Source organism: Paroedura picta, chromosome 1, assembly GCF_049243985.1.
Source record: "Paroedura picta isolate Pp20150507F chromosome 1, Ppicta_v3.0, whole genome shotgun sequence".
In the NCBI taxonomy this organism is placed as follows: domain Eukaryota; kingdom Metazoa; phylum Chordata; class Lepidosauria; order Squamata; family Gekkonidae; genus Paroedura; species Paroedura picta.
The window spans coordinates 33,435,100-33,507,003 of record NC_135369.1 but is presented as its reverse complement, the minus strand read 5'-3'; the positions used below and the strand labels follow the sequence as shown (position 1 = coordinate 33,507,003).

The following is a 71,904-nucleotide window of genomic DNA, read 5'->3' as shown; positions in this document are numbered from 1 at the left end:
GCCTCTTGGACCCATGCAGCCACCAGGTGGATCCAAGGCAAACCCACTTAGGAAGCACTGGTAGTATTGCTGGAGTTGAATTTCCTCTCAGTACTTCTGCCAGATGGGTTTCCTATGAGAGGGTTTCTCTTTGTGACTGTTTACGCACTGGGAACTTCACTGCCCCAGCTCCGTGCAGGAGCACAAATTGGGGGTGAATGAGGTGCACCAGGCCAAATGTTCCCCCGTGTGGGTGCAGGAAGAGGTGGGGCAACCTGCCATGACTAAAACTTGAGCCTGCAACCCGGCACGAAACCTCCAGTGCATAAATGGTCTTGTTATGTTATTGTTAGGTGCGAAGTCGTGTCCAACCCATTGCAACCCCATGGACAATGATCCTCCAGGCCTTCCTGTCCTCTACCATTCCCCGGAGTCCATTTAAGTTTGCACCAACTGCTTCAGTGACTCCATCCAGCCACCTCATTCTTATTTGTCCCCTTCTTCCTTTTCCCTCAGTCGCTCCCAGCATTAGGCTCTTCTCCAGGGAGTATATAAATGGTCTATTATTCCCTAATTTAATCCTGCACACTGATCATGATCTTGGTAGTTTTTTAGAGCCTGTCCCATGCTGATTGCACTCTGTTGTCCAAATGGATCCCAGGCGATTCTTAAGTTCAGCAGTTTGCAAGAAGTCCATTCAACTCAGCCACCATTTTAATGTCAGGCTTCTAGAGACTGGCAAAATGCTTTCCCCCTTAAACTTTGTTCACTAAAGCATTAAATGGAAAAATGTTTTCAAAACTTCAGCCCTGCCATCCCAGTCTCTCCCTCTCTTTACATCTCATGTCAATTTAATTCTGCATGTGTGATTCCCTCCCCCACCCTTATTTTGTTTGTATGCAGCACTGAAATTCTTTCTTCTTTTTTTGCACTGAGGATGCGAAGTGCCTCTCGCCGCGTCAAGCCGCCGGCCTGGGAGCCCCCAGCAGCCGCGCTGTGCACGGCTGCCGGGGGCTCCCTGCCCTCATAGCCACAGAATACCACAAACTGCCGAGGAGCCGCCGAAAACCAAAAAGCCGCCGACAACCGCCGAGGAGCAGCCGTCAGGAGCCACGGAGGTGCCGCGGAGGAGCCGCCGCAGCCCAGCGCGGCGCGCCTGGCGGGGGCTCCCTGGCCGCCGCCCTGGGAGCCCCCAGCAGCCGTGCGCAGCGCGGCTGCCGGGGGCTCCCTTGCCTAATGGCTGCCGACAAGCACAAACCGCCGAGGAGCTGTCGATGAGCCGCCGACAACCACAACGCCGCCTACAACCGCCGAGGAGCCGCCGCCCGCCTCCTCTTTCAGGTAGCCTTCCGACCCTCGACTGTCCCTTGCTCTGCCCCCGCCTGTTAGCGCCCATTGTATTCTTTATACAATGGGCTTTTTTACTAGTCTTTCCATAATGGCATGATTAAGTAATACATAGCATATTATGCAGATTGCAAATCTGTAACCCATCTGCAGTAAGGGCAAGTTGGGAGGAGAAAGAGGCGAGCCGAATCTGTGATAAAATCTCGGAGGGGCCTCCGAGTATCACTTGAGGGCCAAGTGGCCAATTGTAGTCCAGGTACATTTGCTGGAGGGGCACATTTTGGCCACCCCTGGGTTATTATTCATTTGTTTGTTTGTTTATTCAATTTATTTCCCGCCACTCCCTAGACGGCTCGTCATAATGTCTAAAAATTCCCATTAAAACTCCCATTAAAAGACTTTAAAATACTCCCAACGTGGCTGAAAATCCTATTCCTAATCCCTATTACTAGGGGGGCGGGGGTGGAGAAGGAGGTCCAACGATCTTCATTTCGAAGCCCGAAGGCCCAGGGAAGCAGTAGATCTACCTTGCCGACCCCAGCCTCAACCATAGACCTGGCAGAAGAGCTCCATTTTATAGGCCCTGAAGAATGTTGGAAGATCCCGCAGGGCCCACAGCTCACCCGGGAGCTCATTCCACCAGGCAGGGGCCTGGACCGAAAAGGCTAGGCGCACTTGAGGCTAGGCGCACTTCCCTAGGGCCGGGAACAACCAATAGATTCTTACCAGAGCATAAGGCCCTGCAGGGGGCATAGGGCGATAGGCGGTACCTCAGGTATGTGCGTCCCAACCCATGTAAGGCGTTGAAGGTTAAAAACAAAAGCTTGAACCGGATCCAGGCAGCAATTGGCAACCAATGCAGCTGCCTCAGCACAGGCTGGATATGGGCCCTCCAAGATGTGCCAGTATGGACCCTAGCAGCTGCCTTTTGCACTAGCTGAAGTTTCCGGATCAAGAACAAGGGTAGGCCCGCATCCAGTGAGTTACAGAAATCTATTCTGGAGGTGACTTTTGCATGGATCACTGTGGCCAAGTGATCAGGGGACATGTAGGGTGCTAGAGTTGCTGAAACCCAGTAGCCAGGTAGAAGCCAAACGGGGTCAATGTTCAGTGTCGGCAGCGCCCCTGGACTCCCACCCCGATGCGGGCCAACTGGCTCCCATGTCCATGTGGGGAAAAGTCAGTCTGCGCTGGGACACTCTGGCCAGGGGTTGAGTAGCCAGTGTCCCTAGCCCAGTAGCCGGAGTGCTGTGGTGCTTGGGTTTGACTGCCAGGCCCGCCGTCGGGTTCGGTGGTGCGGGAGTCGTCTGGGTGGCCGTGGCGGTGAGGTCTGGCGGGCATGAATTGGCTGCTCTCTGCCACTCCCAGCACTCCATAGACATCTGTGCACACCAGAGATCTCGGAAGTCCTTGGCACGACTCCGTAGGTTTTCAATTTCTTTCCATTGGTCCCCCGTGCACTGGACTAGCTTCTCGAGCTTGTCTGCATTAACCAGATGCTGCCATCTGTCTCAGTTGAGATCCATTCCAACTTGCCTCCCCAGGTCAGCCTTGCTGGCGAGGTGCTGCCAGACATCTCGGGTGAGGTCCACTCCGGTCAGGTCCATGATCTCCTCCTCGCGGCTGAGCGGGGTTCGTGTTCTCGTGCCCATCCTCGGGGGATCCTCCAGCAAGGGCAGGGCCGACATGCCATCTGTTGGGTGAGACCATAGCGGGTCCACGGCGCCCTCCAGGCGTTCCCCTGCGTCATACCAGTGCCAGGATGTAGCTGTGCAGGCCCCTTCCTTTTTCAGGGTCACTCGTGGGAAGGATTGCGAACTGGTCGGTTCAAACGAATTGGTGGATCGCAGGCGGGAGGGGAGCAAAAGTGGTGTGGTCTTCGCCTCGGTGTCCGCCTGTTCTTGGGCAGGAACGTGGATCACCAACCGTGGTCGTCCCCCGACTGGGGAATATATGATAAAGTCCGACCCTGAGTCCCCCGCCGGTGCCGCTGCCATGGGGGCCACTTGCCAGGCACACTTCAGAACAGATATTGGGTTCTCTCGATAAGGGAGGGGTACAAAGGCATTTAGGCGGGAGAGCAAAGGGCACCAAAGGTGGCTAGGTTCACAAGCTGCCAGATGGCCAGAGTCTAATCTCTACAGCTATATTTCTGTTGAGACTATGCTGCCTATGCAAGGTTGCGGGAAGAGAGCGATAAAGCAAAAGGAGGAAGACATCCTGCTGAGAAAGTGAGGGAGTCTTGGAGCCTGAGGACAGATTTACCGTTTTACAACCCGTGGCCTTGCCAGGCCTTGGAAACGAAACTAAACAGGCATGAATCGGGGTTCATGACAGCTAGTAGTTGGGCCTGGTGAAGGTGGAAAAATGCCTGGCCAGCTACTGTTTTGACCTGTTCCTCCATAGTCAGGGAAGCATCAATGGTCACGCCCAAATTCCTGGCCTGGGTCGCAATGGTAAGTTGCGCCCCTGCCAGGGTGGGTAAGCGCGCTTCCTGATCCCGCCCCCTACTTCCCAGCCACAGGACCTCCATCTTGGAGGGGTTGAGTTTCAGGCAACTCTGCTCGAACCATTCTGTCACCGCTTCCAAACGTCTGGCAAATGGTTCTGGGGAGAGTCCAGGCAGCCGTCCATAAGGAGATAGAGCTGGGTGATCAGCATACTGATGGCAACTCAGTCCGAAACACCATACCAGCTGGGCCAGAGGGTGCATAAAGATATTGAATAATGTGGGAGAGAGAACCGCGGCCTGGGGGACCCCACAAGGGAGTCTGTAGGGGCACGAGAACTCATCACCCTCCACAACCCTCTGGGTCCGGTTCTGGAGGAAGGAGCATATCCAGCGCAAGGCTGTGCCTTGTATCCCCATGCCGTTGGTATCTTGTCAGACAAAGTTTTCATAAGATATCTTGTCAGGCAAAGTTTTTACTGCCTCATTTTCTATTTGTTATCCTTCCATGATTTCTTGTTGTTTTTCTGTGCTCTCTAAAATCATATCAGATGTGGTTTGAGAAAGCATGGCGGGTGGGGGGGAGAAAACATGAAAGGACAACAAATGGGACACAAGTATATGAGCATGTTCAGGTGGGGGATGGTGCAGGTCAGCACCCAAACTGCAGAAAGCTTCTGTAAGGAAAGAACCAAAGAAACTCATGCTATATAACCTCTGTCCCTGTTTTTCATTGCAAATCCAATATCATCAATATAAACAGAGATGATAGAACATGTATGTATCATTTTGGCATTCTGCAGGGCCTGCAAAACGGAGCTCTTCCACTAGGTTTTCAATTGAGGTGAGTGCTAGAGGAAGAGCGGACGACCCCACCCCCCAAAAAAGATCTGATGTCACGCCCATTCCAGCATGGACATGACTAGTTGTTGTACCCTCTCTCGTCCGTCCTTGCTGGTAGCCCTTCCGTGTTGGGAGGGCGAGTATTTTCTGCCATCTTCTTGGGATATGTGTTTTTAATTTTTATAATGGGGGGTTTAATTGGGGTTTGTTATGCTATTGCTAAGAGCCTCTTGTGGCGCAGAGTGGTAAGGCAGCCGTCTGAAAGCTTTGCCCATGAGGCTGGGAGTTTGATCCCAGCAGCCGGCTCAAGGTTGACTCAGCCTTCCATCCTTCCGAGGTCGGTAAAATGAGTACCCAGCTTGCTGGGGGGTAAATGGTAATGACTGGGGAAGGCACTGGCAAACCACCCCGTATTGAGTCTGCCAAGAAAACGCTAGAGGGCGTCACCCCAAGGGTCAGACAATGACTCGGTGCTTGCACAGGGGATACCTTTACCTTTACCTTTATGCTATTGCACTGTTGTAACCCACCATGAGCCACCTTCCTGGGAGTGGTGGGCAATAAATTAAATAATAATAATAATAACAACAACAACAATAATATGATGCACATCCATATCTATATTTGTTTTATTCCATTGTTTTGTTTTATTCCATTTTATTCCATTGTTGCCATTTGGCTTATTTATTTGTTTTATTCCATTGTTTTGGTTTATTCCATTTTATTCCATTGTTGCCATTTGGCTTATTTATTTTCCCCCTAATAACTTGAATTCTGGAAAATGTTATTTCCCCCCTTAATTTCAGGGCAGGTGTATCTGTCACTTAAAGAGCCTTAATGAAGATAGATCCATTGTGATTTCAGTGTAGTTTTCATTTGAGCTTGATAAATTTATCACAGACAGCCTTAACAATACATAACGAATTATATCTGTTCTAGCTGCAAGAGTATGCAATTAATTTCCTATTTGGCAAATGAAAATGAAATATTAATGGATTTTCTGTAAAAAAAATAAATAAGTTTGAGGTAATAATGAATGTGTTTGGACCACAACCGAAGTATAATAACCTGTCTGCTGATGGATACCTGTATACCATTGAATCACAGCTCAAACATGTAAGTAAACCTTGTAACTAACAACTTGACAAGAATCCTGCTACACACTTCGCACAGCATATAGAGGGGAGGCTAACTCATATAGGAAGTGGCCTAATGGAAGAAGGGGCTTAAGCACTTTGTAGGATTTATAAAGTCAGTAGGAGAACAAGAGTAAGAGGAGAAGGATATAAGTTCCTTACAGTGCAATAAAAGTTTGCAGAGTGAATAAATGCTGCATTACCGAGCAGAGGACATAGAAAGGTATATGATAAGGTGAACATATTGTCCCACTTTTGGAGGGACATCTGGGGGCACCTGGCAAATTGTACTTATGTTGAAATTTAAAAAATATATATTACAATACTATTTTTGCGTTCTATGAATTCTATGAAATTTTTTGTTGCTCCATATAAGACCAAAATTTTAATCAAGAACATCCCCTAGTCAATGGTGTCCCACTTTACCAGTGTTAAAATCTTGTCATCTTAGTATATCAGCTAAGATGGCAGTGTTAGTCCACTTAGTTCAAGGTGTTTAAAGAAGTTTGGAAGAGGAGATAGTGGTAGATGGACTGGTGGGTAGAATAAGAGCCAGTCACTGATAGCTTGAAAAGACTATGTCCCAGACCAGCATAGCAGTATCACCCACAAACTCAAGAGTTCTTGTCATCATCATAAGGAACCTCTGGGTACAATCTCATTTTGCATGGAGTCTGGCCTCCTGAGGTGCATGTAGGGTTGACAGATCCAGGTTGGGAAACTCCCTGAGATTTGGATGTGGAAGCTGGAGATGACAGGGACCTCATTGAGAGCAAACGCTGGCAGGGGCTCATGAGAATTGTAGTCAATGGACATCTGGAGGACCACAGGTTGACTACCCCTGCCCTAGAGTCAACCCTCCAAAGCATCTGACAATGAGCTGCAATTTCAAGGGATCATCGGGTCCTGCCTGGAGGTTGGCATGCCCTATTTGATCAGGGACTTTGGTAGTTTAACCAGAGATCTTGTGATTCAGCTTGAAATTGGGCTTACTGAAATATCTGGGACTATATGCGGGAGAAAATGTGGGTTTGTAATACTGGCCCTGATGATTAACAAGATTTAGATGCAATATGATATGGATGCAATATGATATCCTGATCAATTCACAGGAGTACTTTCTGCCTTTTGCACTTTGTGGCACCAGTGAAGGAACCTAAGGATCCCACCCAGTTCTGGACTCAGAAATTGCTGCTTGCAGCCAAAGTCTGTCCCTGACACATTTACTTACTTACATACTTTACGTACTTATATTTTGTTACATTTCTATACCATCCTTCCTTGCGGCTCAGGGAGGTTTACAGAAGAAGAATAGTTGGTTCTTCTTATATGCCGCTTTTCCCTACCCAAAGGAGGCTCAAAGCGGCTTACAGTCACCTTCCCCTTCCTCTCCTCACAACAGACACCCTGGGAGGTGGGTGAGGCTGAGAGAGCCCTGATATCACTGCTCACTCAGAACAGCTTTATCAGTGCTGTGGGGAGCCCAAGGTCACCCAGCTGGCTGCATGTGGGGGAGCACAGAATCAAACCCGGCATGCCAGATTAGAAGTCCGCAGTTCTAACCACTACACCAGGCTGGGCTGGTGCACTGACAAAAAAAACAAATCTGAAAAACAGGCATGAAAGTCTGTAAAACATTTCAACAGGATGTATGAATTTTAATATTTTGCACATCTGTTACTTACAATCTTTTTCACTGAGCAGGCATCAGAATACCATCCATTTGTATTTCTGAAGATCACCTTGCTTCTTCTGCCCAACTTCAGAGGCTGGAGCTTAAAAGATGATTTGCTCAGGTTACTCAGTTGAACTCCCCCCCCCCCCCCTCCCGGCCTTGATGTTGTCTACTGAGGTCACTGAAGTAACCCCAGAAGTGAATTTGGCCCTTGACAGGCAAAAAGAAAAACACAAAGCTCCCCTACTGGAATACAAGATGGCAGCCATCAGAGACAATTCTTTCTTATGGTCTAAGCCCTGGTATAAAAAGCTCCTTATTAAATTTTCCACTTTTAATAAAAGCGCCTCATATCAAGAGACCCCTCTCTGAACTGAATATCCCAGCTGCTTCCCACTCTCGCCCTTCTATCCTGTTATCTGACATTAATATGGGAAGAGACCGGCAAATTTCACTAATAATGAGATAATTTCTGCACAACAGGAATGGAAAAGAAAATGGAGGTGAACAGAAATGGCAGGTTCTACTGCACCACTGCAACACATCAAGAACATGTTTTGGAAATTTGTATCTTTTAAAACGTGTGTGCCCTTGATATAGCCAAGAGTCAGTGTGCAAAAGCAAAGAACCCACACAAACACAACAGTGTGAATGCAGGCAGACAGCTGGAGCTGCTTTGTAATGCAGGGTAAAGGGAATTATGGTATGGATGGAGATGGAGCTCTGTCAAAGACCACCAGCAGCTGTGTATAATTTGTAGTTTGTGGTTAGCAGTGCACTAGAGGTTTAAAGAGCCTCTTGTGGCGCAGAGTGGTAAGGCAGCCGTCTGAAAGCTCTGCCCATGAGGCTGGGAGTTCAATCCCAGCAGCCGGCTCAAGGTTGACTCAGCCTTCCATCCTTCCGAGGTCGGTAAAATGAGTACCCAGCTTGCTGGGGGGTAAACGGTAATGACTGGGGAAGGCACTGGCCAACCACCCCGTATTGAGTCTGCCATGAAAACGCTAGAGGGCATCACCCCAAGGGTCAGACATGACTCGGTGCTTGCACAGGGGATACCTTTACCTTTACCTTTAGAGGTTTAAAGTCAAATTAGGCCAATCTGTGAGGAAAATGTATATTTTTCTCTATAATAATTTTACCCACTTTTTGATGATTCCTAGAGGGGACTGATGTCACTTCTGAGTTTTCCTCAGAAGTGATATCAGTCCTCTCCAGGAATCACCAAATATCTATGGTTTTAACATAGAGTTTCTGGTAAATTCCTAGAGAGGAATGACATCACTTCTGGGGAAAACTTGGAAGTTAAATCAGGCCTTCACTGAAGGCAATCTTTTTTCTTTCTTTCTAGCCACTGGAGTGCAGCCTGTTCAGGACAGGAGATATCCCGACTCCAGCAAGCATGTGACAACCTTAGTCCTAAAGCATCTTAATGAAAAAGTGGTTTTGGGGAGAATTAGGATTGCCAACTCCTGGTTGGGAAATTCCTGGAGATTTGGCTGGGAAACAAATGCCATAGAGGGCACCCTCCGTGAAATCTACTGTAATTCCTGGAGATCTCTGGGCTCCATCAAGTGGCTGGCAACCGAAATTTCCACTTAAGATTGCCTCCCTGAAGATCACTTACTATTACAATTGATCTCCAGATGAACAAGATCAGTTCCCCTTAGAAAAAATGGCAGTATCCGAGGGTGGACTCTTTCTCAACATTTTTACCATTGAGAAACCCCCTGAAACATTCTTCAGGCTTCAAGAACCCCCAGAAGTGATGCAATCATGCAGAATACGATTGGGAAACACAGCTGAGTACACGTCCACCCGGGGTTCCTCCCCTTCCCACCCCTTCCAGGCCCATCATTGGCCATTCTGGGAGGGGGAGGAGGGTCGATATCACCCAATAAAATGTTTAACAAATTTTAAAACTATATAAAAAATACCCACCCATTCGGGAAGCCCTTCCAGGGATGTCAAGAAACCCAGGATTTCACAAAACCCTGGTTGAGAAAATCTGATCAATGGCATTTTACCCTGCTGAGATTCTTCGCTTCCTCAAGCCCTGCCCTTTCCAACACAGAGCTGGCATCCCTACTCCCACTGCATTTAATCTAGCTTGATCCCCTGTCAACTAGGTGTGTACTGCTAGAAAATGCAAGATGCACAAGTTGTACAACAGACAAGACCATGTAGAGCAGGGGTAGTCAAACTGCGGCCCTCCAGATGTCCATGGACTACAATTCCCAGGAGCCCCCTGCCAGCTGGCAGGGGGCTCCTGGGAATTGTAGTCCATGGACATCTGGAGGGCCACAGTTTGACTACCCCTGATGTAGAGGGGTACAGTGATACAGTTGCCAAGTGCCAGGAAGGGGGGGGGGAAATGTCGCTTTAACAGAGTTTTAAAGGGATGCTATTTGCCTAGTGACAGTTTTTTACTTCATGCTATGAAAAGCTTCAGCTGTCCATTTCTACGCATTGAAAGGAGTAGGACACATTTCTCCAGTCATGTTGGCATCCCTAATGAGAAGGGTATATGTGGAAAAACACTATACTAAAGGATACAGTGGCTATATACGTTGTGTTTTTCTGGTATTAAAGGGGCTTTAAACAAAGAGAGAACAAAAATAGTGTTAATGAACACTCTCTGTTGTTAAATTATATGTTGTTTAAATTTAAATGTGATCATGCCTCAGCTTTAAATCAGCATTAGGCCAATAGACCATCTTTTTCTTACCCATCCTTCCCCACTGCCCCAACATTTACAAAATTAATTTGGCAGAATCGAGATATACCTTACATAGATTAGTGATAAATCATGTATTTTTAATGAATATCAATAGGAGAAACCCCATGACATAGCCTGCTATCTAATTTGATTAAACTGTGCTTAAGGCAAACCTACCTCTCTGGCTAGGGAATACCACTATAATGACTTTCTGAGGATTATTGCAGGCACTTTTAATGATTTAATGAACTGCCTCTATATTTAGTTCAATAGCCTTAAAATGATTAGTGTTTCAGAAAAATTAGCTCACTTTGATTTTGATTCTGTTTGATGGTAAGTTTAAATAAGCCAACCTTTCTTAACACAGTGGAAAGAAAGAATGAGATCCAGGAATCATAGCCAGCTAGCTGCAAGAAAATGGTTGTAGCAATTATTAATAATAACCACTATCCTGTGAAGAAGTGGGCAGGGGTAGATCTTTGGAAGCTAGTGGGGCCAGTTGAGTGGTGAATACAATATGGCAGACTCTGGGGCATGGGTTCAAAAAGCAGGGGTTTGTTGTTGTTTTCCATCAAGTTGTAGCCAACTTATGATGATTGTCTAGGGCAGTGGTCCCCAACCTGTGGGCCGCGGCCCGGTGCCGGGCCACGAAGGCCATGGCGCCGGGCCACGGCTCCCTCTCCCCGCCCCCCCCCCCGCAGTAAAAAACTTCCCAGGCCGCAAGCTTGCGGCCCGGGAAGCTTCTTACTGCGGGAGGGCGGGGAGAGGGAATCAGAGCCGCGCCGTGCAATTTTGGCCGCGCATGCGTGATACACAGGCACGGGCCACGCATGCGCGATGCGCGGGCCAGGCAGTTGCCCTGCCGGTCCCCAGCCTCAGAAAGGTTGGGGACCACTGGTCTAGGGTGTTCAGAGGTGGTTTACCATTACCTGCCTCTATTTAGCAGTCACAGACTTCCTTGGTGGTCTTTCCTTCCAAGTAATAAGGATGGATTCTGCTTAGCTTCCAAAATCCGATGAGATTAGGCTAGCCTGGGTTACCGAGTTCAGGGCAACTAAGTAGCTAGAAAAACAGGAAGCAAGACTGTTCCACACTCAGCCGGCCCCCTTTATTTACTTATGCAAACTTGCAAATGCCTCAACCCTCAGACCCACCAAAAAAAAAAAAAACAACAACACTTAGCTCAACTCTCCTGCTCCACCACCAACCCTCTGGAGTCGACACACACACACCAGCATCATTCACTATTGTATGGGGCAGTAGATAGTGTTGTTCTGGGAAGTTCTGCCATGTTCATATCCAGATATGGATCTACTTGAGTGAGATTCTTCCCATCACTGTCTTAGCTATCATGCTTCACAGGATTTGATAGAAGACTGCCAACCTCCAAGAAGGGCCTGGAGTTCCCATGGAATTACAATTGATCTCCAAACTACATAAATCAATTCTCTTGGAGAAAATGGCAGCTCCAAAGGGAATGCTCTATGGCAGTGGTCCCCAACCTTTTTATCACCGGGGACCACTCAACGCTTGACAATTTTACTGAGGCCCGGTGGGGGGGTAGTTTACTCCTCTACTCTCAACCACTGCCCTAACGCTCTCTGATCACTATGGTAATGTTTAAACATCCCTTCAAAATAAGATACAGATATGCCACAACAATGAACATAAGGAACATTTTATTTTCATGGAAATTTTAACTCATGACAATGACAAATCAATGGGAACCCTGAGCTTGTTTCTCTGCAACGAGATAATCCCATCTGGGAATGATGGGAGACAATGGCACCCGAAGTGTGTTGTAAAGGGCCGGGGGGGATGAAGTAAAGGGGGGGAGAAGGCGTCCTTCGGGGCCCACCTCCAATTAGTCAAAGGACCACTGGTGGTCCATGGCCCACAGGTTGGGGATCGCTACTCTATGGTATATCATAGATTCCAGGTGAAAACCCCTCCAAATGCCCCTCTTTGTAGGCACCACCAAGTTGGCAACCTTAGTTGCGCGTGATGCTAAAATGGAGGATGGGAGAATTATACAGGCCACCACAGGCTCCCTAGAAGAAGAGCAGAATAAAAATTTAATAAATAAAGCCAGTATTTGTGATCTGAGAGAAACCCAGTCCATCAGGTAAATGGAGGGGGTGGAGATACCTTTTGGCTCTTGTTGATTTGTATCATGCAGCCATTTTCCATTTCTTATTTTATTAATTTATTTGGTATTATTTTACCCTGCTCTTCTTCCAAAGAGTACAGGACAGTTTACATCATTCTGTGTCCTCTGCCGTAAAACAGATTAGTCTAGCACAGAGAGACAGGCACAAGGTAATCTTTGGAGTTTCATGGCACATGGAGATTTGAAGCAGGTTCTCCCACATACTAGCCCAGCATCCTAACCACCATGCCATTCTTCTTCTCCCTATCCCTCTGTCCCTTCTTTAAAGAAGCACATAATTCAACTACAAAATGATTTATATTGCTACTACCAGTCAGAGGAGACAATCTATGCTAGACAGACTAATGGTCAATTTAGGATGACAGGATTGCAACAACAAAAGCAAAAAACTATGTTTTGAGTATTTTATTCTTACACCTTGTGTTGGCATTCCCCTACTAGCACCAACTCTGATGTCAGGACTCCCTGCAAAATAATGCATAAAAACCTTGGCAGTCCAAAAGAAGCAGGACGTATTATCAACTCCTGGTCCGTAGGCTTCAGGGCTCTCCCCAGCCTTTCAAAGGGTCATCAGCAGGAACAGCCCAGGCCTTTTGCTCTTTAGAACAGTGGAGAAAGCTATGCTTTCTGACACAGGGGAAAAAAACTACTTGCATATTATTTGCCAAGTAGTCATGTCTAAGGGATGGCATTTATCTCGGTCAGGCAAGATAGCCTGTTGTTGACTTATCTCCACATCAGGTTGCCAAGCCTAATGTAAAGTAGCAGATCTGGAAGCTATAGAGCAGTGGGTCTCAACCTGGGGGTTGGGACCCTTTGGGGTTCAAACAACCCTTTCACAGCAGCTTGGCTGGGGTGGGGGGCACAATCTACACAACAGCCTTGCAGGGTAGCTCAAGATAGAGCGTTCGTCTGTCTGGAGCAGCAGAAAAGAGTGAAATCGGCATGGTGGGACAAGAGGCATACCTGCACTGAGAAACCCCAGGGGAAAAAACCCATTTTATATACAGTCATGAACAATGGATCCTCACACCATTGGCCAGTTTTGGTTTAATTTCTGTGAAAGAGCACTGGCATAATTTTATGGCTGACTCCACAACATGAGGAACTGTATTAAAGGGTTGCGGCATTAAGAAGGTTGAGAACCATTACTATAAAGCAAGCTGTGATAATTTTCCACCTTGAATTGCTTGCAGTTTAGTCCTTTGACCAGCAGCCCCAGTCCCGCAAGAAACAGAACCACAGTGTGACCTGCATGCCTTCCAGATCCAGCCCTTTGATTGCTACCCATCTATCTCTCCAAGGAAGGCGGGAGGGAATCACATTTCAAGTAGCTCACTGAAATGTTTCATTTGCAAATAACACCTTCACCAATTAAAGATTTTTGTGTTGATCTATCTTTTAAAAGGCTGAGCAATTAATTAATTAAATGGAATTAAATTTGCTTTCAAATCCATCATTTTTGAAAAGAGCCATTCATTTTAACCATCCTTTACAATAAATGCTCCCCAGAACCAAAATGATATCAAGAAATAAACAAGTGCTGTTTTTCAGCCTCATGGAAGAGCATCTGCTCTCATCGATTACAATCAACTGCTATCGATCTTTAAAGATGAGATTAACCCTCCCCCCCCCCCACACACACACCTGTGGTCCTCATCCAACTCATCACCCTGCTGCTTTTTGAAATTAAAAAAAAATCAAGAGGTCTGATCATGTATCTGTTTGTTATGTACCATATGGGTGAACCCTTCCCTCAGCTAGGTACTCACAGAACGCCTAAGTTACAGCATACTGCATTAGGATGGGGTTAGTTTTACCGCCATGTTGTTATTACTATATTGTGTGTTTTAATTGGGTTTTATTGAGAGTTTTTTGTATTGGAACCCATTTTGTAACCTGCCATGAGCCGGTTTTACCACACAGCCAATTGCAGATTTCTGAGGCAGTTTAAGGATGAGGAAACAGCCAAGTGGGGCTGGCTACAGTTGCTTCCCCATGCCTGCTCTAGTTGCAAATAGAAAAAGAGCCAGTGTGCATCAAGAGGCACAAAACTCCCATAGCCTTCAAAGGTGGCCAAACTGTGGCTCTCCAGATGTCTATGGACAGCATGCTGGCAGGGGCTCATGGGAATTGTAGTCTATGGACATCTGGAGCGCCACAGTTTGGCTACCCCTGGCAGATGATACAAAGTCCTCCTGGTGTTCTCCCAACAAACACAAGGATGTGCAATAGGGCCTCATTCTCTTGCCACTGATATTGTATACCAGATCTTCCTTGATGTGTATGTGGGGGGGGGGTGCATGTGCACTAACATCAAGAAATGGCACCTGTGGTATTTTTAAAAGGAGAAAATATTTGGAAGTGCATGATAGAGTTGGTATGCCACTATCATACAAATATGGGACTTAAAAAAAATATATGACTCTTGTTAAAGGCTCCTTTTATTCTTTCTACTGGATATACATGGACTGTCCTTAAATCATTTCACATATAAAAACGAAGAAGAAAACTTGGGAGTAAAGGAAGGAAAGGAAAAAATAGAGAAAACTTTTATTCTTTCAGTGTTGACCTATTTTGTTCAGGTCTAACAGCTCAGATGCTCCCAATTCCTTGGAACATGGATTGTAAAGCTATAACACTCCTCAATTACTTCTTGTTGGCCAGACAAGCTAAACCTGTTATTTGACAATGCATCATGATCTAAGGCAGTAAACTTTATCTCACAGAGGTCATGAGAAAATGGCCACAGGTACCGCATGGTAACCTTCTTGAGATAATTTTTCACAGTTATCATCCAAGCACTTTAAAAGCACGAAAAGATATGTTATCGGTAAGCTCGGTTTATTATAAGGTGTGGGTGAGAATCCCTATAAAGCCACTTAGAAGTAACAGTTGTGTGGTGTTAGTACATGAAGAGGCAATTCGGTAAAATGTCTTCTTGACAGCGTAAGCACCGGGAATAAAAGGCCAAGCTCTAGTCAAGGAGCTAACACGTTTTTTTCAGTCCGTTCCCCCCTCCATTCACTTCTCCCTCTTTCTAGCTATCTTATATTACACTCAAAGGAACAGGAGCCCAGTACATTAATCTGCTCTTTTCTTTATCGACTTCATATTAATATTTCACACACTTGCAAAATGCCCATTAGTGAGAGAGTCCATATCATTGAGGAAATGGTATTGTTCCAAGAGAAGAGAAAATGATCTCTGGGGGTTGATTTAGCTAATAATTAAACATTTTTCTCTAAATGACACTGATGGTCAGTGGATATTTTTAGAGTGAAGAGTGTAGGTTACACCTGTTTGGAGAATAAGGACCCTGTGAGGCAAAGAAATTTGCAAATATAGGGGTTTTTGTGCGGATCTTCACCCTCCCCACGGTGCCCCCATGGGGACATGAAACGCCCTGTTCGGCTTCACGATGCTGCAGAGCCGAATGGGGTGTTTTTACCACCCACAATGGTGGGAGAGCAGCATGCCGCCCTCCCACCAACATGCAGTGGGAACCCTGTGCCCTCCCAACACCCCTGCCACCACCGCCATGAGGCAAGGCAGCACCTTCCTGCCCCAGAGTTGTGCATGTGCGCGCACAACTCCTGGGCCGACCATGTGTGCCGGGAGATTCCCCCCCCCCCCCGTGCGTACATGGGAAATGGTGGGGCAAGCTGCCCCACTTGGAATCGGTGGTATAATGTCATTGAGAAAAATTCTAATATCAGGATTAAGATGGAACAGTTGACCCATACGAAGCTTTCCTCTAGAGCAGATGTAGCTCTTTTCTTTTTCTTTTCTTTTTCTTTTCTTTTCCTTTTTCAAAAGAGGAGTTATTTGTTTGCTGAACTCCTCTTACTAGTGGCCTCCTAAGGAAATGATTAGCTCCAGGGTGGTGGGGGAGGTTTTTTGCAAAGGAAATACCAACCCTAGGGAAGAGATCTGCACTGGGAAAATAATACTAGGGTAAGCAATTAACTCTCACTCTCCCTCCCCCCCCCCCCGGCAATTCTATGCCCCCCTCATCCTTCAGCAGCCCAAAGTGTTTTAAAGCTAATCCCATATCTCCCAACATTGGGTCTACTTTGGCCTTTAATATCCATCCACCCTTAGGAGAGGAAAAATATTATTCTCCTGTTTCTCTTCATTTATTATTAAAGTGCAGATATATGATAAAATTTTGATTACCACATAAGTGTATGTTATAAATTCTCTGTCCTTTTAAGGGTTTAGGATTGCCTGTTCTGAGTTTGGAAATTCCTGGAGATTTTGGGTGGGATGAGGGAGGGTCAGTATTTGGGATGGGGAAGGACCTCAGCAATCTATACATCTATTGAGTCCACCTTCCAAAACAGTCATTTTCTCAAGGGGGAACTGATCTCTGGCGTCTAGAGATCAGTTGTAATTCTGGAAGATCTCCCCTGGATTTTGGCAACTCTAGCTTGTATATGTAGGGCAGTAATTTACCACTTGGAAATCAGTTGTCTGTGACTTGGGTTTTCTTTTTTTTTTAACCTGCAGAGAAAATAGCAAAACTGTTCCTGGACTACACCACTGACTGCTGGTAGGCAATCTAATATCTGCATAGTTCTCCGCCCGCCCTATTCATAGAAAACAAATGATCAAGTCTTTTCCCTGATGTGTTCATGTTCTGCATGTAGGAGTTGTCTTCCTCTGTGGTGACGTGTTCAGACATACAACCCCACACTCCCACTGGCTTCAATCTGAAGTGGTACCCCGCCACTCCTCTGGTCTGTGTGGTCAAGGCCTCCATTCAACAACTAAGTGCAGTAAATCTACTAGGCTCGCCAGATCCCCCTCTCCCTGGCCACCAGTGAGGGATAAGGGGATTGAGTAGCCAGATCTAGGCTGGGAAATGCCTAGAGATTTGGGGATGGAGGATGAGGAGGGGAGGAAAGGGATCTCAGAGGGGTAGAATGCTCAAGAGTCTACCCTGCAGAGCAGCTATTTTCTCCAGGGGAACTTATCTCTGCAATCTGGAAATCAGCTGTAATTCTGGGGTTCCCCAGGCCCCACCTGGAGGCTGGCATCCCAAAGATCTACTGCAGCAGAGAATAAGCCTTCTCATTTTCCTTTTGCATGAAGTTGAATCCTCAGCTGGTGCAATGCAGAGAAGCATCAGCAATCTGGCCTTTAATCTGCTGTTTTATTAGTTGCCCTCTAGTTACACCTTCTAACTTCCCCTGCATCTTATGCTAACCCCCTCTCCATTGCGCCTAATCAAATTCTGAAATGTAAATAACAATGCCCTGATGCCGGAAGAGGTGCCTCAGCCAAATCTGCCCATTATAGAAATTAAAAGTGACTTTTACAGGAGGCACCTCATTTTCATTTATCATGTTGACTCTCCCTCAGGAAGACTTTGTTTATTTATTTATTTTACCCAACAAGGTACTCTGCTGTTGCACTAACAGCATGGACATCACAATGAATTTCTCGGTGTGTGGCACCATCAATATTTGTCTAACCAAAAGTTTTCAAATTAGGTATTTAAAGACCAGTTTCTTTTAAATCAGATTCGAAGTATGTTTCTTGACTTTTGCGAATGACAAGGACACACAGTTCCCTCTGAAGAAAGTGCAGGATTAAGAGGCTATTAAGTATGGATCACATCAGTGGTCCATCTTGTGTAATAGTCTAACAGTGGACTCTCAGAATGTCTCGAGGTAACACATTATCTGATCTGATCGTTTGAGGCATATCTGTTCCTGACCATGGAGTTTTCACATTTAATTATACTCCATAGCATCGTGTCTGTGCAGAGTACAATTATCTTTTCTCTAGGCTTTCATTTAATTTAATAGTTGAATATATATATATTTTAATAGGCATTGATGACTGAAAGATTTTTGTTTGGAATTATGATGTCTAGCAGCTAATAGTTATGAACCATATTCCATATGTCAGAGTAGGTGCTAGAAGAGAATAGTTTGGGACAACTGGAAAGTAGCCAGTGAAAAAGACAGGGGTATCAGAGGTTTGCTGATGAATTTAGGGCTGTGCACATTTACCAGGAAATAAACCCCACAGAACATATCTTGATTTACTTCTGGATAGAAAAAGACATAGAACTGTGCAGGTACACTGGCCGACCCTTGTTCTTGATCCGGAAACTCTAGCTGGTGCAAAATACAGCTGCTAACATCCTCATTGGTACACCTTGGAGGACCCATATCCAACCAGGTTTTGGCTTTGACTTTTAAGGCCATCCATGGCTTAGGCGCGGCCTGTCTAAAGTTTGTCTCCTTATGCTCCCCACTGGGCTCTTCGCTCAGCGGGTACTAATCTGTTAGAGGAACCTGGCCCCAGAGATGTACACCTGACCTCAACCCAGGCCAAATATGTGGCTACCCATATTTGGATGCAGTTGGCGATGAGAGCTCAGGAAGGGGGGAGGAAAGGAAGAGAACTCTCAGAAGTCATGCTACCCCCCCACACACACATACACACACATAACCAGTTTTGCTGCTTCCCTCTGGTCATCAGATAGACTGTCACTTGGAAGAACCTTTGGGGAGGCGAGGAAGGGGAGGCAGAATAGTGCATAAAGGCAGACACCAAATTCAAAGTTAAGCTTAAAGATGTCACTGCTGGGGTAATCTGCAGTAAGCAGTTCATGTGGAAAAGCCCTCTCGAGTCTAGCAAAACCATGAATTGGATGCTACGAACTACAAGGAGATTGTGGAGGGGAAATCATAGCCCCCCAAGCAGACTCCCGTAGTCCCTGATTAGGCAGATCTCTGAGAAGGGTGTTAGGGGGCTACTAACCTCTAAGTGGGGGCTGGACATTTCCCAAAATTTCAACTGTTCTCCAGAGAGCAGTTCCCTTGGAGGAGATGTCAACTTTGGGTGGTGAATTCTACTGCATCACTTCGCTGCCAGTTTGGTGTAGTGGTTAAGAGTGGTGGTCTCTGACCTGGGGAACTAGATTTGATTCCCCACTCCACACTCAGCCAGCTGGGTGACCTTGGGCTAGCCACAATTCCTCTCAGAGTTCTCTCAGCCTCACCTACCTCACACACAACAGGGTGCCTGTTGTGGGGAGAGAAAGGGAAAGAGATTTTCAGCCGCTTTGAGACTCCTTTAGGTAGTAGAAAGTGGGGTACAACCCTCCCAAACAAGCAAAAACAGCCGCCGAGCTCTTTCCCCTCCCCAAATCATACCCTGCACAAGCTCTACCCTCAAATCTCCAGGAATTTCCTGACCTAGAGTTGTTTTGCCAATACCCCCTTTGCCCCCCCCCCACCCTTGCTGCAAACACAGAGGCCATTTGGGTGTAATGCCCATTCTCTCTCCTCATTATTCAAGCATGTAAAATACCCCTCTTCTTCCTTCCATTGCAGTTGTGACTACTCCCTGTTTAAGTGCTGGATACCATAAGACTTTGCATCATACATATAAACATCTATTTTCAGACTGCTCACCCAATTTCAGCTTTCTATCTAATGCAGAAATGACCTAATATTTAACATTTGGTCCAAGCAAATGCACGTACACATTTCTAGTTACTTGTCCAGGTAGACCATTCTTGCTTCTAATCTTGCTTAACTAGGTCCTCACCTTTTCTTTCACAAAACCTTGCTAACATTTTCTTTCCAAGCATTGTAAAATGGGACTGCATCCAGCAATGGCAATCAAGATAAGTTTCTTTTTAAAAATTAATTTAAATCCTTTTAGTATATTCCCAGCTTTCGCGAAGGCATCCAGTGTGGTGCTTATCTGACCACTGTTTTCATTATTAAGACGCTTAGGGATAGATTACTCTTTGACTCTGAGAATATTATATTGGCAGCAAGTTCTGAAGTGATCCTTTCTTTTCATATTCTGTGTGTTCAGCATTGACTATCAGCTTGGGGATTTACAGTGGACTCACAAAAGTCTGTTCTCATTCTTTGTCAAAGATTAGAAATTCTAGGGGTATGTTTCCCTACAGTCACAAAGAATTGGTTTCCAAAAATCCCTTTATCATGAATGAACTCCACGTGGCTGAAATTAGACTTGGCTTATCATTGTTTGAGCATTTCCTCAGTCTCATCCAGCCACTGAATATACAAAAAAAGATTCGTTCGTCAATGATTGTTCACATTTTTTTAAATGCCCTACTTTTTTCCCCTCAAGAAAATTTAAGCCTTATCTACAGACATTAGGAAATAAGCACAAAAACCCTAGACAATTATAGAAAAACTGGACCTAGTGCTGATGTGAAATTCAAATAATGACCTTCTTTTGCATGTGATATAAACTATCTTGGGGTAAAAAAAAAAACTTGGACTATAGTTTAGGTAACTTATTTAGTTTAAAATTAAATGAAAGATATATTCACAATAACCTATTTCTTATGATAGTTCATTTATAATAGTTTTATTCTGCCTTTCCATTTAAAAATTATCTGAGTCAGCGTTGAATAAAATAATAACACCTTAATAGAAAAACACAACAAAGGCAACAGTGGCAAAACAGGGTAAATAGATAAGGGGATAAAACAGTTAAAATAGTAAAATTTAAAATTAATGTAAAATACCTATAAAATACTAGGAATACTAGAAGCATAAAGCTGTGGAGTGATACTGCACAACCATAGTTGTATAACTGAGAATGGATGATAAAACTCCATGGGAAAGAGAAAGCTCTAAAAGCGATCAAAAACTAACCATCTTTGTCTGGTGCCTGAAAACGTCCAGCAGGAGAACTTCGGTGGAAAAGCAATTTCACAGTTGAGGTGTAAACACCTAGGAGGCCATGTTTCTGATGCTTACCCTCCTGATAAAGAGCAGAGCCTCTGAGGAAGACAAGCAAAAAGTGATGATAAGGAACATATTGCAAAAAACATAAAGACAAACAATTTTTTTTCTAGTACACTAGAAGCAGAAAATCAGCCAGGGAGGCAGTGGTGCCCTTGGATGACCAAGAGGTAAAAGGATGAGTAAAGGATAATAGGGAAATGGTAGAGAAGCTGAATGCATTTTTTGCCTCTGTCTTCACTGTGGAAGGTGGGAGCTGCTTACCTGCTCCAGAACTGCTGATTTCAGGAGGGGTGAGTTCAACAGCATATTTAGGGTATGGCGACCAGGTGCCATACTTTATGGGCAAACACTGGGCCCCATAAAGCTGACAAAGATAGTGAGAGCTACGTACCCTGACTGGTCAGGCAGGCAGAAGATAGCTTGGTGGCATGTTCCAGCCATGGGTGGCCTGGCCCCCGTATGCTGTGGACTCAAGGCTGGGCATGACAGCTGCTTACGTTGGATGGAGAAATGCCTAATAGCCGCACAGCACAAATCCCCACAGCCTTCCCTCTGGAGTGGGTGTTGATGTGTGCTGCCCCCCCCCCAATGGCCACCAGTACCCTGTCCCACATTCCCGATGGTGGGGTCAAGCCAAGGGACTCACAGCCCAAAGCGAGGCAGTTTGGTATAGTGGTTAGGAGTGCCGACTTCTAATCTGGCATGCCGGGTTCAATTCTGCACTCCCCTACATGCAGCCAGCTGGGTGACCTTGGGCTCACTACAGCACTGATAAAGCTATTCTGACCGAGCAGGAATATCAGGGCTCTTTAGCCTCATCCACCTCACAGGGTGTCTGTTGTGGGGAGAGGAAAGGGAAGGCGACTGTAAGACGCTTTGAGCCTCCTTCAGGTAAAGAAAAACGACATATAAGAACCAACTCTTCTTCTTCTTCTTCTTCTTCTTCTTCTTCTTCTTCTTCTTCTACCACTGTCCCTCAGTTACACTCTAAGGAGGCCCTGCTCCCAGCCCCTGTGTCACCTAGCCCCACATGCCTGGCCTAGGCATAAAATGGGGTAGGTATACACCAGCCTGAGTCGTATTGAGGTGACAAGAGAGGATGTCTTATGATTAATGAACAAATTAAAAACCAACAAATCACCAAGCCCAGATAGAATACATCCAAGAGTTCTGTGGATCTCCTGACAAAAATATACATTCTCTTTAAAATCTGCCTCCATCCCCAGGGACTGAAAATTAGCTAATATAATCCCCATCTTTAAAAAAAAAAAAACGTTCCAGAGGTGATCCAGGAAATTACAGGCCAGTCAGTCGAATGTGAATACCAGGTAAGTTGGTTAAATCTGTTAAAGATCGAATTAGTAGGCACATTGATGAACAAAAGCAATTGAAGAAGAATCACCATGGATTCTGTAAGGGAAGATCTCTTGGCCGATACCCCATACCTGAATGTGAGAAAAACCACTCCATACCTTGCTCTTCCCCTACAAGCCAAATGTCTAAGCTCATTTGCTTGATTGCTCATTATTTGATATTATACACTCAACCTGAGGAAGCTGTACATGTGAAGATATGTTCTGTCTAGACTACAAAACGTGTCATAGTGGTTTTCAGTTCCTTACATCCACCAGGAGTCAGAAAGAACCAAGGATCCGTGCTGGATGTGAAGAATGATCACAAAATTCTCTGGCTTGAAATTGAATACATCTCCAGGTTTCAGATCTCCCTGCCTAGGGTCTTCTCATTCCGACAGTCTTTTTTCCCATCCATGTTCACCCTCAGTCCCAGTCTGCTGCTTCCCTGCATCCTTCTTCCAGCCCACATTTGTTAGCCCCTTTGCTGCACAATTGTCTTTGCCTTCATATTGTACTTCTGGCCCACTTTGGCAGAGATCTTCTACCTTAGCAGTCCCCAACCTTTCTCAGGTCAGGGACCGCCTCCGGAGTGAGGGGAGAGCCGACGGCCCGGGTGCTGCAAAAACGCGCACGGGCAGTTGCCGTGCATGTGCGTTTTCGCCACCAGGTGGTGCTAACGCACATGTGCGGCAACTGCGTGTGCGTGGTTTCACCACCAGGGGGCCCTAACGCGCATGCGCGGCAACTGGGTTGATGACCCCTACCTAGTCTCATTCTACTTTCAAGGTGCTTTTACAGGTGGATTTTCCTGTGTGGAACAAGAGAAACTTCTTCTAAAGTGTATTGAAAGTGCATTATCCAACGTGTGCAGAATGGCTTAATACACTATCCACATGTATCATGCATCTTTGGCTTTTTGCCTGCCTGGCCATCTGCAGCTGTGTTATATTATTTTCTTTTTGATGCTGATCTCTGTACATATATGCCCTATGCATATGCCTTTATTTTCATGCCTCTGGTCACACTGCTGTCTCATCAGAATTGAATCTTTGCCAAGCAACACATAACTCAATTTGGCTGCCTTTATTTCTGTTCAAAGCATGGCAATTTTCTCAGGGTATTTGACAAAGCTGGAAGAATGGAGAAAAGCAAAATGCTAAACACTGACTTTTTTGAACTCCTACCCATCCCAAGCCTCACTGCCAGCAATAAACAGATCCCCAAAGCTTACTAAGAGTAGGGCATAATTAAAAGCAACCTGACACCAATTAATTAGTGCTGTACTCTAAATAAATGGCAAAGAATGAAGTATGGCTTCATAAAATACTTCAGCCCTGAGTTGTTAGCAACTTGCCTTTGAAGAGTGAATTGAGCTACCCCAAGGGGTTTTAGCCTATCTAATTTTCATCGATTAAACAAGAGCTCCTCCAGGAAAATGGAATGCTTCAAAAGCAGAAAACCTTATCTACAGACACATTTCCAACCAAAACAATGTATTGGAAAGAATAAGAACAATTCAGAATGCTTGAATGCAAAGTGTAATTATTTAATTATAAACTGAACATTCCTGCTTTCATTACTCTCATTACCATGATCACAAGGAAGCAATTGTGCTAATGCGATATTTCGGGTATTTTAGATGAGGTTGTTTGTCTGAAATCAAGGATTCAAGGAATGATTGAAATTATGCTGAGAAGTGTGGAGTCTACCTGCTGCTGAAGAGTCCTGAACTTCTATGATGAGAAAGCAAGCATGAAAACCAAGTTTCTTTGCTTGCAGAGAAAACCATGAAAGGATGTGGGCAAAGCAATGACAAGACAGGATTTCCCAGTCTAAAGCTCCATGCATGATTTGCTTGCACATGCATGGGGAACTCACCATGCAGCTCTAAGCAGAATTGCAGGACAGGACCTGCAGTAACGAGGTTAAACTACATGTCGAATGGTACAGGCTAAATATCGGGGGGGGGGGAATTCACAGTCAGAGTAGTGCAGCAGTGGAATTGGCTGCCTATGTAAGTGAGGAGCTCCCCATCACTGGCAGTCTTCAAACATCAGCTAGACAAATATCCTGAATGCTTTGGGCTGATCCTACATTGAGCAGCAGGTTGAACTTGATGGCCTGTATGGCTCCTTCCAACTCTATAATTCTATGCCAAATCTTTCCCATTGTGTATTCCCAACCTTTTGAACGTCTTTAACGTCTTTGGTCTTTGCAATTGCAGAACAATAAGCAAATGACAGCCAGGAGCCAAAACTGTCCTCAACACTGTCACCAATTGCCTTCCCCCACTCATATATTCATACTTTTCTTGTGGTTAAATTGAGACTTTCTGTCCCAACTTTCCACAGAAATCAATTCAAGAGGAAGAGGAGAATTTGCTAGAAATTCACAAGCTACCATTTTGTGGAGTGGTTGAAAATTAGGGAGGGAAACGTTGATAACCAAATTGGTTTTGTAGTTATTGTGCATGTTTTGGGGAAGGAGTTGTTTTTTCCCACCCCCACCCCCTCCCCAGTATGTTGGTCCGAAGTGGAGGATGGATGTTCTTAACTGGAGATATTATAGTTTTTCCTGCAAAAATAGCCATTCTCATACCTTATTTCAGAAGAGAAAATAAGTTTAAAATACACATACAAATTGCATCACCTATACAGTTCCTTTTGCTCTTCCTTGGCATAGTTCTGATGCTTTGAGTGTCATCAAGCAAACTGACTGCATTGGTCAATTGACTGCAATGGACAATGGACTAATTTGACCCCTGGCTAAGCTATTTACCAACTGCTGAAGTCTACTATTTTCATTGTCTTCAAAAATTTGCAGCTCAGGGATAGTTCATGATGATGAAGAAGAAGAGTTGGTTCTTATATGCCACGTTTCTCTACCCAAAGGAGGCTCAAAGTGGCTTACAGTCGCCTTCCCTTTCCTCTCCCCACAACAGACACCCTGTGAGGTGGATGAGGCTGAGAGAGCCCTGATATCACTGCTCAGTCAGAACAGTTTTATCAGTGCTGTGGTGAGCCCAAGGTCACCCAGCTGGCTGCATGTGGGGGAGTACAGAATCGAACTGGCATGGCAGATTAGAAGTCCGCACTCCTGACCACTACACCAAACTGACTCTCTGATATATTCCATTTTGGCTTCCAGTCAGAGCAGACAGATGCAAAGGAACCCGGGCTTCTGTTTCTTTAACTGAAAGGAAAAAGAGAATTTTTGCCAGGAACAAAAGTAAGAAAAGTGTCAACTGCTGCAATTCCTCCATCTATACAATTATACAAGTTACAAGAATGTTGCCCTATCTTGCATTTGACCACCCTGACTTTCTCAGAAATACTAAACAAGTTGGGTCATGCTAGAGAATGAGTTCCCTCTTGTCCTCTTTAAGTACACTGTTTAGGGTACCTTAATTGCCAGCTACTCCTGCCTTTAAAGTTTCTCTGCAAGCAGCAATCAGAATTACATGCAATCTCTGCATGGAGCTAATGAATTCATGACCAAGGCTACTACTAGACATGTTAACAAGATCCTTTATCAGGATATTACTGTCCAACTTTAATGCTGAGCATGAGGCCCTTGGCCATGCCTGGACTATAACAGAACCATCAAGCCAGGACAGCATTTCAAGGAAAGTAAATGGTGTCATACAAAGCTCTCCTTGTTAAGCAGTTCTCATTATTAAACTTGACTGTTACCAGACTAAAAATATGTGATCTTATTATTTTCTCATAATTAAGAAGACAAGTAAACATTTCAAAGGACAGGGCATGATGAAGATACGTTTTGCTATGGAACTAAAGCCAAGACAGGGCGTTTAGGAGTGAGGAGCATTTTGGTGCATCTGCAAGCCTTATTGTATTACTGCCAGCTCCAAAAGGACTAGAAACTTGAGTTATGTGAGAAAGCAGAGATTCTCATAATGCCAAACTTCACAGGTAGAAGACCTGTATGTCCAGACATGGCCAGATCCCCACAGTGACCAATGATTATTCCTAATACTTTATGGCAGTGAAAAGAGATGTCTGAGTGGATAAATTGAACATTGGATACTGCCAACTTTTCCACTGGTAAAAGAGGGAGGAGTCCCCTTGGGTACCTAGAAGGATTTGCTGGAAATCATGCAGTTACTAACCATGTGTCAGGGACTGTAATAAGGAGGGAAAATGGGTAAAGATTCAATGAAAAAGTTGGTGGGATTGAACCTCAAATTTGTGGAGTACTTCCCTGACTGGGGATGAGTTTTATTGAATTCACTAGCTTCAAAGCCCGTTCCCAAGAACGGGCCCTGAAAGGGTCCCCTCCCCTGGCCCGTGGCCTGACAGTCTAATGTGGCTCTGGGCCACAGCTCGCAGCCAAATCAAGTGGCGTGGGTGGGGGCTGGGTAACTCATTAGCAGGGCCGAGACAGAGCTCCTTAGCAGGCAGTCAGCAGGCCGGGAGGCCCTCATCAGCAGGCCAGCCTAGCAGGCCAGGAGGCCCTCATTAGCAAGCCCTCCACCACGACCCTTTGCCCAAGGTCCTCTCACCTGCTGCTGGCTCCAAGCACTAAGGCGTCTGAGAGCAAAGAGGCTAGAGTCCAGGGGCAGAGGCCAGGAGCCACAGGGGCAGGGCCAATCAGGACAAAGCTGGCTGCACCCTGATTGGGCCTATTCCAACTTGGACAGCCGGACATGTCCCACCCCTTTGGCTGTTTCAGAAATATACAGAGGAACAACAATGGATAAGGATTGGGGCATGCTTCTTAGAAAACCTGTTAAGGCAAAGGCATTTCAACTCCTGTGATACTTTAAAATGATGTATTTAGTGACATATACTAGAACAAGAGGTAAACTATGATGAAACTTTGGTGCTTGAACAGTTTCTTGTTCTACCACTATAACTGGATAAATCAGTGGGAAATAAACAACTATACAACACATTCCTTAATTGGTATAATTGATTCAGATCACAGAGTTTGTGCTATCTCTTTTTGCAGGACTGCTTCTCTCATTATGCACCCCCCTTCCCCGAGGACACTACAGTTGAGTGAGAAAAATCTGCTCAGTGTCTCCAAGGAGATCAAACTGGCCTCAACTAAAGCCAGGTGTTTTTTTGGCCCTGGCTCTAGCCTGATGGAATACTGTGCTGAATGAGATCAGGGCCCTCAGGAGTCAGAGCTCTTCTGCCAGGCCTATGGTTGTGGCCAAAAATAACACCTAAAATTGTTGGTCTCTCTGTGTGACTCCACCAGGCTGAAACCTGTACTGCAGTTTTCTGAATGTCAACCCCCCTCCCCCCACTGCCCATGAAAGTAGCAATATGGGCATGTATTATACCAGGGGTAGTCAAACTGCATGTATTATACCAGGGTAGTCAGGCATGTATTATACCAGGGGTAATCAAACTGCGAATGCTGGCAGGGGCTCATGGGAACTGTAGTCCATGGACATCTGGAGGGCCGCAGTGACTACCCGTGTATCTACTCTGAGTTGTCAAAGACAGGGCAGAATATAAATTGCAGAATAAATAAAATACATTTTTAAAGTGGGCTATTTTTAGTTACTTGTTAGAGAAGCTAACAAGCTTAAAAATTTCCTAAATAAATTTTTGGTTTATGTTCTGGGAGGTGTAGCTAGGGTTGCTACCAGTTCATAATTTTTATGGATTATTCATGTATCAGGAATGCTGCCCATGAGATATTCAAACCTGGTAGGGCCGAGTTTTGCCCAGGGTTCCATAGTTTATGAACGCACAACTGTGTGCTCAAACAACTGTCAATCAGTTCTGCCATCAGTTTAAAAAGTACGTGGGGGCAGGGGGAGGAGTCTGGAGGCAACAATGAGAATTAGCAAGTATATTTTCTAGAAAACAAAAACAACCTCCTAATAAGGAAATGTTGTGTTAGAAACATGACGTTTACTTTTTAGGGCCTTCATCAAAATTAACGTGGAAATTTCTGTGTAGGAAAACTGAGTGGCCCAAAGTGACTGTTCTGAATTAGTGGTCAGTCGTCTAGCTAAAGAACTAGTTAAAATGATGTGACCATGGTTGTCAGTGTTGGGTGCACGCAGTGTTCTGGCATCCCGACTGTTTTGCCTCACTGGGGTACTATCCATAATTTGTCAACACATATCTTAATCCAGAAAGCTGATAGCTGTAAATAGGTTAATTCCTCATACACTAAGCAAAAATGTAGGGCATTGAGGACATCTCGAGAGACCATCCTATCTATCCTCCCGCCTCCCACATATCCTTTCTCTTTTTATTTGCATCCCATCAAGTCTGTGTGTTGCCTTGCTCTAGATAGAAAAGACATTTTCTTTGCTTTTTCTTTCTTTCTTTCTTTTTTTAGTAGATGACTAGCTCAGATAATCAAAGTCGAAAAACCAGGGGCGATGATACCACTGAGCTATCAGAACAGGCCTGGTTGTAAATTTAAACACCACTTTTATTCATTAATCTCCAGCAGCTAAAGACAAACTAAAAGCAAAATTAACATGATTGCAATGGAAGCACTCTTGTACCCTGGGGCTATTTTGGGACCTGCTGAGAGAGAGTGAGCTGATCAAAGAAAGAGACCGCATCAAGGGTAGTGTGATTAGCGTGGCTTCACTGTGTTAATGGTTAGTTTCTTGTTCCTAAACTGTTTTGAGAGCTTACCAGTACCACAATTAATGGGGGCTTCAATTTGGAGTGAAATAGTGTAGTGGTCTGTCCAGCCTAATGATTGTATTTCATTGGGGATTTAATTCCAAAGCAATCATAGCTGGAATATAGTGGTGGGTGCCCGGGGGCCGTAATCACCAGGGGAGTTCTCGGGTTACGATGTACTCCCCTTTTAAAAAGATGCCTTGATACAAAAAAAGAATAACTGTATAATCCACATAACTCATTTCTTCCTAATATAAGCCTTACGGTTGGGGCATTTTAAGTGTTCTTTAAAAGGAATAGGAAACTAATGTCACAGCCACCACACCAGATTTTACAAAGCAGATTTATTTGCCACTAGTACATCTGTTTTTGCCATGTAAAGTTTACCATAAAAATGAATCACAGCCAGGCAGCTATAAACTCAGTTTATGTACTTGGGAATCACACATGTACCTTTGTGCTATTCACTTTTTACCCATTTGTTGTGGGAAACATCAGTGTGGTGTTGGTGTAGTCTACATATGGGAATCCCCAGCAGAGAAATATGGGCCCAGAAATATGGGACCATTGTGAGAGACCACTTATGAGTTGAAATGACCAGCCTGCTGAAGGTATATATTATAGAGCTGGAAAGCCCTGCAATATATATGGCTTGCAGAGATATATGCCCCTGTGACTACCCAATGCCAAACTCAAGATGCTGCTGTTGTCAGGGCCAAGGACCCCACCCTCCTGTTTGTTAACAAAGAACTTGTAGCATTTTTGTTTGCTGCCATGACACATTTGCCATGGCACTGCAAAGGAGCTCAAAGCATATAGTATAACCCTTAGTTCCAATATAATAACGTCTCATTTAGCCTCCGAATAAGACCACAATCTGCTTACAAGGTGAATACCACAATGTACCCCCAACCCATCTATGAATGCCTCCATGTTGGATTCTGCAAATATCATTACTTCAGACATGAAAGAGTTAAGCTGATGTTTCTGTAAACTTAAGTTAGCTGGTTAGCATAGAGTCTATTAGGTAGAATCAGAGAATCATAGAGTTGGAAGGGACCTCCTGGGTCATCTAGTCCATCCCCCTGCACTATGCAGGACACTCACAACTAGGGTTGTGTGCAGTGGCGTCCGAATCGGCTGTTCCAGGCCAATGCAGCCAGTGCCATGGCATGGGGGGAGGGGAGACGCAGGCACAAGTGTGCAACTCGGCGCACACATGCAGGTGCAGAGCTTCGTGCCTGCGCATGTGCGGCAACTGATGCACTGACACCCACACCCCACAGCGCAGCATTGGCTGCATCAGCCTGGAATGGCTGATTTGAACACCGCCACACACAACCCTATCACTCATACACTGTAAACTGCCACCCCCTTGAATCTTCACAGAATCAGCCTCTGTTTAATAATCTCCAAAGATGGAGAACCCACCACCTCCCAAAGAAGCCTGTTCCACTGAGAAACCACTCTAACTGTCAGGAACTTCTTCTGGATGTTTAGATGGAATTTCTTTTGCATTGATTTCATCCCATTCGTTCTGGTCTGTCCCTCTGGGGCAAGAGAGAACAACTCCGCTCCATCCTCTATATGGCACCCTTTTAAATACTTGAAGATGGCTATCAGGTCCTCTCTCAGTCATCTCTTCTCCATGCTAAACAGACCAAGCTCCCCCAACCTTTCTTCATATGTCTTGGTCTCCAAACCCCTCCCTCACCATCCTGGTTGCTCTCCTCTGGACACGCTCCAGTTTGTCTACATCCCTCTTCAACTGTGTTGCCCCAAACTGAACACAGTACTCCAAGGGAGGCTGAACCAGAGCAGAGTAAAGTGGTACCATCACCTCCCGTGATCTGGACAGAATGATACAGCCCAAAATACCATTTGCTTTTTTAGCCATCAAGTGGATGCTTTGGAGGGTGGACTTTATGGCATTGTACCCCACTGAGGTCCCTTTCATCTCCAGGCTCCATCCCCAAATCTCTAGGAGTTTCCCAACTTGGGTATCGCAAATCTTACCCCATACCCCACCAATGGCCAGGAGGCACCTGACAACCCTACCAGTGTCTCACCCTGCCCTTATTTTTACTCCCTTTTAGGAATGCCCTGTTCAAATTATGCTAAAGGTTGGCAGTTTGCTGGAATTGCAATACTTCAAGATTCAAGTCCCTTCCAAGAACCTCTAGAAATCTCCTTTCAGAATGAGATTAGTTGCCATCTCTTGCAGAAGGCCAGCGTAGTGTCAGACTGTCGCTTGAATAATGTAACCTGCTTTGTGGAGAAAGGCAGGATACAAATGAAGTAAAGACATTACAAATATAGCGGAAGATGGAGCCCCAGACAAGCTTGATGGGCACGAAGGAGAAAAAGAACCAGGGAAAGGTGAGGATGGGGTGGCTGCAAGGAAGAGGGGGATGGGTGATATGGGGGGGGGGGATCCAGTGACCCCAAGAATGGAGAACTCCATGCTGGGAAAATCCTGGGGGTTTGGGAAGTGGACTCAGAGACTGGAGAGAGTGACGTTTGGGGAGGTACTTTAGCGTGGAATAATGTCATAGAAGTAGTCTATTTTTTTTCCAAGGTGACTTCTCTCTGAAGGCTGGAGATCACTATCAGTCACTGTTTGGGCCTAATAAAGTATTATGCATATATCCCTTTTGGATTGTTTACACTCACAACCCTATCGCTCATCCACTGTAACCTGCCACCCCCTCAAGCCTTCACAGAATCCATCTGCTACATGAGGTCTGACGGGAGAGGCAGCTCTGTAATGGGAGCCTCTTCTGGTGAGGAAGGGGGAAAATTGAGTGAAATTGACTGCACCTGTGTATTATTGTTTTTTGTTTTATTGGGGTTGTTTTTAACGCTACTATGTTGTATTATGCATTCTTTTAAAACTGTAAGCCGTCAAGAGCCAGCTCTGGCCAAAAGCGCAGCTAAATCGAAAAAAAAATTAAACAAACACAAGTTGTATTGATTTGTTTGCAGCAGTGCCATAGAAATATTCTCCCTCGCGATCTTATTATCACTTTTAGCATTTTCTCACCTCAACCTACAAGGAGGTGGTCGATGAAGCTGTGAGCTACAGCGGCGCTCTTAACCTTCCCGTGCAACTTTTGTGCCTAAATCTGCACTGGTTCGGAGGTAGGGAGAGCGCGCGGTAGGACTTCGCCGCCGCGGTTCAGCAGGGGGCGTCACTGCCTCTGTGACTCAGGCTTCCGCTCTGCCTATATAGTGAGTGGAGGGAAGTGGGTCGGGCTCAGTGTAGCCGTCGCGTGCGTGCTGGAGGCGGTAGATGCGTGCACGGCTCGTACTGGTGGCAGCAATGAAGGAGACTTGCGGGTAAGAGGGGCGGGGAGGAAGTCGACGTCAAAGGCATCGGAATGCCGAGGAGGGTCTTCTTTTGCAGCAGCGCGGGGACGCTGATCTTGCAAGAATTAATTTGGGCTCGCTTTCCCCTTGCAAGTTTTGCATCCCTGGATAAAAGAAGCGTGGAGAAGAGCCGGGGGTGGGGGCGTGTAGCTTTTAGGCAGCCTTCTCCCAGCCACCCTCCCTCCCTCCCTCCCTCCCCGCTGCTCCTAATTATGTCTTTGCGGGGAATTTGCTCTTAGGTTCGCGTCGCGACTTTCCCTGTTATTGCGTTCTCTGGGGTCCAGCCCACGTCCTTTCCCTGGCCCGGAGAATGGCGTTTGGGTGCTCTCGTCTGAGGGGCGGTCCTATTTTGGGGGCGAGGCTGGTCTCTAAAGGGCCAAGCTGTATTCCGGTCCTTGTCTGCACGGGTGCGTGGTAACTGCATCCCAGTTATCATCTTGCTTTGCCAATTTGCAGCATTCGTCGTATTGGTTGTTTGCAATTGACACCCAGCAATGTTGCTTTGCGGCCACCCTGGCACTCATCCACGTTCAAGGGCCCTTCTCCTTTGTGGAGGAAAGTAAGGTATCAACAGAGAGTAGGGGAAATAAAAACTACCAGTATCTAAGTTTGGAATCCAACAGGTGGTGATGGTGGTGGTGGTTTTGCTGCTGCTCAAATTTGACAGGACTTTCTATGTTGAGCCACTTTAGTTAAAGGGGAGGATAGGATGTTGCATTGTTCTAATGTTTAAAGCAGTTGCTTTCCCTTTTTCAAAAAGAATGACGCTGCCTCCAAAGGCTTGGATTTGAGGTTTCCATTAGCCCATGCCTCCAGTGCTTTTAAAAAGTAAAACAGCGGAGTAAAAACATTTTGAAGATGTGAAATCCTGAAGATTTGCTGTTTAATTCCATCTAACCTCTTCCATCTGTGCAGTGTCGACCTATGGACTTTTTTAACTTTGAGGGGCCTGGGTGCTAATTCTAGGTAGATGTCAGCATGCCCATGGATGTTCACTAGGGTGGTAGTTTAGGGTTGCCAGGTCCCCAGCAGGGGATTGGGGGAAAATATTATTGCCAGCTCCAGACTGGGAAATTCATGGAGATTCAGGGATGAACCTAGGGAGGAGAAGGCCCTCAGTGGGGGGGAAGTGTCAAGGAGTCCAGTCTTCAAAACATCCATTTTCACTGTGGGAGGTGAGCTGTAAATCTAGAGGATCCCCAGGTCCCACCTGAAGGATGGCATTCTTTATTAGCTTACATTTTGGGGTTGCTCATGACTGTCACGTAAACCTTTTCTATGCTTTCCTTCAATTTCGCTTCAAAAGGTGTCTTCATGACTGAGAAATAATGTGAGGGGATGTATGCGACTGAGTCGGACCATTGGTCTATTAGGGTCAGTAATGTGAGTGGCAGCATTTCATTAGTGTCTCAGGCTGATCTCCTCATGTATTGCCTGATCCTTTTAAGATGGAGATGGCTGGGGAATGAACTTTTTGCCTGTAAAGCTGGTGGTTTATCCTGGAACAGTTCTCTCTTCCAGTGCCCTCTTTCTCTTCACAGCCCTTAAGTACCTGAGATGTTCTTATACACTGACAACTGTTTCATAGAATCATAGAGTTGGAAGGGACCTCATGGGTCATCCAGTCCAACCCCCCGCACCATGCAGGACACTCACATCCCAATCACTCATCCACTGTAACCTGCCACCCCTTTGCCTTCACAGAATCAGCCTTTCCGTCAGATGGCTATCTAGCCTCTGTTTAAAAATGTCCAAAGAGCTCCCGAGGAAGCCTGTTCTACTGAGAAACCGCTCTAACTGTCAGGAACTTCTTCCGGATGTTTAGATGGAATTTCTTTTGAATTAATTTCAACCCATTCGTTCTGGTCTGTCCCTCTGGGGTAAGAGAGAACAATTCTGCTCCATCCTCTATATGGCACCTTTTTAAATACTTGAAGATGGTTATCAGATCCCCTCTCAGTCGTCTCCTCTCTAGGCTAAACAGACCAAGCTCCCCAAACCTTTCTTCATATGTCTTGGTCTTCAAACCCCTCACCATCTTTGTTGCCCTCCTCGGGACACGTTCTAGTTTGTCAACATCCCTCTTCAATTGGGGTGACCAAAACTGAACACAGTACTCCAAGTGAGGCCGAACCAAAGCAGAGTTTCCTCTGCTTTCGTGTTCCCATCGTATCACCTTGTGTATATATGTAGGTGTCTCGCAAAAACAAGAAAATCACTGTTAAAATGGGGAAAGAAAGAAAAGATTAATATCCAATAAACTCTCCAAAGTTCTTTACATTAAAAGTAGTGTGTGAGCTCCCAAGGCAGTTGTTACACAGCCAGCCTTCAAGGTTGATCTGTACTCTTACTGGCCTCCAGGTAAGGTCGGGAGATCTTCCAGAATTATGGCTGATCTCCAGACCATACAGATATGTTTCAGTATTCATATGAGAGAACTAAGCTGAAGTTGTTAGCTGATGATATGGGAACACATTATATCCTTATTCATGTTAAAATCACAAAGCTAGACCAAAAGCTACTGCTATAGTTGGTCAATAAGAATATAGTCTTCACTTTGTTTTTATCAGTGACATGAGTCAAAAGGGGAACATTGGTGCTGCCACCAAGAAAACTCATCCAACATTGGCATTCAACAGATCTTAGATCAACCTTTTGACCGCGATAGAGCCCCTGAAATATTTTCCAGGCTTTGAGAAGCCTGGAGCTGGGCTGGAAGTTATGTCAGCTTGCCATGCCTGAGGAAGACTGAGGGGGAAAGAGGAAGAAAGTGGTTTGAGGCAGGAGTAGCCATCCAGGTTCCACCCCTTTCTGAGACACGGTAACCACACAAGACCTCACTTGGAGTATTGTGTTCACTTTTGGGCACCACAACTGAGGATAGATACAGAGAAACTGGAGTGTGTCCAGAGGAGGGCTGCAAGGATGGTGAGTTTGGAGACCAAGTTGTTGAGGGAGCTTGGTCCGTTTAGCCTGGAGAGAAGACGACTTAAGAGGTGATATGACATCTTCAAATACTTGAAGGGTTGTCATATAAAAGATGGAGCAGAGTTGTTTCCTGTTTATTTATTTATTATATTTCTATACCGCCCTCCCTGGAGGCTCAGGGGACCCTCTGTTGCCCAAGAGGGTCAGACCAGAACCAATGGGTTGAAATTAATTCAAAAGAATTTTCTGCTAATCATCCGGAAGAAGTTCCTGACAGAGCCGTTCCTCAGTGAAACAGGCATCCTTGGGAGGTGGTGGGTTCTCCTTCTTTGGAAGTTTTTAAGCAGAGGCTAGATAGTAATCTGACAAAAATGCTGATTTTATGAATTTAGGCAGCTTGTGAGTGGGTGGGCAGGAAGGGATGTGCCAGTGTTTGTCTCTTTTGGCCCTTCATTTCATACCCAGGGAACTGTGGATCACCACTGTGGGATGGTAGGTGAATTTCCTCCAGGCCAGGCTGGATTCTGGAGATTTTTGGTGGGGAGGCATGAAATTAGGGTCACTGAGGGTCAGCAGGTAGTTGTGAGTTCCTGCATTGTGAAGGGGGTTAGACAAGATGACCCTGGAGATCCCTTTCAACTCTATGATTCGAAGAATGCCACCCCCAGGTCAATGGAAGAGGCCAGTTTCATGACAATGCCAGAAATAGCTTGTGGCCAAGTCTATTAAGACAGTATAATAGGGGGAAGGCTGGGGAGCTCTCACAGAGCTCCAGGGAGCGCTGTTTGAAATGAGGATTGGAATGAGGATTGGAATCTTCAGGGAGGTTCATATGGAAGTAAGTGTGATTTGAGCATTGAGCTAGAAGCAGGGACAGCCCACTCTGCCATGGAAACTTACACACTGTGAGCATAACCTACCCCAGTGGGTTGTTGTGAGGAGGCTAGGACAACTACATAAGCTGTATAAATTAAGTAAAGTTTATAGTGACTTCTAGTAGTAAAGTAATCAAGTAGTTTGGGTGTTCACTTCTCCAGTCGTATTCCACTTCAAGACACCAATGTAAATTTTGATTTGCAGTAATAACATTTAGTTGCATTTGGCTTTTAACATGGGTGATTTGTTTGCTCAGTATACAGTGAGTGAGGTGGAGAAAATGTTTTCTGTCCTCACCCCTGTTTAATGTGACTTCCTTATGCAGCAGTTCTGTGGTGGAGAACCAGCCCCAAAGGCCCTATGGGATCACCTCTCCAATTAGCTTGGCACCTCCAAGAGAAATAGATTACATCTATACACAAAAGCTGATTGAGGCCATGGAGCCATTTGGCGTATTTGAAGATGAGAAGGAGCTAAATGGAAGGTAATGATAAGCACGTATATCTGAACCAAGCCAGAAAGCTTCACATAACTAGGATTGTAACAGGAATAATAATAATTTGCATTGGTGGGGTAAGTGGCCTTTAAAAACTACAACTTTGTAAAGCTGTTCCAAAGCATTTTCTCCCCTCTCCTATCTATTGCAGGTTAGTTATTCTCAGGAAATTAAGTAACTTGGTCAAAGAGTGGATTGTGGAAGTTGGTGAACAGAAGGTAAGAGTTTTGTCAAAGTACCAGTCCCTTAAAAAAAGTTGGTGTGCTTCAGGAGTCCTCTAACGTTTTGAGTCAGTGGGTGCTTTTGGAGTTCTGAGAGAGACAGTAGACAATATCTCAAAAGACCTGCCATAGGAATAGACCCAAGACAAGCATCTTCTTATCATAGGTGCTGCTTTTTCTGAATGGTTGTCCCTATGGCCTTCTTGGCCTTTTGTGAAAGCAGTCTTTAGTCCAGGGTTCTCAACCTTCCTAATGCCGCGACCCTTTAATACAGTTCCTCATGTTGTGGTGACCCCCAACCATTAAATTATGCCAGTGTTCTGTCACAGAAAATAAACCAAAACTGACCAATGGCATGAGGATCCATTGTTCATGATAGTATATAAATTGTTTTTTCCCCAGGGTTTCTCAGCTCAGTTCTGACTCTTGTCCCACCATGCTAATCTCGCTCTTTTCCACTGCTCCCGACAGACAAACGCTCTATCTCCATCTACCCTGGCCAAGCTGCTTACCCTGCCGCGACCCCTGTTTAAGGGTCATTTGACCCCCAAAGGGGTCACAACCCCGAGGTTGAGAACCACTGCTTTAGTCTGTCCTGGCAGCAAAATGCAGTAGCTGACCTTTTTGTGGGCACCTATCGACAGTGTTTTCTTTCAGTTTTTTTAAAACAAAATGGGCTCTACAAGGGCATATATTAAATATATATACATATATGAAAGTCACTACAAATGTAAGTATTGATGTGTTAAGGACAGATTATTTTTGTAAGTACTATTGAAATGATGCAGGCTAGTCAAGCAAATATTGTCTTCTATCCTCTTCCACTGCAGAAATCTCCTGGTCTTTCACAAGAAGGCCAGAGTAGGGTTGGGTGCTTCGGTGGCCAAAGTGGCCGTTCGCGCCTGAAGCAGCCAGCGCTGTGAGGGCGGGGGAGGGGAGGTGCCTCCCCCCCCCCCGTTCCGCGGCACTGGCCGCTTCAGCCATGAATAGCCGCTTTGAATGCCGGAGCACCCAATCCTAGGCCAGAGTCCAGTGTAATGCTGGCTCCTTCCTGCCCCTTGACGTCAGCACAAATATTTGTGTTTAGGGTTTTACAGTAGGATGGGAGGTCCATGTGCCTCTGTGTGCAATATTGAAATGTACTTGATATAATAATACACTAAGTGCTGTTTTTGCTACGGACAAAAATACCAATTTTTTCTCATCGGTTCAATATTCAAGCTTATTTCCAAGATAAAAATGTTTCCTACTATATTACAGAACCTCCTGTCTTCAGTCACATCAGATCCTGGAGGCAAAATATTTACATTTGGTTCCTATCGGCTTGGCGTCCACACCAAAGGTACGGTACGCTGCTTGTATCTAGTCTTCATTTTTTAAATTATGAATATACAAAAAATAAACTGTACACAACCTAGTTATTATCGCAAATGCACAACCCACTTTGCACTGCTAATTTTGAACAATATTGTTTTATACACAACTCCATACAAATTTATTCTACATTATATCCTATTTTTTTCTAAGCATATTCCCTAATGTTAACAGTCCAAACATCCTCCTTTGTGGACTCCATAGGAATTTTTAATTTCAGAAATTTATGAACAGGCTGGCACCATGCACACAATTCCCAAGCATTCTTCTTCTTACAGTCCTGTTTTAACATCATTATTTCGTCCATGGTCATAATGAACCACATTTTGTCAATCCAGTGTCATAATCTGGTAAAGTAGTCTGCACCCAGTACTTTGCTATCCGCGTTCTCACTGCTACTTGAAATTGTGATATTGTGTGCTACAATTTTTGGGCAGTTTTTCTAAACTGTAGCCTAACAGTCACATTATTGGTGTAAAGCAGATGTTTTTCTTTAATATTAGACGTGCCCATTTTTGTAGCATTTTTCAAAACCCTTGTACTATTTTGCAGTCCCAACACATTAAGAGGTTGGTACCAATGTGTTTCCCTCATTCGCATCTTAGACTTAAAACACATGGGAACATTCTTGCTAACTTTTTTTGGTGTGTAGCATCACTTAGTTTTCCTTGATTTCAGTATTCTTTGACATCCAAGAAACATATTTAAAGATGGATTTAGCTCGTTTGTAGTTAGACTTCCCAGCTTTTTCTGTAATAATGTCTGGAATTCTCATGTTCTTGAAATAGATTGCATATTTTAGATAGTGATCCACTTGGTTTGGGTGGACTATATAACCATTTCTCCATGGCGGTTAGTGGCTTATTCAGATCTAGTGCTCTTGCTGTTTGTTGGTAACTCTTTTAATCTGTAAGTGTTACGTTCTTGTGCAAGCAGATCTTCTCACTATAGCTATGAAGTATTCCCATGGCTGCATTTTCCCATGTTGACCTATGTCAGAGAGCCCAGCTTTCTTCCATTTAGAAAAATTACCTACAATGCTAGCAGGACCAGACTTTTTACTGCGTAACAATGGGACTAATACTGAAAAGTTACCCACTTTTTTTATGCCACTGTTCCCAAACCAGATTTGTTATTGCAGTTACATTTTCACTTAACCTTTGTTGATTTGTTTTGAAATGACTAATCTTGAGGTACTAATTGGTGCCAATTGTGTATGTGTTTGTAGGTGCTGATATAGATGCTCTCTGTGTTGCCCCGAGACATGTGGAAAGGTCAGACTTCTTTCAGTCATTCTTTGACAAACTAAAGCAACATGATGGTATCAAAAACTTGAGAGTAAGTATCGTAGGACAGTTCACGTATATGTCAGGGGTGCAGGGGGTATATCAGCTTTAAGCAGATCCTGCATTGAGCAGGGAGTTGAACTAGATGGCCTTTATGGCCATTTCCAACTCTAGGATCCTGTGATTTCTATGTTAGTAACTGCTTTAGAGAGGTAGCCATTTTATTTTTTAAAGTACTTCTATATTTGCTGCATATGGGCCTCTTGTGGCACAGAGTGGTAAGGCAGCGACATGCAGTCTGAAAGCTCTGCCCATGAGGCTGGGAGTTCAATCCCAGCAGCCGGCTCAAGGTTGACTCAGCCCTCCGTCCTTCCGAGGTCAGTAAAATGAGTACCCAGCTTGCTGCTGGGAGGGTAAACGGTAATGACTGGGGAAGGCACTGGCAAACCACCCCGTATTGAGTCTGCCATGAAAACGCTAGAGGGCGTCACCCTAAGGGTCAGACATGACCCGGCACAGGGGATACCTTTACCTTTATATGTGCTGCAGCAGGCTAGCACAATTTATTCCAGCATCAGCTTTCATAAATCAGAGCTCGCTTCATCTGAGGAAGTAAACTCTCTCAAAAAGTTATGTTAAAGTAAACTCAGTATTTCAAGCGCTGTTAGATTGCCATATGCATAAATAGATTGTATTGAGAGGCAGCACAGAGCCCTCGTTATGAGCAGCATACCTCTGATGTAAAAAAGCCAGGGAGGCCCAGGGCATCCAATCAGTTTCTTATATCTTATTTATATTTATTTTCTTTATTTATTTATCATTTATTTGCATTCTACTGGTCACCTGGAGTGGCTTATATAATTTTCTTCTCCATTTTGTTCTTGCATCAGCCCTGTGGGGTTAGGGTGCGTTTGTTTTTAACAATTTTATTATCCAGCAAGATATGGCAGAATGGAATTTGAACCTTTTTCCCCCCAGATCTTAGTCTGACATTCTCACCACGACAGTGTACTAACTCCATCTGCGCTAGTTCTCCTTACTGTAGTCCCTGTCCCATATGGCTTTTGTCAAACCATGTCCTGTGGTCATCAGAATATCCTTTTCAAAGGGAGCCTGTATTCTAAGCCAGTATTCTTTGCTTTTCCCCTGAGAACTTATTTTTAAAATTTCGATGCTGATTTTCAACTCAATTCAGGTTTCCTTAGGTCGTGAGCATTAAAACATATCAAGCATTTAAAAACAGTATTTTAAATACTAATTCTTAAAAATATTTAAAACAAAACACAGCATCTGAACACCCCAGGAAATCTTAGGTCCCTTTTTAAACTTTCTTACTAGTGGCAAATACTGTGGGCTAATGAGCAGCATGTATGGGTTAAGTGTAATTTTTATTCTGTGTTTGTTTTTAACATTTTTATTGTTACCTGATCTTGCAATGGCCTAGTGCAATAAAGTTTGACTTCGACTACTTTCTTACTATTTGCATCACTGCATTTCAAAACCTTTTATGTCACAAACAAAATAGATCTTTTACAGTATTCTCTTCCCCATTTAATCATTTTGCCCTAATAGCGTTTTGTCTCAGAAAATAAAAGTTTGGAAGGAGTAAAAGACCTGCTTCTAGCCATGTCCCTTCTTGCATTTCTCATGGTAACATTTCAGCTTCCTAGGTCATCATGGTTCTCAAATTAATCTGAAGTAAAATTTACATTAAACACCACTCCTTCTCTTCTTGCAGGCAGTAGAAGACGCATACGTACCTGTAATCAAGTTTGAATTTGATGGTATTGAGGTAAATAATCGGCCTCTATTTAGCAAGCAAAGTATATATAGATATGTTTTTTGGGAATGTGTGCTTAGGAAATTTTACATTAGATGTAAAATTTCCAGAAATTCACAGAAAAATTAAACTATATGCAATACTTTTCCTGTCAAAGCTAAACTTCTTTACTGCTAGATCAACATAATGCATCATTTATAATTTAGCATATAAATTTGAACTATTTGGCATATAAATGGAATTTGAAAATATAAATTGTCTTGATTGCTGTAGCTAATGACCCTCCTTTCCCACCCCCTCCAGGCCCATCATTGGCCATTTTGGGAGGGGAGGACTGGTCAGCATGATCATATATGGTCATATCACCCAGTAAATGTTTAACAAATTAAAAAATATATTTAAAATTAATCATTCCTACCTATTCGGTCAAGAAACTCCAGAGTTTCATGGAACCCTGTTTAAGAAAGCCTGCATTAACCTGATGATCTAAAAGGATACCTAGCTGTGATGGGACTAGGAAGTTTAGTGTTGCATTGCTTCAAGACTTTCCTTGTGAAGAGATTTCAGAAGGTGATACTTCGGATGCTGCTGTTAGGGGAGTTCATGGTCCCTGAACTATGGAATCTTATGTGCCATTTATGTTTTTACAACTATTATTGTCAGCCACCTTTAACCATGAAGAAAGGCAGGGTATAAATGTTTTATAATTGTATCTACATGAAATGACTAGCCCCGGTCATCCAGAGATTTCAATCAAGGCATCTCCAATACGTAGGTGATGCCTAGCTTTTTGTGTGCTCATCCTGTGCTGAGGAAGCAGTTGAGAGCCTATGCTGTATGCTTCAACTCTGATCCTGGAGTAGAAATATTGCCATGCCTTTAATTTGATCCTGTCCATAGAAGTACGCTATGCCTTTAATTTGCAAGTATAATTCATCATTAAAGGAGAAGAACTTCCCCTTTAATTATACCTGCAAATTAAATGATAAAATTGTATCTGAAGTGTGCTGTACACAAAAGTTTACATCTGGAATAAATCTTTGTTGGCCTTAAAGACGCTATTGGACTCAGACCAACACAGCTACCTACTTGAAAATAGCAATCATTTGGCATTTTTGCCGTGAGTTCTGAAGGTATCTTCATTTTCCTTCCACCAGTTTTCACTCCACCTCATCTAAATCTAATCCAGCTTTCTTTGTGGCATGTATCTCCATAGACCAACTTACACTGCACAGACCAGTGTGCCTACTCTTTGACAGTAAGGTTTAACAGATTTAAGGATCGCTACTGAGAAGATGCTACCTTAACTTCTTCTTTAGATTGACCTCGTGTTCGCAAGGCTTGCACTGCAATCCATTTCTGATAACTTGGACCTTCGCGATGACTCGCGTTTGAGGAGCCTCGACATAAGATGCATTCGGAGCTTAAATGGTAACCCTTTGCTTTTCCGATGAATTAAGTGTGACTGCTGAACATTGCTTCTCAGTTTACTGAAATAGTTAGAAATTATGTATGTGTCACTGTTTGAGTATATTAACTCTTGGAGGATATGGTCCTATAGTTATATGATTTTTATTAGGTTTGTGGTAAAGCAGAGTAATAACTGGTCTGAGTAATACTAATGCTTCATTTTAAGGGTTATCAAGTATTTAACACTTTTCATATCATCACAGTAAACCTTAAACAGCCTGATAAGGAAGGCCAGAATTACCCCCATATTACTGATGGGCGGGTTGAGGCTCAGTTGGTGAATTGTCTAAAGTATGAGTTTGTTTTGCCGCACAACTTGGCAATGGTTCTTTTGTTAGGATTTGGAAACAATATGCTCACCAGTGGATAGGAAAAAATGCTATCTTTTATTGAGCACAATTAGCAGTCAGTTGTAATTCACAAGATAATATAGATGTTACAATATAGCATACATATCAAGCAAGAATATCTCTTAGAAGCTACCGGGAGCCCCGGGACAGTAACAAAGATATGCACCCCAGCCAAAAGGTTTGCAGTGCATGGCCCAGCCTGCACTGAAGCTCCCCATGCTGAGCCAGTACCTCATTTTTTATGCCTGAACTTAGGTGGTAAACAAGGTTGATGGATTACACCTGACTCTCAACTCCTCATTCCAGGGATGCATCGCACCTGGGCCCTGTTTCATTAGTAGAGATAAGAGCAGGTGAATCCCATCCAATTCAGGACCCTCCTTAAATCCCTCCGAGTTACAAGGAAAGGAAAGGCCTGTCACTAAACTTGTCACAATATCTTGCGCATCATTGCCCATACAGAGTTTAACACAGGTGGATGAGAAAACCAAATTCCCTTTGCTTCAAGAGTCCAGAGGCTGTGCATATATTTTTTCCACCTCAAAATACCATTATTTTGAAAACATTCCTACAATTACAGGGACTTCTGCTTTTATAACTGTTCCAAATGTGAATAGGACAACAAAAGACACGTTTACCTATCTGGCCTTGGGGATCACAGAAGCAGATTCTTGCAAGTCTGCTTCCTTGATGACCCTGTGCTGCAGTCATTAATGCCCCTTCCAACTTCATCCCTCTAGTGTAAGGGCTGAAAAGCAGCAGATTTTGCTTCAAACACCATGTGCATCATTATCCTCCCACTAAACTGTCCTGCAAGACCATATGATACCTGTTCTGCTAACTTAGCATGAAAGGAGATGCACATAACAACGTCCATTGTTCTCTTTCCCTGAAGCTCTTTTAGATTGAATGCTGTTCCAAGAGTTGTAGTGGAGTCCCATGTAGGCCTGGTTTGGCATCTATCTAGTAGTTAGGTTTAACAGCCCTTGTCTAAGACAATCTACTAAAATCATAACAGAAGAGTCAGGCGCCATCCTGATCTACCAGTGTCTTCTAGCTACTATAGTCTTTTTAAAAAATCACATGTGCAAGTTCTCTGATGTTTGTAGAGAAAAGAATCTATGTCTCTAAGGAGCCCTGGGTCCAGTGACACCCTAGAGCTGGACTATGGCTTGGATCCTTTGACATCGTTGTCCTCCTGCTTTTCTCTGCCCACTGCTCTCTTCCTTTGGTGGCTAGCGCTTTTACCATGTATCAGGACTTCTTGAAAAAACACTGAAGCCACTGTGGATGAAAGCTTCTGCTGCCAGAGAAGCGTAAGGAGAACAGTATCGTAAGAGCCAAGCTGAAGTCTCAGAACTGCAGAAAGATGAAGAACCAGCAGTTAGTCAATCTGTGTATTGATAGAAGCAAAGGCAAGTTTTATCAGTCTTGTGTGATACGACTTAGTTACCCGTCTGCTGTGCTGTCTGAAGAGCAGATTCATCAGCTGGGACCCAGAGACCTTGAATGGAATCCATGGCAACTAATAGTACAGTCTTAATGTTGTTCCCTTCCACTCCAAGTCATCATTTTAGGATTGCATTATAAGACTGAGCTTTTAATGAGGAAATGTGTATGCTGAATATTACTTTTGCCATTTGTCTTTTGCCTCAGGCAAGCCTTTTTCAACCTCGTTTTCCCATCTGCAATATGGAGTCAATACTGTTCTACCTTGCAGGCTTGTTGCGCAGATTAAAACAGGGCAATGAATGTACATGTTTTGAAGAATGGAAAGCAATATGCAAGTGCTAAGTGTTGATGTGGGAGTTCTGTTTTATTTATTTATGATTATTAACCCTGCCGGCTCTTGGCGGTTTACAATAGAATTTAAAACCCACATAAAATACATAGGTAAAGGTATCCCCGGTGCAAGCACCGGGTCATGTCTAACCCTTGGGGTGACGCCCTCTAGTGTTTTCTTGTCAGACTCAATACGGGGTGGTTTGCTAGTGCCTTCCCCAGTCATTACCGTTTACCCCCCAGCAAGCTGGGTACTCATTTTACTGACCTCGGAAGGATGGAAGGCTGAGTCAACCTTGAGCTGGCTGCTGGGATTGAACTCCCAGCCTCATGGGCAGAGCTTTCAGACTGCATGTCTGCTGCCTTACCACTCTGCGCCACAAGGGGGTCTTATAAAATACATACAAAACCATAAAACCATACTGTCAGCAAATACCACACTATGAACCTCCCCCCTTTTGAATAACAGATCCACATGGCAATTTCAATTGCTTCTAAAATGCAGGAGTTTGCCATGTAGAGACATAAGTCTGTAACCATTACGGGAGTCTAGAACTAGTTAGATCTTATCCATGGTAAGAGATAAGTAACTGTTGATGTCCCTTAAGATCATTGTTATATGATGATGTATGTATGCAAAACTAACCCTTATTCTATAATGTGTTTCCTTTTCACGTGCTACAAGCTTGTTGTAGTGCATAGTGTAGCAGGGTTGATACCTTTTTGTTTTAACACGAAGGCTTTCATGTTTGCCGGCAGGTTGCAGAGTTACAGATGAAATACTTCATTTAGTACCAAACAAGGAGAACTTCAGGCTGACGCTAAGAGCAATTAAACTGTGGGCCAAACGTAAGTACTTAATACATCAAATCTTGTGGTTCCAGCCTCTGAGTTTAATAGTCCTTGAAATTGCTCTTTAGGCTAAGCCGAGTAAGCTTGTAACTTAGGCATGTTGCTTCAGAATCTGCACAGTAGTGGTCTTTAAAAGGCCTGTGTATGTAATGATTACAGAGCCGCTTCTGCAAAGTTATATATGATTTTCCTGAATTGGGGTTTAGATGCCAAGCATTGGGGCATCCAAATTTAGCACACAGTGATTCCTCCTTACCATTTTTGCTCCGGATCCGTAAGAACCCAGTCCTTTCTGATAACAGGGATCTAAAAATCCAGATATCCTGTAGCCACTGATACCTCAAAAACCTGGTTCTAGTAACTAGCACACTGCTTGATTTCTGCAGAGGTTGGTTTGGAGGCTCCTTTATTATATATGGCTCTTAAATGTTGTACCTCCGGTGCAGCCTTTCTCAAGTTTTTTTTAACATTGAGAAACCCCCTGAAACATTATTCAGGCTTTGAGAAACCCCAGAAATGGCATAATCGTGCAGAGCTGGCTGAGAAAGCCTGTTCGGGTGTCATGGACTTTCTCAGTTGTGGTGCCGAAACCCTGAACTGTTCTCTGCAAGGAGATTCTGTCTGAAGACGTCTTATGATTAGAAAATTCTGTTTCACAAGCTCCTCATGAAGGAAGTGCTCCACATGCAAAGGGCCAGGAAACAGCTGAAAATCTCTGAGAAAAATCTTCCTTCCAAGTTTTGTCCAGGAATGTTTGGCTCATGACAGCCTAGTGAATACTTTGTGTATGTTTGCCTTGGACTTGCATTCGAGTGCTTAAGCATTACAAAGGTGCACGTCATCAGGCCTTTGTAGGATGCACAAGGAGAAGGTACTATCTTGCAGATGAATGTGAAATAGTTGCCACATGGGGGAGCCCTTTCTAAAGCAAAACTTGAGACTCTATTCAAGCCTGTGTGGTGGGAATTTCTTCAGTAGTTCTAAAGATAAATGGTGTTTAGGCCTTTTTCCCATTCTGAGAGCACCAGGCTCCGTTTTAAATTATTGGGAGAATCCATGCAAGTGTGAATGTGAGTTGCACTTTTGCACAATAAAATAATGCTGCGCTGGAGGGTGGGTAGGATGGAAGGGACTTGAAATTCAAAGGGGCAAGCATTAATGATGCCATGTCTGTTCCTAGGGCATGGGATCTATTCCAACGTGCTGGGATTTCTTGGTGGTGTTTCTTGGGCTATGTTGGTGGCAAGGGTATGTCAGCTATACCCAAACGCTTTAGCCTCCACACTAGTTCACAAATTCTTCCTAATTTTTTCCAAGTGGTGAGTATCTGATAAGCCTTGCATGATTCATAGATCATACATGAATGAGATTAGAATGCAGGCAGAACTGTGCTTAGTCCATGGCTAACAAAACTTTACTGCAAAGTTATGACTAGCAGGGTAACTATGAAATTTCATACTTTGCAAGTCCTTGAAATCCATCATTGGGACTTTGGGGGCTGGTTGATGTGTCTTCTGTTTACCATCCAGATGGGTTGCTTCCATGCGCCTGTACTGACCTTAGTGTTTGCAGTTTTAGCTTGTGGATAGTTAACCCTATACTGTTCCTAGTTAACTTTTAGGTTCTTTGAGTGGTAGAAAGTACTATTGAGTCACAGCTGACTTATGGTCTAAACCAGAGGTCAAACTGTGGCCCTCCAGATGTCCATGGACTACAATTCCTATGAGCCCCTGCCAGCGAACGCTCATGGGAATTGTAGTCCATGGACATCTGGAGGGCCACAGTTTGACCACCCTTGGTCTAAGCCAAGAGATGAACAGAGGTAGTTTGCCATTGCCATCCTCTGCATAGCCATTCTGGACTCGGCTGTCTCCCTTCAGGCACTAGCCAGGTCCAGCCCTGCTTAGCTTCTGAGAGCTGATGCTATTGGCCAGCCTGTGATGTCTGGGTCAGGGGTTTGACTTTTAGGCAACTATTAGGATCATTTGTATGATAGTCACTTGATTGCCTATTTGATCATATTCAAATATTCCACGAAGCCAAGAGTGCTACCCTGTAGGTGTCAGCTTATCTTTTTCAAAATTAAGTCGCAGTATCAGTTGCCACCTGCTGTAACTGCAGGCAATTCCAAGCATGAAGACTTGTATTTTGAAACTGTAGTCCTACCCTGGTATTCCAGAATTGGTAAAAGCCCCAAACCTAAGGAATTGGCAGTCTGTATTAAACGGGTTCGCTCTGTTTTTAAATTGGTATTTTACAGTAAGTTCTGTAACTACTAGCATAGTATTGCAACTGTTTTTTTAATTATTTAGTATTGCAACTGTTGATTAAAATATCTTTATGTAGTGACGACAGTGCCTGACCAAAGCTGCTTTAATTTTGTATGCCAGCCCTAAAAGAAGTTTTTTGCATGTAATGCTGGAAAAAAAATCTCTCCCTGAGATAAAAATTCCAGTTGGTCTCCCTTTTCTTTCTTGGTTATCAGTTCTCTATGCCCCTCCCTTTGCCGTTGTGACCTAGTCAAAGTCCCAAATAGTGGCGGTCTACCACTTACTAGAACGTGGAACTTTGTCCTTGGGAAGATTAAGTGTCCTGATATCATGCAGTTGCATTCAGTCCTTACCATTTGACTCAGACACCCAATCTCAAATTAATAGTAGAGCGTAGAATACTTGTATTCCTGGCTCTGTGTGTGTACACATATCTGGGCTGGGGTTCCTCTTGCAGGGAATGGCCAAATCCTGTTTTGCTGAAACAGCCTGAAGAGAGCAACCTCAACTTGCCAGTCTGGGACCCCAGGGTATGTACACCACCTAGGGTTCTGCCTTCCTCAGAGGTTGTGGTGACGGGCTGTATGAGGCTACTGTATTCCCTAAGAAGGGAGATAAGTAATAATATATATATAAACCACCCCACCCTTGTTAGTTCCTTTTAACAAAGTTGTCATCTCCTTCTAAAACCATCATTTATGTATGTAAGCAGTGTTGAGAGCCGTACAATGGTATGCATCAGCTGCTTCCCAGCAAGTAGTCACAGTGGAAGCAAAACTCTTCTCTGCCTCAGATGCTGGGTGGATACTGTTTTCTAGGAAACAGGGATGGGGAGGAGGATGTATCTTCATGTGCCATGAGCCTACTATTTATCAGTCCCTCAACTTGTTGAAACTGTGTACACTTCTGGAGTTTCAGTAGGTAAAAGGCACAGTCACACAAAACGGCCATGGGGAGCACTCCCATAAGCAAGCCGGACATCTCCTAAGGTGAGTCAGGTATTTCTAAATTGGTGTTCCATTTAAATCCAAAAGTGATGCCTCCAGGAGTCATCTTAAGTACCTGCTGCTCCAGTGAGGTTAAGGAAAGCCAAGATTGCTTCTTTCTTTAGGGAGGAGCACTTGGGGGATGAAGCTAGTGCGTGCCAGGAAAGACACCAGGAGCACTACCTTGAGGATCACTGGTCTAGTGGTTCCTTGAAAGTTTCCATTTTTATTGTGGCCTGTTTTTGTGGACTGAAGCCTGTATCCAATTCTGAGAACTAAAGCTTTATGCCAAAATGTCAGCTGTCAAGGTATCTCGAGTGTATTTCTAAAGTGGTTGCGTGCCTGTTCTCAGTAATTCTTCTGCCAGCCTTGTAAAGGTCTGTCCTAGCCCCCTGTCCCAAACACGGATGATTGCTTGTGTGTTTTTGTGTGTTCGTTAGGAACCTAAAGGTTGAGCTGCGGAAAAGGTTTTTATGCTTAAAAGCTTTTTCCTGCTTGAACACATGAGAATGCACTTTTGAATGAGAGCTGGGCAACACTAAGTGAATAATATTTCAGAGAGTGGGTTTCATATTAGACAACATTTATATAGCACATTAGTTGGAGCATCACCTTATAGATTTTTTTACCACCCAGCAAGCCCTAATGTTATTTTATTGTATAAGTGCATTTTAAGTTATTTGACCATTGAGGAAGACCCTTAGGCTCAAAACACATCTGGTCTTACTTCCATGTGTTATTGATGATTGTATCATATAGTATGTAATGGAGATTTTATCAGTGTTTTTAATTTTTATTAGGTGCACCTGAATAGGTTCCTAACTTGTCTAGTCAGATTGGGTTTTTGTTTCCCTTTTTGGTTTAGTATTGCTTGTGTTTTTGGCCAAAGGCCAATGAGGAAATACGTAACTGAGATGGGGATAGAAAATGGAGAATACATCCAGTTCATGTAGTTCAAGTTACCAATATCATCTCTCCCTTAAATGCTTTTGTTCAAATGCCACAGGTAAATCCATCTGACAGAAATCATCTCATGCCCATCATCACTCCAGCCTATCCACAGCAGAATTCGACATATAATGTGTCAACTTCAACCCGAGCAGTCATGGTAGAAGAATTCAAACAAGGTAACTCCTGTCAGTCTTCCCCAGTGTCCTCTCCTTAAGTGTGCTGTCTGCTTAGAGGTGGCAGGCCAGAAATCATGAATGTATCCTGGCAAGACCCTAGAACAAGGTCTCCTTAATGCTCATTTCTAAAGGTTGTTTTTCTATTTTGTTCTAGCTTGTATAAAACCTTTATTTACATTTCTATACCACATTCTCTCTTCTGTGGTCCCAGAGTGGATCCCAGGTCAGTTGACTAAGAATTATTGGGTTGGTATTTAAACTTACATGCACTCTATTTCTTTTATTCTTTTTTTCGTTACTCTCAACCCTTTTGTTCAGGAGTCTTACCGCTTCTTCTAATTTGTACTTCTGATTCCTCAAATTTATTCATTATTTTCTCTTCAGAAGTCTTAAATTCTGTTATCAGGAGATCCCTTACATTGTCTAAAGGGTGCTCAACAGAAGACTTACTTTCCAGTATATCCTGGCTCCTTTTCCCCTCAGCATTAAGAATAAACTGTAAGAGAAGATTTTCTAAAAGACTAAATCTATTGGGCACAATTTCTCTCTAAAATAGGTTAAACTTACGTCACCTCAATATTCTTCTTTCAATAGATCAATCAGTTACACTACCCTTAGTATGTACAACTATTATTGATAATATATGAAAAATGTCTCATTGAAAGAAACATACAAATCTTGCTAAATAGAGCAGCTTGTATCATATAGTCCTTGTTAGTTTTCCATTTTCCCTTTTTGCTCCTTATTTTGAATTGCTTCATGTTAAGTTGGAAACTACTGTTTCCAGGATATGCAGTCATGCAAGCATGGGCGTGATTAGCATGAAGTTGTCCATTTTGCCCTTGGTTTTTACCTTTGGTCCTCACCTGAGGGCCAGAACCCTTATGGTGTTGCCTATGCTTGTGGCATGGCTGCAGCCTGCTGACAGGTGAAATACTGGAGGCCCCTTAAGGATGCCTTTATCCAGATAGAAAGTGATTCTGGCTTTCTTCTGTTCCACCAGTGAGGAAACTGCTTCCATGTACAGGCGCAAGGATGGAGCCACGATGAATTGGCTCTGTCTATGGCAAGCACAATCTCTCTCCTGTGCGTTCTTGAGGGAAGTTATTAAAAAGCCTGTTGAAAGTATAGACCAGAGAAGAAAGTATGGACTAGGAAGAAGAAAAGCAATCTGGAGTTGGTAGAAAAGTGAGCAGGGAGAAATAGTTTCCTGCAGCAGAAAAGACCACACAAGTATGCTTCTAAGACACCGTGCTGGCATGATTTCTGTGCTAGACCTAGGGAGAGACAGCGGTCAACTGGGTGAGTGGAAAGAGGTGGGGGAAACACTGGATGAGAATGTTAAAGGCCAATGATGTGTTTTACAGGAAGGTGCATATAAATAAGCCTAGAGTGTCTGAAGCACCTAGCTGGTTTGGGTTCTCGTCCTGGTGTTGAGAGTTGCATAAAATAATAATTTTTTATTTAAGGCAATTATTTTTATTTTTGTCTCTATTCAGACCTTAGAATTATGGAATCATAGAGTTGGAAGGGAACTGTAGGGTCATCTAGTCCAACCCCCTGAACAATGCAGGAACTCACAACTACCTGCATACCCATAGTGACCCCAGTTTCATGACCAAGTTATCCTCCCCAACCAAAAATCTCCAGAATCCAGCCTGGACTGGAGGAAATTCACCTATCATCCCACAGTGGCGATCAGCAATTCCCTGAGTATGTAAGGAAGGGCTACAAGAGACAAACCTGCCTACCCACTCACAATCTGCCTAAGTTCGTAAAATCAGCATTTCTTTCTACAGAAGATTAAAGCAAAGAACTTATATGGTGGCTTCATATTTCAACAGGTCTTATGGTTACAGATGAGATTCTCCAAGGAAACCAGGAGTGGTCAAAGCTGCTTGAACCACCAAACTTTTTCCAGAAATACAAGTATGTAAGACTACCTTGGTTACCAGGCCAGAAACTTGGGAGTGACCTTGGATGCCTCGCTGACCATGGAGGCACAGGTCAGGAAAGTAGCTCGCCAGGCATTTTTCCATCTGCGCCCGGCGAGGCTACTAGCGCCCTATCTGTCCTCTGATCACCTAGCTGTGATGATCCGTGCGACAGTCACCTCCAGAATAGACTCCAATAACTCACTCTACGCAGGTCTGCCCCTGTTCCTGACCTGGAAATTGCAGCTGGTGCAGAACGCAGCTGCTAGGGTCCTCACAGGAACACTTTGGAGGGCCCATATCCAGCCTGTGCTGAGGCAGCTACATTGGCTGCCAGTTGCGGCCCAGATCTGGTTCAAGGTTTGGGTTTTAACCTTTAAGGCCCTTTGAAGTCTGGGACCCACGTATCTGAGGGCCCACCTGTTGCCCTATGCCCCTGCAGGGGTTGCGCTCTGCGTATACTAAGTTGTTGGTCATTCCCAGAACCAGGGAAGCTCACCTGGCCTCAACCAGGGACAGGGCTTTTTCGGTCCTGGCCCCTACCTGGTGGAATGAGCTCCCAGAAGAGCTGCTGGAGCTGTCAGCTTTCCACGGGGTCTGTAAGACAGACCTCTTCTGCCAGGTCTATGGTTGAGGCTGGTATAGATGGAAGATTTGGTCACATCCCCCCCTCCCCCTCAGGAACATCATGGGTGATGACTGGCTGACATAGCCTTCTGCTGCCCTGGTGGCAGGTGTACTGTTATGGGAAAGGATTGATTTTTCCTGCTGTTTTGGTAATGTTTTTAAAGGGGGGGGGGGGTAATGGGATTTTACTGATGTGTGGTCTTGTGTTGTAACCTGCCATGAACTGGCGTGCTGAGAGTGGCGGGTAAGAAATTTAATTAATAATAATAATAATCTCTGTATTGACTGCAGGAAACTACCTAATCCAGTCATCACCATCCCCCCTCCCCACACACAGAGTTTGTTCCCTCTAGCAAGGACACAATCTTGTCCTGTATGGAAATTATCTGTCATATGAATAAATCAGACAGTTAAAGCTTTAGGCTTGTGATGGGTCAAAAAGCAGCAACGAAAATTTCCTGGTTTCTCTTCTGTAAACAAGAGAATCTACCTGTTACCACTTCCCAGATTGATCACCAGAGACAGAGAATTAATGCTTGCCCTCTAACTTCTGAGCTTCTAAAATAGATTCTTTCCAGATGTCCAGATAATGTTGCTAGTATTCCAAAGCTTTCAAGGTTAACTGCTCCAAGTATAACTTTAGAAGTAATGTAGCATCTGCACCATGAATGCGGCAATCCAGTGAACGGGGCCTGAAACGAGAAGCAGATCCATAAAGCATTTCCAGATTAGTCAGCTGTAAAACTAGAAAAGGCTGCATGGGCAGCCCATGTGTAAAGGAGGGCCTTAAGGCAGAGAACTTACGCTTGTTTTTGGAAAGATATTGCACTTGCAGCTGTCAGAACTGATTAGACATTGGCAATCTGCATTCTTTCTAGGCATTACATTGTATTGATTGCCAGATCTTCAACGGAAGAGCACCACTTGGAATGGTGAGTCTCTACCAGTCACCACTGTGTCAAGTAATAAAGTGGCTTGGGCCCCTTTAACAATCACTGAGGCAGCAAAACAGGCCACCCACACAATGCAGAAAATGTTCCTTGCAGTCTTAAGCAGAGTTATAACCTAAGTCCATTATCGTCATCAGGTGATGGCTGGGGAGCACTGAACATTGAAAACAGCTGTGCAGTCAAAAGAAAAATTCTCCCAACAAGGATTCTCGCCCCTTATCTGGGACATCTACATAAGGGATGAGAATCTTTGTCCCCTGCCCACTCCCCCTCTCAGACACCCCCCCCCCAGACTCCCACGCCCTTTCCTCCCCTTGAGCCGTGAATGGGGGTGGCCATGAGGGAAGACTTCAGGAAGAAGCCATGTGCCACATCTGGCGAACATGACAACCATGTGAATAGAAGGAGACTTGGGACAGAGAGAGAGGTGCTGCAGGCAAACTCAGACTCTCCACTCTACTTCCTAACAAGTTCCTACACCTCGTGGGGGGGGGGGATCAGCTATGCTCCTTTGCAGTAGTGGCTGAGATTTCCATGTCTTTCCTGGCACCTGGTATGATGCCCAAGCCAGTCTTTTTGTCAGCCAACCACTTGCCAAAGAGAAGGGAGTATGGTTCTGTTTGACCACCAGAGGGCCCCTTACAACTAATGCATCTTCTTTGGCATCCTTTTCTCAAGCAACACAGTGTCTTTCTTTAGACTTTAGCAAGTGGATCAAGAGTCTGTTTGTCCCACTGCTCAGGTCATGATCAGCTGGCACACATGCCTTAACATTCAACCACATGCAACATCTTCTGGACATTGGGGCTATAGAACCCGTGCAAGAGGAATGGGCAGCAATGGAAGCTCATGCAATATTTGTTGATTGGAGCAGAGAAGGGTGTAGCTAATGCCTTGGGCTCTCCAACCACATTTGTTTGGAACTCGTCCTGCTAAGGATAGAGAGTATGACCATTGGGACACTCATCAGATGGAATAGAGCATGTTCTCCTGCCAGCTTAACAAGGAAGTAGCGGCAGCCCTCTAATGTGCAGATCTAGCTTCCCTTATAGCTTGGCACCAGCAGCCTCCAAGACCTAGATTCAGCCCAATGGGAGCTGGAACCGCATAAATGAGGTCTGGGTTCCTTAGACTTCTCCAGCAAGCCATAGGTTCCCAAACTCTTACTCCTGTTTTCCCTTGGAGCAAGCAGAGGAAGCAGATGCCCAGTGTTGGACGTCACCAGACGTTCATGCATTAGCATCCAGCCTCTTCTAGCAAGACACCTCAGGAAGATCAGATATGTGAATGGGGTTATCCTAGTAGTTCTTAACTAGACTCGGAGGCAGTGGATTTTGGACTGCTGATTAAAGACTTGTATCACAGACAGGAATGTATTAATTAGGCAAGAGGAGGAGTAATTTGTCCTGGATTCCCTCTATCTGCTATGAAAGGATTCTTCGTGGAAAGTTGTGTTCTCTCTAGCTGAAGGATGGTAGAGAGCCATGTTTTTCTGCACACACAAAGTTTGGCATTGGTCACTTCTAAAAATATTGCCCTCATACTTCTTGGTCTTTAAATTCTGTAGCAGCCTGAATTGAGGTCTTTAAATTCTGTAGCAGCCTGACTCTGCTGAGGACAATTGATATCTGATATTGAGCTGAACTTCCATTTGCAGATGCATGTAATCTTCCCAGCTTAAATTATTAAATTTCAACTAGCTGAGATGAACTTTTTGATTCTGGGCTTCTGAAACAGGGATTTAAAAAAAATCAAGAACTATGTGCCAAGTAGCAAAGCAGCTATTCTCAATGTGAATCTTAGATTTATTTATTCGATTTATAGAAGTGTCGGTTACGTTTGCAGTGTCAGTTACATTTGTCATATTTCTACTCACTTTCTACTCATATTTCTACTCACTTGAGCCTCATGGTGTCACGTCTCCACTGGTTGTTAGAAGTGCCTTGTTTTATTTCATAGGGTTGGCCTAGTGGAATCTAAAATCCGTGTGCTTGTTGGGAACTTGGAGCGGAATGAATTTATAACAATTGCACATGTAAATCCACAGTCCTTCCCTGGGACCAGAGAACAATACAAAGAGTGAGTTAAACGTTTCATGGGTTTCTTTCAGTTAATGGGACAGAATTTTATATTGGGAATGTTAAGTTTGGCGCTGTAATTCCATTAAAGAGGAGGATTAGTTGAGGACCAGACTTCCTCCAATGTCAGAGCCCAGGTAGAGGAAAGATAGTAAAGGGAAGTAGCATTTTAAAGGGAGGCATTTGTGTGTTTGGGGGAAAGAAGGTTAAACATCCCCTTCTGACTCTCCAGTACGTCCCCAGTTGTGTTAGGAGAGCAGGATTGCAGCCCCTATGTTGCCTTCATAAAGCATGGATCCCACTTAATATAATAACCTCCAGAAATCTGCCAAGGAGACCATTGTACATAGGCAGTACTAAAGCTAACTTGCATTAAACTTAATCCTTAGAATTTATGATGCAGTGTCTAACCAGTTACTACCAATTTGCATGCTGACCTGGGTCATGCTGTCATTTCAGGAGCAGCTATGTATCCATGTGGTTCCTTGGAATAATTTTTAAGAAAGTGGAAAATGCAGAGGGTGTGAATATTGATTTAACCTATGATATCCAGTCATTCACAGATACAGGTGAATCTTTTTTCTAAACTGTGTCCTGATGAGCATAAGGTTGTCCACTGAAGAGGAACTCAGTTGTACTTACTTAAACAGAGCCTATGTATAAACTAGTGCCTATGCTAACTTGGTGTGCCGAAATCTACTGAGATTGGGGGGGATGCTTGCATAACCCAATTTTAATGTCAAATTTAAGTGTTCTCTAAAATAGCATCTGTTATGTCTGTGGGCATTTGGACACAGATGCAAATGAGTGTTCTCTGCTAGCCAAGGAACTAACCAATCAAGGAACCTGATCACTGCCAGAGCCAATCTGATTGCTCTGCGTAGGGCCAATCAGAGGCAGCAGCTGGCTGCCTGAAAGGTATAAAAGTGCATGAGTTTGCCTGTTTTTCCCTGTTCAGTAGTTGTAGTCTGTTGCTGGAGTTGCTAAATAAAAAGAGCTGTTCTGAAGAACTGGAGTCTGTGATTACTGAACCCGCAGATGTAATAGCATCTGTCTAAAAGAAAGGAAGGAGCATTACTTCTGGGAATTTTGGTGTGTGTTTGGGATTAAGGTAAAGGAAATGGCACTGAATGGGAGGGGATCATGTAGAAATGAATGCCTTCTTATCAGTATGGTTGCCAGGTGTCCTTTTACAGCAGTCTTTCTAGAAGATCATACCAAACCTGATTTAGCAAGTAGTATTGGTAAAATACAGAAATGTGTGTGTGTGGGGGGGAGAGATAGAAGACTAATCCGAGGCGTGAAACTGCTTAGGACTGTGCAGACTTCATCCTTACCAGTGCATACATAAAACCAGGCTTAAAGGTCCAGATTCTAACAGAAGGGGGAGTCTGTCCCTGGTATAATAATAGTTTCTCCCAGTGCTCACTCCATGGCATGAGGTTTGCCATATAGGATAGGAAAGTTTCTATATGAACTTAGACAGTGGGTGGGCAGGAAGGGATGTGCCAGTGTTTGTCTCTTCTGGCCCTTCCTTGCATACCCAGGGAATTGCTGATCACCACTGTGGGATGGTAGGTGGATTTCCTCCAGGCCAGGCTGGATTCTGGAGATTTTTGGTGGAGAGATCACTTGGTCATGAAATTGGAGTCACTGTGAGTAGGCAAGTAGTTGCTAGTTCCTGCGTTTTGCAGGGGGTTGAACTGGATGATCCTGGAGGCCCCTTCCAACTCTTTATGATTCTAAGTATCATATGTAATACCTTTCTCTTACTGCATTGTTGTTGCTGGGGTTTTTTTTTTTTTGCTTTAATTCCATTTTCTGCATTGCTTGACATGTCTTATATTTTCTTGCGTGATTTTGAACTTTTGTAATCCTGCTCCTATTAGATTAGGTCTCTTGTGCTCTTTGCTTATATTGTTCTCCATTGTAATTTGCCTTGAGTGTCAGGTGGTTTTCACATTGGGATGGGCTGGTGTGGTTTCCCCATTGCTGGTGTGGCTGCAGATCAAGCACAGCAGCATCAGGGTTTCCTTGCCCTTGCGCTGTTTCCCTCCTTGGGCCACTGGGTCTTCTGCAATTTTTTAAAAGAAAGTCATCATTGGAATATATTGCTGTGCCGCTCTAACTATCGGTGTTATCAGTCCTCTGGACTGCTAGTTTTTGCTTTTAAAATACCTGGCCTGTTCTGTTGCAAAGATGTTCCTTTCTTCCTTAATTCTGCAAAGAAAGGCGGTAGGAACTGACTTCTTTAAAACGGAAGTTGACAGTTCAGAGAACACGTTCTACATATTGTTACAATATCATAACAATAGTATAGCGCTTATTCTATGAAAAAAATAAGAAACCCCCCTGTGGGGAGTGAGGGTTTCTCTGTGTCTCTCTGTGCGCCCCTCGCAGCAGAAGCGATAGGAGGGAATGAGGGCTTGTATACGGTCTGGCAGGGCTGTGTGTGTCTCTGGCATGTCTGAGAGGAAGGTGGCTAGCATCCAGGGTCAGAAGGTGAAATGACTGCCCTGTGGGTAGGGAAACCTGAATTTTCCCACCCATCCAGCAGCCATGCAGATTTTACTGTGTTCTTTCCAAAAGCTTCAGAGCAGAGCTGTGGGAACCAGGGACATGCACAGATGCCCCATGATGCTGTGGGGAAGCTGGAAGAAAACTCACTTCCCTAAAGCATTGAACTTGGAACAGGTAACTTATACAGAAATGGCACTCGTGAGAAAAGTAGGCTGTAAACTGAACGATGGCTGTGTTATGCCAAAAGCCATTGGAACCCTTTGAGAATTAAAGCTTTGGTGTTGAAATGCAGTATTGAGCTTCAGCATATGGCAGAGTTGCAGAGCTGTGCCAAGTTCTTGCCCCTGCAGAAAAGACGACTGTATTGCAGTATGTAAACAAGCACTCAATCCTTTGGACATTCAGTTTACAGGCAGGCAAATAACATCAACATGTTAAAAGAAGGAATGAAAATTGAAGCTACTCATGTGAAGAAAAAGCAGCTTCATTATTACTTGCCCACCGATATCTTGCAAAGGAGGAAAAAGGTACAATCAAACTCTTGGTTTATTTTTTCCCTTGAACATATGAAGTTCAGACATGCAACAGAGTGCTAAGCCAAACTTTTCTCAGCAGAGTATGCCAGATATCGGTCAGAACACTTGCAGGCTTGTGTTGAAAAGGGCATCTGTGGACGAAGGCTGCTTGGACGGTTATAGGAACGTAGATGTTGGATCGCAATTCAGAGCCGCTCCGCTGTTCAACCGGGTGGCCGAACTCTGCAGTACTTCTACTTTGAAAGAAACTGGAAGGTGGGCAGGCTGTATGAGAGTCACAGTAAGGCCTTTTGCAGCAGGGTTGAAGAGTTCCCCATGTTGGGAATTGCTGGTCTTGTACCATGAAAAATGACATATTCGAAATATGGGTTACTATGTTGGAAGTCTCACTGCTCATTAAGTCATTGCAATGCTCAGCTACTCCTTTGTTGGTTAATGTCCAAAGTTGGGTCCACTCTCTTCCCACCCCATATGTCAGGCACTGTATTTGTTTCAGGAATGGTGTGGTTACCATCTTGTTCTGTCTCCATCCCACATTGGTAGGCTGAAGAGCCTTATCTGTGAAGCTTATGACTTCACTTTTGCATGTATAAAGCTCCAGATGCAATCCCTGGCAGGATAGTTTTGAACAGGAGTTGGAGACTGCTGGCTTTTAGGGAGTTTCTTATGCAGATGACTCAGTGGCAAAGCATTGCATGCAGAAACGCCCCAGTTAAAAAGATCAGGTAGTAAAATAATGGAAAGACCTTGGATATCCACTGCCGATCAGAGTAGACCAGCCTTTCTCAGCTTTCTTACCATTGAGAAACCCCAGAAACATTCTTCAGGCTTCGAGAAACCCCAGAAGTGACACAAACATGCAGACTATAGTTGGGAAGCATAGCTGGGTACATGCCCACTCAGGGCCCCTCCCCTTCCCATCTCCTCCAGGCCCATCATTAGCCATTAGGGAAGGGGGGGAAGCAAGTCAGCATGACCATATATGGTCATATTGCCTAATGAATGCTTAACAAATTATAAAAAATATATTAAAATTAATTAATTCCTACCCATTCAGGAAACCCTTCCAGGGCTGTCAAGAAACTCCAGGGTTTCATGAAACCCTGTTTGAGAAAACCTTTGCTCTGGTTTTAGTAAGCATTTTGTGGTAGCATCACATAAGCACTCTGTAATTCCATGAGCCTCTTCTCTAACAGGAATGCTGCTCTTCAAAGGACCATCAACGTCACAAGCCGAGAGAAGCCATCAAGCATCACGCAGTCTTTCCTTCCTATACCAGGAGCATCTATTCCAATGATGGGTTCACGTACGTGATTTTTTGTGTGTGTGTGGATTTTCTCTTGCAAGTCTGTAAGTGAGTCTCAGTATGCTTTTGGTTTACTTTTGGCAGGGTTGGATTCCTCTGTGATGGAAACAGATCCACCTCCAAATGCCTGCAGCATCTCCACAACTGCAGGGCAAAATAATCCCCCAACAATTGCACCCAATTCTGCTCACTCCTCGCAGCATCTGAATGAGATAGCTTCTAAAAATGCTTCGACTCGCAAGAGAAGCCACTCGCCTTGTTCAAAAGAATGCTTTAAAAAGCTGAAAGATGGAGGAAAGGTAAGAAGTTCTTGGCACTCAGAAGTGCTGATGCTTTCTTGCTTCATGGCTAAAAGGAGACATTAGATGGGAAGTGCTACAGAATGATACCTGAAAAGACACTGACATTCAGCAGAAACAATGTCCAGAGTTAGATGGACCAGAGATAATCTCATATCCTTATCCATTATTCTTAATATTTGTGAAACAATCTGGGGAGTGGAACGAGTCAAGGGTGTCTGAGCTGGAATAGGATCAATCAGGGTGTGGCCAGCAAAGCTCCCACCCTCCTTCCCTGGACGCTAGCCACTTTACTTTCAGATGCCTGAGAGAGAGACCCTGCTAAACTGCAAACAAGCCCTGATTACCTGTTATGGCTCTTGCTGTGAGAGAGAGACAGAGACAGCTGCCCCAAACTGCAAACTAGCCTTGATTCCCTGCTCTTTCCACCTTCATATTTCGCTAAGGGGTAAGTGGGCAGGGCCCTCACCAGGACAGACAGCAGTTCTAGCTAATGGGGTGAGGGCACAATCTAGGCCCTCACCAGGACAGGACAGAAAGCAACGGGACAGCAGCTGCGCAGTGCCACGCCAAGGGGGAGCCCCAGCCATGGTGGCCGCTGGAGATCACTAAAGGCGAGCCGGCGGCAAAGTGGAAGGGCATTCCCCAAGGCAGCCGCTGGTGAGGAGGAGGATGAGGAGCTATGGCCTGGTACTGATTGATCTACGGACTGGTACCGGTCTCCGAACCGGGGGTTGGGAACAGCTGCTGTAGGCAACTTGTGAAAAATCTGATGTCTAGTATGGCCCTATATGCCATTGGTCATGGCTTTCTTCAAAATGGATGTGTATAGGATTATGCTTTAATACTTCAAAAAGGTGGCCCAAAAAAATCACTTCATCCCTCTGCTTGTGTAAACCCATCTATTTCAGACAGTAATTCAGCTGTTCCATTAATTTGTTCATTCTTCCTTGCATTGAATTACAAAATGCTATCTTTTTGTCTATGTACATATTTTTCCTTTCAGTGTAGCCATGAAGACTCTATTCCTGTTTTACCTTCTGACACATTGAGATCTCAGGTACTGTCTTAAACTTAAGTTTGGCATTTTTCTTTTAAAAATTGAGATGTGTTTAAAAAACAGTAGTTCCTGGAGCCTAAAGGTATCTTGCTTGACTGTTAATGTAGAACCAAATGTTTCCAGTAAAATTTGCATATATAGATTTGTACACTAACTATCAGTTCTATATCCTATAGGTGTCAGGAAACCAATATCCAAGTATTGTGGAGATACTTTCAGTGATTTCTCCATCACCAGTGTATCAGCACAGTATTTTCTGTCAGAGCCTTTCTGAGTTGTCAGGGGTCTGAGGGGGTTGGCCTGGAAAATGTACAGATAAAATGGCTAGCATGAAGGCTTTTACAGTGTTTCTACCCCTTCATGAGCCATAAATAATTTTATTGTTGGCTTTTGACAGCTTTTAACATTTTGTTTTAGAGCTTTTCCATTTGGTCACAACTGAGATTTTGAGCTCCTGTTACAATGAAATTCCAAGATGCTTGGCTTACTATTTGCATTTGCCTTCTACAGCAACTTTCCAGTAAAGAATTGCCAGATTCATCATCTCCAATTCCTGCAAGTACTGTCCGTGTAATTAAAAACTCCATCAGACTGACGCTTAACCGGTAGCGATGCCTCTCCAGGTAACAATAGAAGTACAACAGCATGTAATAGCCATGAAAAACCTCTCCATTTCAAATACCGGCCTCGGATCAAATTATTGTAACAAGTGTGGTGTAGAGATTGATGTGTCTAACTAGGATCTGAGAGACCAGGAGTTGAATCTCCACTCTGCCATGTATAATTGCTCTAAAAAGGAGGTAGAGAGAGCAGTGTTCTAAACTGCTGTAGGTCACCTTTGGCGAGTTAAGTGGGGTATAAATGTCTAATAAACATGACAGGAGGAGAATATTTATTTATCTATTTATTTATTTATCTATTTATTTATCTATCTATCTATTTATTTATCTATTTATAGATATTTATATAAGAGCCTTTTGTGGCGCAGAGTGGTAAGGCATTCGACATGCTGTCTGAAGCTCTGACCATGAGGCTGGGAGTTTGATCCCAGCAGCTGGCTCAAGGTTGACTCAGCCTTCCATCCTTCCATGGTCGGTAAAATGAGTACCCAGCTTGCTGGGGGTTAAAATGGTAATGACTGGGGAAGGGAATGGCAAACCACCCTGTATTGAGTCTGCCAAGAAAACGCTAGAGGGCATCACCCCAAGGGTCAGACATGACTCATTGCTTGCACAGGGGATTATATTTATATATTTATATATATATATTTATTTATATATTTATATTTCTATACCACCCATTTCTTTGCAGCTCTGGGTGGCTTACATTGAACATTATATAACTTACATGGAACGATAAACAGATTGTAACATCAAAGCAACTTTCAATAAAGCATCAAAAGATTACAAATCCACATTATAATATAAATAACAATTAACAGTAACATTGGGAGGTTAATTCTTTCAGTCATGGAGTGGGGGGGCGTCTAGGGGGACCAGCAGGTGTTCGAAGTTGGTCGGCCCCGAGCGAATGCCTGGTGGAAGAGCTCCCTCTTGCAGGCCCTGTGGAAGTTCGAGCAGGGCTCTGATCTCCTCAGGAAGCTCGTTCCACCAGGTGGGGCCCAGGGCCAAGAAGTCTCTGGCCCTTGTTGAGGCCCAATGTGTTTCTCCGGAGCCAGGGATCCGCAGCCAGTTGGAGGTGGCAGAGTGTAAGACTCTTTTGGAGTTATAGGCAGGAAAGCGGTCTCTAAAATACACTGGGCCCAAACCGCGTATGGCCTTAAAGGTGATTACCAGAACCTTAAGCTTAATCCGTAGTTCAACTGGGAGCCAGCCAAGTTGTTTGAGTACCGCCCGGATGTGGGATCTCTATGATGTTTTAGTGAGAATCCTGGCCGCAGCATTCTGCACCGGTTGTAGTTTCCGGATCAAGGATGAGGGTAGGCCTGCGTAGAGCTTTCGAATGATGGTGTTGGAGATGAATGCTGCGAATACCATGGACAGCTAAAGTTACCAACAAGATAGTTTTGTTGTTATGTGCGAAGTCGTGTCCGACCCATCGCGACCCCATGGACAATGATCCTCCAGGCCTTCCTGTCCTCTACCATTCCCCGGAGTCCATTTAAGTTTGCACCTACTGCTTCAGTGACTCCATCCAGCCACCTCATTCTCTGTCGTCCCCTTCTTCTTTTGCTCCCAGCATTAGGCTCTTCTCCAGGGAGTCCTTCCTTCTCATGAGGTGGCCAAAATATTTGAGTTTCATCTTCAGGATCTGGCCTTCTAAAGAGCAGTCAGGGCTGATCTCCTCTAGGACTGACCGGTTTGTTCGCCTTGCGGTCCAAGGGACTCGCAAGAGTCTTCTCCAGCACCAGAGTTCAAAAGCCTCAATTCTTTGACGCTCGGCCTTCCTTATGGTCCAACTTTCGCAGCCATACATTGCAACTGGGAAGACCATAGCCTTGACTAAACGCACTTTTGTTGGCAGGGTGATGTCTCTGCTTTTTAGGATGCTGTCTAGATTTGCCATAGCTTTCCTCCCCAGGAGCAAGCGTCTTTTAATTTCTTTGCTGCAGTCCCCATCTGCAGTGATCTTGGAGCCCAGGAAAATAAAATCTGTCACTATCTCCATTTCTTCCCCTTCTATTTGCCAGGAATTGAGAGGGCCGGATGCCATGATCTTTGTTTTCTTGATGTTGAGTTTCAAGCCAACTTTTGCACTCTCCTCCTTCACCCGCATCAACAGGCTCTTTAGTTCCTCTTCACTTTCTGCCATTAGAGTGGTATCATCTGCATATCTGAGGTTATTGATATTTCTCCCTGCAATTTTGATCCCAATTTGTGACTCCTCTAATCCCGCATTTCTCATGATGTGCTCTGCATACAAGTTAAATAGGCAAGGCGACAGTATACAGCCTTGCCGAACTCCTTTCTCAATTTTGAACCAGTCAGTGATTCCATGTTCAGTTCTCACTGTTGCTTCTTGACCTGCATATAAATTTCTCAAGAGACAAATAAGATGCTCTGGTATTCCCATCTCTTTAAGAACTTGCCACAATTTGTTGTGCTCCACACAATCAAAGGCTTTAGCATAGTCAATGAAGCAGAAGTAGACGTTCTTCTGGTACTCCCTAGCTTTCTCCATGATCCAGCGTATGTTGGCAATTTGATCTCTAGTTCCTCTGCCTCTTCGAAATCCTGCCTGTACTTCTGGAAGTTCTCGGTCCACATATTGCTGGAGCCTAGCTTGTAGGATTTTGAGCATAACTTTGCTAGCATGAGAAATTAGTGCAATGGTGCGGTAGTTTGAACATTCTTTGGCATTGCCCTTCTTTGGGATTGGAATGTAAACTGACCTTTTCCAATCCTGTGGCCATTGTTGAGTTTTCCAAATTTGCTGGCATATTGAGTGTAGCACTCAATAGTTTTAGAGAGGAGCAAACCAACTATGTCATTAGAAGGGAAGATATTATGGCTAAAGCCTACTTACTTTGGACACATCTTGCGATCAAACTTGGGATGATCAGAGGCAAAAGGAAACGTGGTCACCAAAGGATCCGCTAGCTCAACACGATCAAAGCCGATACAGGGATGACCATGAACCAACTAAAAGAAGCAGAGACGGGCACATGATGAAGACTTTCGTATAGAATTGACGAGGGTTGAACACAACTGAACGGATAACATCATCAAACATGCTTTGCGTGATAGCCATGGCAAAGACCTTGATCTCGTAGACGTACCTGGGATTAAATTGCTATAACCATACTCATCATTACTGTGTGACTAGGTAGAGCCATGGCTCAGCTGCATGGCATACAGAAAGTCCCAGGTTCTGTCTCCAGTAATAACTAAAATCTGGTGGTAGATGATGTTCCAGATCTCTACAGAAGACCCTGGAGAGCCACTGCCAGTCTGCGTAGACAATACTGACAATACTGACCTTGATGGACCAATGGAACGCTATGTCCGGGGCAGTGATGCTCTGTGTTCTTGGCACAGGGTGAGGGTGGGGGCAACAGTGGGAGTTCTGGCCCTGCTGGTGGATCTCCTCATACCACCTGAATTTTATCCCTGTGTGGCACGGAGTGTTGCACTGGATGGGCCGTTGGCCTGATCCAATATGGCTTCTGTTATGTTTTTAATAGTCTGATTCAGGATAGGGCGAGTTTCCCATTGAGATAATTGCTGCAGCTGACTACAAAGTACGTAAAAACGGTACAAGATATAATTTCCAGTGTCTGGCATCCCCAGTCAAAAGATCTCTAATAACAGGGTTGATAAAGATGTGCCCGAAACAGTACTGGACTTACTGGTTTATTTTCTGATTGTTTGTTTTGGCTGAACTCAGAATCTTTTGCAATTTCCAATGCCATGCCTTTGTCAAAAACCATGCATAATGAATCATAGCTTAGTAATAGAGCACATATGTTATCTACAAAAAAATCCCACTAGTTCAGCTCCCAGGACTTTGGGGAAGCCTTTACTTGAGGCCTTGGAGGGATGCTGTGAGTCAGAGAATTGGACTAGGTAGGTTAGTAGCCCTTCTTTGCACTAAAGTCTTGTGGCTGCTAGTGGCTGTCACAACATAAGCTAGCTATTCCTATCCTTTTTCAAGAGTATTAATTTTTTGTAACTGTTTCTCCCCGCAGGTCTTGAGCTGTCGTATCTTCTGCAGAATTTTCAAGCTGCTCTCCACAACATACCATAGTCTTTGAGTGTGCCTCCAAACTTGTTCTCTTGGGCTGAGTCAACTTCACTTTCACTGTGCAGATGTACAGCTTTATTTTAAGTCTTATGTTTGAATTGTTTATCTTTAGTAGAACTCTTTTGTTACAGAAAAATACCAAAAAAAATTTGTCTTGTGCTTATTTTCCTTTAAAAGGGCGCATTGGGAACTCAGACTCCTTTGCTCTGCTGTAATTCCACTCACTTCAGTGGGAGTACTCAGAGGCTGCCAAGTTATAAAGCCCTCGTGTCTCTGCGGCCTCTTCCAGCTGTGCAACGGGAGCTTTGTGCCTCCTCTGTGTGCTGACCCCTTCCAGCTGTGACTGTGGCACATAGGAAAAAGCAGCTTCAGTGCTCACCCACCCCCAGTGCCATCTTTACATCCTCACCCTGGCAATGGAGCCTGTGTTGTAATTTCCACAATAGAACCATGTAGTCCTGTAAGGAATCTGGTTTCCTGAAATGCAGTAGTGGCTCCATGGGGTGATTTGAAGGCAGGAGGATGTTAGGGGGGGCCCTCAAGCTGCTTCCTGTACACCACAAGTCTCAAATAGAAGAGGGCCAGCATACATCTGGGAAGCACAAGATTCCCACCATGCATCTGGCTCCCCGTGTAAATCACAAGGATTTTGACTTTCTAATGTCACCCTCAATTTCCTTCATAAGTATGTTCTGTTGCTATAATCAGAGAACCTAGCAGACAGGAGACTGGACAACAAAACTAATGTTTGTAAATGGGCTCCATCAGGAGGTTGTTGTGAACTTATGTGGAACCAACTTATGACCTTTAAGGATAAGGATATGTGTGCTTGTGTTGAGTGTATTTCTTTCCAAAGGCAATTTTGTTACAGAACATGGCACTTAACATTTCTGCACTGTCTAAATGTCTCATAAAAGTTTCCTCCCATGGAGGCTGTGAAATAGAGCACAATCCAGCCTCACTTAAGCACTTTAAAGTTCCGTTGACTTCAGTGGATCATGAATATGATAGGACTCAAAATGCTTGGTATCTGACTGGGTTATACTCTTGGCTTTATAACTGAAAACTCAACCTGACACTAAAAATTCACTGAAGTGCAAATTGATGTCATTTGAAATTTGGAGCTGTAAAGGATTGAAGCCAGAATTCAGGCTTCTGTGTCGTCTGGTTTAAAAAAAAAAAACAACCCTCAAAATAATATTCCAGATCTTGCCCACAATGCCCACTTTTTTCCTGTTACTTGTAGCAAGGGATTTTGGCCTCTGTAGAACTTTGGGTAACTTGACTAATTGCTCAGTTCAAAATCATCACAGCATTCTGAAGAAGAGATGGTTTGTGGAGAAGAAAATGGCTGCTAGAAACGTTGGGAGCAAATGCAGTTTACAAAATTCCGGATTATTCTATAGTGTGTCATAGTAATAGCTGAAATGTATTTTGTAAAAAATATATATATATAAAGTATTTTTGTATGCATTGGAAAAAGAAATCTTTTCAAAGAAGCTTAAATTGCTGTCTGTGGACTGTTTTGTTCATGTGGTTTTAAGCTATTACAAATCTTTTTCTCACAGTACAGAAGGCTTTGCAGGGGGAATTCATTTCAGGCGTGCTGCTGCAGGTAGATAAGTGTGAAGACTTAAAAGTTAAAACAAAACTTGCTTGGGTGCAGTACAGCATACCTGCTGTTGTTACATCTTTTTAATGTGGGGTGGGCAGATCACTCAGGAGTGACGACTTGCTCTCCAAGCAATTAAAGAGGGGCTGAAGAAGAGCTGGGGGTTTTGTACTTTTTATTACTCAGTCTCAAAATGGCTTACAATTGTCTACCCTCCCCCCTCCAGCACAGACACCTTGTGAGGTAGATGAGGCCGAGAGAGCTCTGAAAACTGTGATTGGCCCAAGGTCACCCAGCAGCCTGCATGTGGAGGGGTGGAGAACCAACCCAGCTCTCCAGGTTACAGGCTGCTGCTCTCAACCATTGTACCACGTTGGCTCTCTGTCCCTCTCCCAGTGCAGCTCTACTAATTTCTTCATCCTCCCCAATAAAACTGCTGCAGCAGCTTCTCTGCTTTCTTTTGCTTGCGTAGCAGATGCATGCACCTTCAGCATCCTTGCCCATCTATTCTCTTCCTTCACCTGCACACTCCTGCACGGTTGGCAAGAAAGAGACATGCTCCCCCCTTCATTGAAACTAATATTTGCCTTTATAAGTAGACATTTCTAATTTCACACTATATAATTGGAAACCTACAACGATATGTTCAGAATGCTTGCCCAACTTAGAAGCTGCTGGTACTCATAAAAATAATTAGTACATTCCTATGTTCTGTCAAGTATACACTGGCTACAGAACTATAACTGATAGTAGGTTCCTAGAGCACATGCAGGTTCCGAAATGGGAGCAAGCATTATGCTAAACATTAATATCTGTGGCTCCTCACTATGCACTTTTCAGTTTCAAGCTGGCAGTGGCAAAAAGCTTTATTCAGAACGAGTTCCTAGGTATAAAATCTCATTTTTGTATTTTACTTCCTCAGTAAACTTATTTCTTAATTTTTTTTCCAGGGATACAAACAAAGTCTTCCACCCACTAACTAATTCTTATATTTTATATACCTTATACTTTATATTTTAAGCCATATAATTTGGTTCTATTAGTATCAAAGGTCCATAAAGTTAACTATCTTATAAATGACCCATCACCAGCTTGGAAATTTCTTTCTGTTTATTCATCTTCGGCTGTTTTCCTGTTTCTGTGTTCATGTTGATATGTCCTGCTACTTGAACTGAGCCAATAAATGTCTTGGCAAATCCTTTCAGAGAAATTGACTCCTATCTCACAGTTGCTAGCCTGAATTTTGGCACAGGCCTAGAAAAAGATACCATTAAATCTTTCGCAAGGTCTTGACTGCTCTGAACTGGTATTTTGACCCGTACTCCAAAATCGGGATTTTTTGACAGGGTGGCAAAATGCTACTGCAAATCTTCAAGGGGTAAAAGAACCCAGAGACCCATGCAGAGTTGTCAAAAAAATAAAGTTCATTCAATATAGAAATAACATGAATCAACAAGGTGAGGGAGAAGCAATTGATCTGAACAAGAGGGGAGCAGAAGAGGGAAGGTGGAAGGAACCGTGCTTCCAGTGTGCTGTAAGGACTGAATAAAGAAATACTAGACCTGTGATCCAGAGCAGATACTGGCAACTAAACACCAAATATAAATTCAAGAGTGGATCAGTGGGTCAGTGCATTACTGTTCATAATCAGGGGCTTGTAAGGAGCATTCAGTCCTGAAGAATAAGCAAATCCACACACTAGAAAGAGCTATTTCCCCAGTTTTAGCCTGGAGAACTAGAGGGGCAGATTTTTAGGTCCTAATATTGGAAAGAAAGCATTTATATGGCTCTACCAGAGCATGTTTATCATTTCCGTATTCAATATAAAAAGAGTTATTCACCTCACACTGGCTGGAGATGAACAGATAAGGAAAGAGGAAAGAAGTAGACAGTGTCTCACCCAGAGACTGACGGTGTCTATCAGTTCATAAATCAAGGGGACAAGCAGCACTACCACTTGCAAACAAGTTACATTATTCCGGTGTCTGTGTATTCCTGAATCCACGGATTTAACAGATATGGCCAATAAGAACATGGAATAGTACAGATGCACCGGGACACCAGTATGGCAATGATAAATCCAAATAGTCGTCTCTCTTCAGTTTCAGATGTTTTTTAAATCTTACTTCATCTAAGTCCCAACGCATTTCGCCTGCTGGCTTTGTCAACGGACAAATTATTAGTGTTTCAGACAAACTTGATATAAGCAAATACTTGTCTCTTGGACAGAGTATAAGGTCATATTAACCGCAGCTACTCCTAGCTAATGGCGTTCCAGATGCGTTGGGACTTATATGAAGTAAGAACTAAAAAACATCTGAAACTGAAGAGAGACAACTCTATTTGGATTTATTATTGCCATATTGGTGTCCCAGTGCATCTGTACTATTTCATATTTGTTTCTTCACTGGAGCCTACCCCTCCCAGTTCATTCATTTTTGCAATAAGAACATGGAGCAATCCTGCCAAAATTGAGCATTTTCTAATCTATAGGAAAATGTTGGTGTTGGTTTGTTTTTAATAGGAAAATGTTTCATTTTGGCTGGGTGATGCTGGAGATGTGATGCAGAAATCCTGAAAAGGTGTCAGATTGTCCAGAAATTCAGTCCTCACACTATGTCCAGTTTTCCATGAGGACTTCCTCCCAGATGTGTCCAGTAAGCTTTCTGGTGGGAACTCATTTGCCCCACTGGGACCTCTTGTGAAGATACAGGTCAGTTTTCCCCATGGGGCTAATAGTAATCCACCCCTAGTAGAGCAGTGAAACAGGGAAGGTGCCATGCCCCCCCCCCAATACTGTAATCTCAATCTGAATTGGGACCTGAGAACTGAGTTCCAAGCAGTGGATCTCCCAGAATGTATTTGATAAGAAGTTCCTTGAGGCAGACCTGGAGGTAATGGCAAAGACTGACTAATGTGCCCTTAGGTTTGGAGTCTGTATTCGTCTGGACATTTGCTGAACGGTCATTTATCACCACTGACATTTGTTTGCTCCGATGGTAACTATGCAAGACAGTCTCAAGAGACCACTGCAAACTACTGGATTGGAACCTCTGTTTAAACAAATAAATGAATGTGTACAAACCGCAGGCAGAAACAGATATTGGGCTAAATGATCTGGTTCAACCTGGCAGCATCTGTGTGGTGCAGGAAACAGGTGTTGGAACTCATTTATGAAAAGCAATCGGAGGGTTTAAATATAGCAAATCCCTCACATCTAGAAGAAGGTGTAGAGGTTCCTTTGGCACAAGAGATTCTACTGAGCCACTTATATAATGAGCTAAAATGTTGAGAAATCCTTTCCCACTACTGAGGTTAAAATTAAATTACCAAATTGTTCTGGAACAGCTTTTTTTCGGGGCAGGGGGGAGGGAGCAAGGTCTAAAGGCCTGCTTTGGGATACACTTGAAGGTACGTGGTAGGGGGGAAATTTGTAACCTTTTCTTTCAATCCAGGTTTTTCATGCTCTTCTCCCCTCCACCCCCATTTCTGAGGCAGAGGATTTGTGTGTTTGACATGCAAAATTCATGTCCTGGTTTATAATATTCATTTAGGTCTGAAAAATGGTGCAAGAAGAGGAGTGTAAGTGCTCTCTTCCCTCAAGCCATGGTCCTGATTCAAATGGGTTCCCTGAATTCCTGCTATTTATGGAGGCCAGGGGAGGGGGGGCTCAGGAACTTTCTAAGGAAGAACTACATATCTGAAATGAGAAGGAAGAGGAGATTGCTTTCAGATTGCTTAAGGGAACCCATGGAACTAAATTTAGGAAATATATCTTCACTGACTTCCAATGTAGTTCTGTCCCCAATTAATGGTCCTGGTTTTGATAAATGCAGATTGTGACAATGACATCTGAATGATTGCGCATTCCATATCTCAAGGTCTATATCGGAGAGCCAGCTTAGTATATTGGTTAGGAGCAACAACTTCTAATCTGGCGATCTGGGTTTGATTCTGCACTCCCCCACTTGCAGCTAGCTGGGTGACCTTGGGCTCAGCACAGCACTGATAAAGCTATTCTAACCAAGCAGTAATGTCAGTGCTCTCTCAGTCTCACCT

The 71,904-nt window shown here is 44.1% G+C and overlaps 1 protein-coding gene across 7 annotated transcripts; it reads left to right on the top strand.

Moving 5' to 3' along the window:
• The first annotated feature begins 32,258 nt into the window (after window positions 1–32,258).
• Window positions 32,259–67,739, top strand: PAPOLG (poly(A) polymerase gamma). 7 transcript variants are annotated; one of them, XM_077333099.1, is made up of 22 exons: window positions 32,260–32,391; window positions 36,551–36,709; window positions 36,873–36,939; window positions 38,203–38,284; window positions 39,545–39,654; window positions 41,341–41,394; window positions 42,702–42,813; window positions 45,744–45,833; window positions 47,017–47,155; window positions 48,564–48,636; window positions 50,099–50,219; window positions 52,064–52,148; window positions 53,659–53,712; window positions 55,690–55,809; window positions 56,268–56,377; window positions 58,734–58,855; window positions 58,944–59,119; window positions 60,061–60,170; window positions 60,255–60,469; window positions 61,476–61,529; window positions 62,040–62,152; window positions 66,178–67,739. In XM_077333099.1, exons 1-21 carry the CDS (start codon window positions 32,345–32,347, stop codon window positions 62,136–62,138), a joined length of 2,199 nt encoding a protein of 732 aa, XP_077189214.1. In that variant the 5' UTR covers window positions 32,260–32,344; the 3' UTR covers window positions 62,139–62,152; window positions 66,178–67,739. The 7 variants fall into 7 exon arrangements, with proteins under 7 accessions (XP_077189258.1, XP_077189267.1, XP_077189214.1 ...); XM_077333109.1 differs by lacking the exon at window positions 36,551–36,709 and having other exon boundaries at window positions 32,316–32,391; XM_077333119.1 differs by lacking the exons at window positions 52,064–52,148; window positions 53,659–53,712; window positions 55,690–55,809; window positions 56,268–56,377.
• Window positions 67,740–71,904: the final 4,165 nt, after the last annotated feature.

Excerpts from the sequence above, each read along its gene's own strand:
- PAPOLG (XM_077333099.1), top strand. The coding sequence starts at position 32,345 with ATGCGTGCACGGCTCGTACTGGTGGCAGCAATGAAGGAGACTTGCGG. Across the intron at positions 36,940-38,202 it reads TGGAAGTTGGTGAACAGAAG|AACCTCCTGTCTTCAGTCAC; the intron begins GTAAGAGTTTTG and ends ACTATATTACAG. Across the intron at positions 50,220-52,063 it reads GGTAGAAGAATTCAAACAAG|GTCTTATGGTTACAGATGAG; the intron begins GTAACTCCTGTC and ends ATATTTCAACAG.